At 48.9% G+C, this 70304-nt stretch overlaps 3 protein-coding genes and 1 pseudogene across 8 annotated transcripts in view; 1 reads left to right on the top strand and 3 right to left on the bottom strand.

Moving 5' to 3' along the window:
- LOC129502516 (nuclear autoantigenic sperm protein-like) overlaps window positions 1-1310 on the bottom strand; it is a 2482-nt gene extending 1172 nt beyond the window's left edge. Inside the window, 2 exon segments of the mRNA XM_055314182.1 lie at window positions 1-84; window positions 87-1310. The exon segment at window positions 1-84 is cut by the window's left edge and continues 1172 nt beyond it. Of these exon segments, the coding sequence (XP_055170157.1) occupies window positions 1-84; window positions 87-1209 (1207 nt within the window). The 5' untranslated portion in view covers window positions 1210-1310.
- Window positions 1311-15921: 14611 nt separating this feature from the next.
- On the bottom strand, window positions 15922-18781 carry LOC129502615 (thyroid hormone receptor-associated protein 3-like; annotated as a pseudogene).
- Window positions 18782-39055: 20274 nt separating this feature from the next.
- On the bottom strand, window positions 39056-60709 carry CUNH8orf33 (chromosome unknown C8orf33 homolog). The gene is made up of 8 exons (XM_055314053.1): window positions 60691-60709; window positions 58838-58998; window positions 58529-58754; window positions 40934-41550; window positions 40543-40848; window positions 40362-40446; window positions 40123-40269; window positions 39056-39669 (listed from the first exon to the last, which is right to left on the bottom strand). The coding sequence occupies exons 1-8, from the start codon at window positions 60707-60709 to the stop codon at window positions 39530-39532; spliced, it is 1701 nt and encodes a 566-aa protein (XP_055170028.1). The 3' UTR covers window positions 39056-39529.
- On the top strand, window positions 58640-69396 carry LOC129502610 (zinc finger protein 252). Of its 6 annotated transcripts, none has more exons than XM_055314342.1 (6): window positions 58640-58857; window positions 59529-59691; window positions 61141-61233; window positions 61611-61737; window positions 62393-62506; window positions 65186-69396. In XM_055314342.1, the coding sequence occupies exons 3-6, from the start codon at window positions 61195-61197 to the stop codon at window positions 67528-67530; spliced, it is 2625 nt and encodes an 874-aa protein (XP_055170317.1). In that variant the 5' UTR covers window positions 58640-58857; window positions 59529-59691; window positions 61141-61194; the 3' UTR covers window positions 67531-69396. The 6 variants fall into 6 exon arrangements, with proteins under 6 accessions (XP_055170317.1, XP_055170316.1, XP_055170318.1 ...); XM_055314341.1 differs by having other exon boundaries at window positions 61071-61233; XM_055314345.1 differs by having other exon boundaries at window positions 58720-58857; window positions 59529-59651; window positions 61071-61233.
- Window positions 69397-70304: the final 908 nt, after the last annotated feature.

The raw sequence follows: 70304 nt of genomic DNA, 5'->3' as shown, positions 1-70304 counted from the left end.
TGACCTCCTCCTCTAGTCCTGAGCCATCTTTTGTTTCTGTCAGTTCTTCTACATTAGTCTGTTGTTCAACAGGAGTCTGATCTTAGGGAGAACTGTGGCCTCCTGCCCAGGCTTCTCAGAGACTTCTGACCCAGCTTCTGCAGCTGAGGCCTCTGCAAGCTCTATTGTCACCTTTGGTGACTCTTCAGCAGGAGGCATTTCTTGCCCTACCAGCTGCTCAAGAACAGCCCTTCCTGGCTCATTTTCAGAGGCAGCTGCTACCTGCTCCTTTGGCTCATTCCCACCCCCATCCACTGGCTTGACTGCTGAATCTATAGGCTCTGCTTCTGCCTCCACTGCAGTATCCTGCTTTTCAAGAGTTGTAACAGGATGCTCTCCTGAAGCTTCTTTTGGCTTCTCCTCTATGCTCACAATTACTTCTCCCTGCTTCTCCTGACCTTTTTCTCTGCATTCATCTTGCACGTCAGTTCCACAAACTTATTTTCCTTCCTCAGCATCTGGGGCTTCCTGTTCTGGCTTCCCAGAAGTGACCTTGGCTTCATTCAGTCCTTCTGGTGCTGCTATTTCTTTTGCCTCAGTGGTTTCAGTTAACTGATCTGGAGTGGACTCAACTTTTTCCTGTAGTTCCTCTGCAGGCTCACTTATATCCATGTCTTCTCTTCCACCCTTCTCCATTTCATTCTCCTGCTCTTTGTCAATTTCAGGCTTTACCAGAGACTGGTCTGCTGGTTTTTTTGCTTCTTCTTTTTCTCCCATGGCGTCATAAACCTGTTCTCTCAACTCTTCCCTTGCTTCCTCATCTATGTTATCATTATTTTCTACCAGAGATTCATCTTCTGTTTTTTCTCCTTCCTCCTCTTCCACATGCACACCTTCTAGGGCATTTCCCAACACACCATTCTCCATTCTTGCCAACTCCAGAAGGGATTTCCCATAGAAAAAGAAGGCTTCTCCACACTCATTAGCTGTCTCTCCATACTTCTTACCTAAAAGACTAGCTGCTTCCTGGAATGCATTGACAGCTGCTGGAATATCCCCCATCACCAGATGTTTCTGTCCTAAACCCAACAGCTTCTTAGCTTCATTATCCACATCCAGGCTCTCCACTTTATCTGCAGAGGTAGAAGGAGCAGGAGCATCTTCTTCAATCTTGTCGGTGGAAACCAGCTCCGCAGCGATGGCGGCAGTAGCTGTGGACTCTGTGGCCATCGTTCCCCTGAGGTGGTGGGCCAGCGGGCAGAATACAGTCTGTGAGGAAAACAGAGGGAATTTGGGAAGCCAAATTTGGGAAGCTCAGTGGTTGAGCGTGTGGCTTTGGCTCAGGGCGTGATCGCCATCCGGGGAATAGAGTCCCACATCGGGCTCCCTGGGAAGAGCCTACTTCTCCCTCTGTCTATGTCTCTATCTCTCTGTCTCGTGAATAAATAAAGTCTTTACAAATAAAAAATAAAGGTCAGCCCAGGTGGCTCAGCTGTTTAGCACCGCCTTCAGCCCAGGGTGTGATCCTGGAGACCCCGATCAAGTCCCACGTCAGGCTCCCTGCATGGAGCCTGCTTCTCCCTCTGCCCATGTCTCTGCCTCTGTGTGTGTGTGTGTGTATGTGTCTCACGAATAAATAAATAACATCTTAAAAAAATATAAAAGGTTTCACTTTTAAAAAATTAAAAAAAAACCCTAACCCCAACCCTAACCCCAACCCTAACCCCTAACCCTAACCCCTAACCTCAACCGCAACCCCAACCCTAACCCCTAACCCCTAACCCCTAACCCTAACCCCTAACCCCTAGCCCCAGCCCTAGCCCTAACCCTAACCCCTAACCCCTAACCCCGAACCCGAGCCCTAACCCGAACCCCGCTCCCCTGTAAGCCCTGTGCTGTGCAGAGACCCAAGCCATGACCTTTCCAGCCTGTCCTAGATGCATGGACCCCAACAGGGGTGACTGACACCCCCCATCCCGCCCTGTGCCCGCTGGGTCCCCCTGGCCCATGAGCAGGCTTGCTCTTCATGCACTGGAACGTGGAGTCCCTCGTGCTCCCCCAGGCCCCCCTCAGGCTATTCACACATCGCTGCCCTCAGGGTGGGGAGTTTGGTCGCACTCTTGCTGGCATCAGGTTTTAATTTTGATGAAGTCCAGTCCGTCGCTTTCTCCCCTTGGTAGTATGCTTGTGGAATCTAAGAGAAACCTTCGATCCCCCCCCGCCCCAGCCCGCAGGGACACTCGCTGGCCGGCCCACCCACCACCATCTCTGCGCCGGCCCCGGGCTGGGAGACGTCACCCCCGAGCTTCAGATGGGCAGTTCCCCGGAGCCCCTGGGTCCCCCGCCCATGTGCTCCTGATACCGGGGTGGGAGCGCTCTGTGACCCCAGCATGACGGCATGTCCTGGGACAGTGGCTGGGAAGGTGGACTGTAGGTGGGCAAGGGACAGACAGGCAGCGAGGGCCCGTGTGTGATGCTCCAGCCCAGCCTGTGCCCTTCGGAGCTACGGGGTTGTCTCCAGCTCCGGTCAGACAGAGGGGCACCTACCTGTCCACGGGGAGCACCCGGACACATGTGTCCTCGGAAGGTTCTCATGCACCTTCATTCTTGGATGTGTTTGGATTGCAGCACAATGCAGGAGGACCCGGAGACCCTGCTGGCCTTGCAAAGGGCCAATATCGTGGCCCAGTACCATCAGGTGAGGCCCAAAAGGGACCATAGACACTACACACCCACGACAGGGGAGACCATACCTGCAAGAGCAGATGAGGCTCAAGAGGGGATCAGAGCCAAGGATGAGCCAGGTCAGCCCAGACAATGACCATAGTCACCAGGAACAAGTGAGACCCTGGGGATGATCCCGGTGTCAGTAGCAACTAAAGGTCCATCCTGGATCCTAGTCATTGGTAGCTGAGGAGCCCAGTCACCAGGTCCAGGTGAGCCCAGGTGGGGAATCAGAGTCACCAAGTTCAGGTGAGGCCAAGGTGGGGACCACAGTCGCAGATCCACATGAGGCTCAGGTGGAGACCAGAGTCACCTAGGTGAAGCCCAGTTGGGGACTAGAGTCACCAGGTCTGGGTGAGGCCCAATTGGGGACCAGAGTCACCAGATCCGGGTGAGGGCCAGGTAGGGATCAGAGTCACCAGGTCAAGTGAGGCCCAGGTGGGGAACACAGTCACCAGGTCAGGTGAGGCCCAGGTAGGAACCACAGTCACCAGGTCCAGGTGAAGCCCAGTGGGGGACCACAGTCACCGGGTCCAGGTGAGGTCCAGGTGGGGACCACAATCACTGGGTACAGATGAGGCCCAGGTGGGGACCAGAGTCACCAGGTCCAAGTGAGGCCCAGGTGGGGACCACAGTCACCAGGTCAGGGGAGCCCAGGTAGGGCCCATGGTCACCAGGTCCAGGTGAGGCCCAGGCGGGGCACCACAGTCACCAGGTCCAGGTGAGGCCCAGGCGGGGCACCACAGTCACCAGGTCCAGGTGAGGCCCAGGTGAGGACCAGTCACCAGGTCAGGTGAGACCCAGGTAGGGATCAGAGATACCAGGTCCGGGTGAGGCCCAGGTGGGGATCAGAGTCACCAGGTCCGGGTGAAGCCCAGTGGGGGACCACAGTCACCGGGTCCAGGTGAGGCCCAGGTGGGGACCACAGTCACCAGGTCAGGGGAGCCCAGGTAGGGCCCATGGTCACCAGGTCCAGGTGAGGCCCAGGCGGGGCACCACAGTCACCAGGTCCAGGTGAGAGCCAGGTGGAGACCAGAGTCACCAAGTCCAGGTGAGGCCAAGGTGGGAACCACAGTCACCAGGTCCAGGTGAGGCCCAGGTGAGGACCAGTCACCAAGTCAGGTGAGACCCAGGTGGGGACCAGCGTCACCGGTTCCAGGTGAGGCCCATGTGGGGATCACCGCCACCGGGTCCGGCTGAGGGCCAGGTAGGGATCAGAGCATCAGGTCAGGGGAGCCCAGGTAGGGATCAGTCACCAGTCCGGGTGAGGCCCATGTGAGAACCACAGTCACCAGGTCAGGTGAGACCCGGGTAGGGATCAGAGACACCAGGTCCAGGTGAGGCCCAGGTGGGGATCAGAGTCACCAGGTCCGGGTGAAGCCCAGTGGGGGACCACAGTCACCGGGTCCAGGTGAGGCCCAGGTGGGGACCATAGTCACCAGGTCAGTGAGGCCCAGGTGGGGATCGTCACTGATAGATAGAAGCAGGTGAGGCTGTCAGGCTGCACCCACCGGGCAGACAGGCCCTTCCTCTGGTGCCCGGCCAATCTCAGAGGGTCGGCGCTCCCTCAGGATTCAGGGGAGAGAGGACCCCTTCTGCTCCTTCCTGTCCCCATTTCCCTGCTCTGATCGGTCCCCACTACGGAGCCCCCTCTGTTGCAGGCGCACCAAGCAGGGTCTCCGCAGGACCTGTCACTGTGGAAGGTCACCAACCACCAGGGCTTTCTGCAGTGAGTCCCCTGGACACCCCTCATCCATCTCAGGGGGGGGTGGCATTTGCAGGAACACCTCTCTGGAGGCTGACCCCCCCCCCCCAGGTCAGGACCTTGTCCCCTGGAGCCCTCTGAGGGCCATGTCTGCGCTGGGCTGCAGCTGAGACACCCTGGAGGCCGACCCGGGGCTTGGGCAGGAAGGGAGCTGAGCCCGGGGGAGGCCCCTGGACACTCAGAGGAGGGGCCCCCACGCCTGCTTCGGGCAGGCCCAGGTGTCTGCCTCCTGCACCCGGGGTGGGGGGTTTCCAGTCCCTTCAGCAGGGGCTCCCGCAGGTGAGGGGCTCTGGGGCCGGGGCGTGCTGGTCTGGGGCGAGTCTGCAGGGGTGGTCTCATCCACACCTCCCAGCCATGGCCCCCACAGTCCCGAAGGCTTCTGCGGGGCTGCAGGTAGATGCCAGGGACCAGGCCAGGGCAGGGAGGTGGGGAGTCCGTAGAGGGAGGGCCCGACCAGGCAGGAGGATGGAAGAGGAGGAGGGGGCTGCCCTGGGCGGGAACAAGGGAGGGAACAGCCCAGTGGCTTAGGTCACAGGGGACGAGGCTGATGGGTCAACAGCCCCATGAGAACCTGACAGAGGCTGGAGACCCCAGGTGAGGCTCCCTCAGCCCTGGTCACGGCCTAGTGGCTGCTGGGATTGCTTAGGGATGGTCGTGCTCTGGGGCTCCGACAGGACAGGAGGTGAAATGGGCCAGAGGCAGAGGGGACAGCAGAGATGGGAGTCAGGGGACAGCAGGGGACGAGGGACGGCCAGGAGGCAGGGCGAGGCCGGCTGGACACTGGGCAGTCAGGCCCTGGGGAGGCAGGGGTACCTCAGCGGGACTGTCACGGGGTACCCGGGCCACGCGGACAGCTCTCAGGCTGGTCCATCGAGGAGGGGGGCAGGTCACCCCCTGGGGGTGCCGAGGGGTCCCCGCCCAGCCCACCCCTGGCAAACACCCTTCTCAGACCCCCCAGAACGCCGCCCCCTCCCGCCCTCAGGCCGCTGGCAGCCCCTGCCCTCCCTGGAGGAGCCCTGTCCTCCCCAGGCCCCTGGGTGCAGACGGGGGTTGGGGGGTGGCTGTGGGGCCGGGGCCTCAGGGCTCTGCGTCTCTTGCCTTCCAGGGACAAGGAGCTGCCCAGCCCCAGCCCCCGTGAGGTCAAGGTGAGAGCCCGTCCTGGCTCCGGGCAGGACGTGGGGGGGTGCTGGGGCCAGCTGTCTGCACCCCGTCCCCCAGGACATCCCCGGGTGTCTCCCCAGTCCCCCGTCCCAGCGCTACACGGGCTGCCGGGAACGCACCCCAGACCCGGAGCCGCAATCCACGGGGGGCCCTGTGCCTTCCTGGCTCCTCCGGGTCCTGCGGGGGACTGGACGCGGCCCGAGCGCCCACCTTCCGCGGCTGGAGCCTCACCTGCGGCCCCCGCTTGTCCTCTTCCAGAAACTCCTCCAGGAGACCCGGCGTGCAGACAAATGGATAAAAATGCTCAAGCGATGGGACCACTACCTCCTCAGCGAGAAGGTGGGGCGCTGGGTGCCCCTGAGGACTCTCCGTCCTGATGGAGCTGGGGGGCCGCCCTCAGTGTCCTCCTGCTCCATCCTCGGGGGAGCCCCCTGCCTGGGGAGAGTCTTCTGGGAGCCCGAGCCTCCCCAGGCCCCGGGACGGCGGTGGGGGAGCGTCAGGTCGGGGCCACGGTCCCTGCTCCTCGTGGGGGACGGGGCCCAGCTCCAGGGAGACCCAGCCTCTCCGCAGACACTGTGGAGCCGAAGCCGGAATCTTCTAGATGCCTCGCGCTCCCTGGGCTCCGAGGGGCCGCCCTGGGCACCTCTCACCAGCACTGCCTTCCTCCCCGCAGCTGCGGCGCTGGGTCTACAAGGGGGTCCCGCCCCAGGTGCGGGGACAGGTATGGCTGTGATTACTGAACGTCGACCAGGTTAAGGCCAGAAATGCCGGGAAATACCAGGTGGGGCCCTTCCACTCCCCGTGGACCCTCAGTCCCCTCCCCACCAGGGCTGACCCCCTGTCCCCTCCCCACCAGGGCTGACCCCCCATGTCTCCTCCCCACCCGGGCTGATCCTCCATGTCCCCCACCCCGTCCAGGGCTGACCCCCTGTCCCCTCCCCTCCAGGCTGACCCCCCATGTCCCCTCCCCGCCCAAGGCTAACCCTCAGTCCCCTCCCTGCCCAGGGCTGACCCTCCATGTCCCCTCCCTTCCAGGCTGAACTCCCGTGTCCCCTCCCCACCAGGGCTGACCCTCCATGTCCCCTCCCTGTCCAGGGCTGACCCCCTTTCCCTTCCCCTCCAGGCTGAACCCCCCTGTCCCCTCCGCACCAGGGCTGACCCCCCATGTCTCCTCCCCACCCGGGTTGATCCTCCATGTCTCCTCCCTGTCCAGGGCTGACCCTCAGTCCCCTCCCCACCCCGGCTGACCCCCCCTATGTCCCCTCCCCACCGAGTTGATCCTCCATGTCCCCTCCCTGTCCAGGGCTGACCCTCAGTCTCCTCCCCACCCACGACAGCTGGGCACAGGCCCTAATGCAGGCCCCGCGGGCACGGTGGGCACTCCCGCCGTCCCCGGCCTCCCAGGGGAAGGAAGGAGGTTCCTGCAGGACACACTCCCATGGTGGCCCCAGGGCTCCCTGTCCTGGACGGCAGCTGCTGACAGGTCGGGGTCTGTGTCCCTGACGCCGGCTCCTCCTCCCGGGGTCTCCCCACAGGAAATGAAGGAGGCGGCCCTGGTCTCCTCCCGGGACATCATGCAGATGGACCTGGACGTCAACCGGACATTCTGCAGTCACACCATGTTCTGGGACCACTACGGGGTCGGGTGAGGCTGCTGGGCCAGCAGGGTTCGGGGGCCCGGGAGAGGCCCGGGGGCTTCTGTGCAGGGGACACGGGGTCTCCAAGGCCGGGGTGAGCGACAGCAGCAAACAACACACTGCCACATGGTAGAGTGCTGGGGATGACCCCCGTGCCCCCACCCCCCAGGGTCTCGGGGATAGGGAGGCCCCAGGATGGGGCCTCCAGGGGTCACGTCTGAGCTGAACCCCAAGGGTGTGAGGGGCAGCCCTGTGAGAAGCAGGGGGCCGGGGTGGGGGCATGGGGGGCAGTCAAGGGATCTGGGGGCCAGGCAGTTGGTGAGCACACATAGCATGACGACCCCCAGATGCCGCCCCGGTCCAGGCAGGCCCTGACCTGAGCACACGGGGCCCCAGGGGCAGGGGTCACAGCAAACCCCACACTGGGGTTGCCTTTATCTGTAGACATCTCCATGTGCACCTTAACGAAGGGGGTGCCCTGTGTCTGCAGCCCCCCACTCCATCCCCCTCAACCACCGCCCCCACACCATCCCCCTACATCACCCCCACACCATCCCCCACACCCCCAGACCTCCCACCCCTACACTATCGGTCCCACCCCCCGCCCCCCACAAGGACGGGGTGCAGCTGCCCCCTGTGGGACATGCTCAGCCTCTCCGGCCACCTTGGGGTTCTCTGGATGGCCTGCTCCCAGTCAGAAGCCCAGGTGTCCCATAGAGTACCCAGGGGCCGCGGAGAGGGGGGAAGGCAGGGAGCCCCCGACAGGGGGGTGCAGGGTGGGTGGAGCAGAGGGTGCAGCTTCTTCTGTGTGCAGCGGGCGGGGTGTGTGGGAGCCCGGGACCCCAGGGGTGACCTGCAGGAGCGCCAGGGGAGGGGCTAGGGAGCCGCAAGGCAAGGGTGGCTGGGCTTCCCGGGGGGCCACTCGGACCGTCTCCCCACGAGAGCTCGGTGCTCCTCCCTTCAGGGAACCTGCCGCCCCCCGGGGCCCCCGCGGCCCTCAGTGCGGCCAGGTCAGGCTGACCTGTGACCCCCGGCCCAGGGGGAGCCGGCCTCCAGCAGCCCGGGCCCAGGGGCCGCAGAGCCGGGGTGCAGAATCAGGCCGCCATGCGGGGGGCTTCGGGCGGCTCCTGGCAGCGCTGAGGGGGCCGCACCCCCTACTCACCCCTGTGCTCAAATAGTGACCCCAGGGGTTTGCAGCCTGTATCCGGGTCACACCTGCACGACGTTCCCTGCTCTCCTCACAGCGGCTCAGACCTGGAGCCCCGAGATGCTCTGGGATGGGCGGGCCCGGGGTGCCCCCCACAGAGTCCAGTCCAGGGACACCTGGGAAGGCCTGGGGTTGCGCTCAGGGCCACGGACCCCCTGGCTGCTTGGGCGCAGGGCAGGGGCCACGTGGGGCTGGTGGTGTTCCCGGGATATGGGGCCAGGGCAGAGGAGGAGAGGCGTCAGGGGCTGCGGGGACGGGGCAGGGGGAGCGCTGGCTCCCAGGGGGCGTGCAGGGGGCGCCGCTCCAGGGCTGGAGGGGGCGCTGGCGGTGCTGGGGGAGCCCGGAGCTGCACACCCCATGGCGGGAGCCGCACGGAGGCGTCAGACACCCCAGGGTGCACATAACCCCCGGCACGCTGCACGTGTGAGGTCGCCGCCTGTCCCCGTGCGCAGACCTGACCCCAGAGATCGGCCCCCGTGGAGGGGCCCTGCAGGCCGCGGGGCCTGTGGGGTGGTTGCTGGCACCTCGGTGGCCTCACTGGGCGGGGGCTGACTGAGGAGAGCCCCCCCGCTGTCCCCCCTCCTAGGCAGCGAGCCCTGTTCCACGTGCTGGCGGCCTACTCCAGCATGGTGTACGACACCGTGAGTGTCCCTGCCCCCGGCTCCTGCACCACGGGCGGCCTTGTCCTGAGTGCTGGTGACCAGGGGGACTCACAGTTAGGGCCCCAGCTCCAGGGCCCCGAGATGCCGGGAAGGGTCTCTCTCCTCCAGGATGGGCAGGGGGCCGGGTGCAGACCTCCCAGGGGAGGCAGGGCCTGCGTGCCCGAGGGCCGGGGCTGCCCGGGGCCCCCACGTGCACCGCGGCCATCCTAGAGCTCGGGTCTGGACCCTGACAGATGGCACTACTGACGAGAACCCGGGCGGGGAAGGCTCCCACTCCCCTGAAGGGCACGAGGCCGGGATGCCCAGGAGGCCGCCCCCTTCCACGGCGCATTCCAGAAGGGTTCCCGAGGACCCCAGCTCACATGCTCCCCAGCCCCACGGGGTGTCCTGGCCCAGCTCCCCTCGTGGGACCCCCCACAGTCAGGCCCCCAAACTGCCCTCCAGGGTCCCCTACAGCCTGGCACAGCTCACGGAGGCCCCTCCTGCTGGTCTGAGGACTGGGGCCTTGGCACGGCGGCCGCAGGGCTCGGTAGCGGGGCCCAGGGTGCTGGCGCCTGAGCTGGTCCGGGTGGCCCTCACCTGCCCCCCTCCAGGAGCCCGGGCTGTGAGGGAGCCAGGGGAGCCTGACACCTCTGGGGAGGGCTCAGAGGAGCCTCGGGGCGCACGCCCTCTGTGGGGCTCTGGCTCTTGCAGGAGGTGGGCTACTGCCAGGGCATGAGCGAGATCGCGGCCATCCTCCTCATGTTCCTGCCCGAGGAGGACGCCTTCTGGGCACTGACCCAGCTGATGACCGACGACAGGCACGCCATGCATGGTAGGGGCCCGCCGGGCCGCCGGGCGGGAGGGGAGCTCAGGAGGGCCTCCCTGCAGGCTGCTGCATGGGGGGGCAGGCGAGGACCCCCCAGCCTTCCCCCCCACGGGCAAGGGCCCCACCTCCCCGGTGGCCTCGGGGTCCCGGAGCCACGGCCACCCGCCCCACTGTCTGCAGGCCGGGCTCGCACTCCCGCTGCTCCCCCAGCCTACTGCCCGGCTGCCTGCTTGTCCCCCAGGCTCCCTGCCAGCCCACGGCCACACGGGGCCCAGGGGGCAGCGTCTCCCCATCCCGGGGGCCCCCAGCCTCACGCCCAAGCCCCAAAGAGGGCCGTGCACACCCATCACCCTCCCCATGGCCTGCACCCGCTGCCCCTCAGGGCTGGGAACCCACCTGTCCCTGTGGTGGCCCCTGCAGGAGAGAGGGTGCTGGGTCAGCCAGGCCTGGTCCTCAGCCCCCAGCCCACGCCCCACGGGGTCTCTGTGAGGACGAGGGTCCCCGGGCCCCGTGCCCCCGGCCTGGGAGGCAGCCCTGCCCTCTGGGAAGAGCGGGTCCAGTCAGGGCTCCGAGGGCGGTGGGCACACGGGGGTCAGGGCGTGGGGGGAGGCCCCTGCCCCGACACCCCCCACCGCCTGGTGCAGGAGGAGGCCCTGACCATGTGGGCCTGGGGCCTTCTCAGGCTTCTTCGACCCAGGCTTCCCGAAGCTCCTCAGGTTCCAGGCTCATCACGAGCGCGTTCTCCAAAGAGCTCTCCTGGACCTGAGGAAGCACATGGCGAGTGGGAGCTCCTGAGGCTCCGTCCCCAGGGCCCGGGGCAGGGGGAGGGGGGCATGGCCCTCCGAGCTGCCCAGAGTTGGGGTCACGTTCCTCCCCCTAGGGCCCGGGGGCGCCCTCGGGGCTGGGCTGGGCCGTGGGGAGTGTGTCCACCCGGCTCCAGGGGCCACGGTGTGGGGCCTGAGCACCTCCTGCCCTCCCGCCAGGACGAGGAGCAGATGTCCACTGGCATCTATACCCCAAAGTGGTTCCTGCTGTGCTTCCTCGGTCGGGTGAGGCCCCCCTGGAACCCCCGCTCCCGGACCTGCCCCCTGCCCCCGGGGAGGGCCCAGCTCAGCCCCACCCTCCAGACGAGCCAGGCCCGACCCCAGGGCCCTGAGGCTGAGGCTCACAGCCCAGCCCATCCTGGAGAAGCCCAGAGGGTCCCTAGAGGAGGTTCCGGGGGGCAGGCTGTCTCTGCCTCAGCTCCCCCGGGGGAGGCCAGGTCAGCCCGGGGTGTGGACGGGCCCTCGGCCCATTGGGCAGCGGCCAGCCTGGGGTCCTCTCGAGGCATGGTGTCGTCAAGTGGGGGCAGAGTCTGTGCCCCCAGGGGTGCAGGGGGTGCTGGCCGGGGTTGGAACCCGGAGCGGCTGGGAGCCCTGATCTCCCTGGGAGGAGGGCACACACGGGAGGGCAGATGGGAAGCCTAGCCTAGCCCCAGCCGAACCCCCCAGGGGCCCTGCTCAGGCCGCTCCTCCCACCCCGCTGTCCCCTAGACCCTGAAGCTGTGGGATGCTTATATACTCAATGGGGAGAGGGTGCTCACGGCCATGGCCTACACCATCCTCAAGGTGCACAGGAGTAAGTGAGCCCCTGGGAGCCCAGGTGTGCCGGGGTGGGGGGGTGGCAGGGGCGGTGACCCTGTGCTCTGAGCAGCACCCAGACCTGGGGCGGGGGGACGGCGGGGCAGGCGGGTGCAGCAGGGCTCCCTGAGAGGAGCAGTGGGCAGGGGCCACCCCAGCCAGCGCACTGCCCACGGTGCTCCTGGGCACAGCGGGACCCTAGCCGCTGGCCTGGGGGCACTGGGGGCCACAGGGCAAGGCCCTCTGGGTCTGACTCTCACCCACAGCCCAGAACACCTCCTGAAGCTGCCCCTGGAAGGGCTCCGGGAGTTCCTCCAGGACTCTCTGGCCCAGCCCTGGGCCCTGGAGGATGAGGCAGTGCTCATTCGGGCCTCCATGACCCAGCTCCGGAGGATGCGGTGTGACCTGCCCCCCCCAGGTGGGCTCAGGGCCCCAGCCCCTCCCGACTCGGCCTGCTGGGGCCACCCACAGGGGACAGAGCCCCCAGGGCCCCCGTCCTCATCTCTGGGGCTCTCCTCTTCTGCTCCAGCCTCGGGGACCCCAGGCCAGGGCTGGGCGTGCAGGGACCCACTGGAGGGCCCAGGCACGAGTGTGGGGGGCTGAGCACAGGGTCAGGCCGGGGGGCCACGCAGGAGCCGTGAGGACACCCGGGGCCCCCAGCGGGGGACACACAGCCTGCTGGAGACGCTGACCCCATCGGCCTCTTTCCAGCGGGACCTGAGGAGTTCCCCACGAGGCCCCTGGGCCTGGAGCGAGTGTCCCCGGCACCCGGGCCTCTCCTCCCTTCTTCGGTCTCTGAGCCACCGCCCAGGGTGGAGGAGCCGGCCTCCCCGGGGCCCAGCCACCAGCCTGAGCCGCCCGGACCCCCTCCCGGCCAGGCCATCATCCAACCTCCCCCCCAGCGATGGAACTCCCTCCCCACCCTCCCCACCCTCCCAGTGAAACAAGACGGTGCAGGCAGGCAGCCCCCAGACATGGTGGGCTTGAAGACAAAAAACGTGGTCTCCTTCCCTTCGGCACCTGCCTGGGCCACCCCAGAGGCCCTGCGATGGACCAGGCCCTGGAGCACCCCCGGGACTCCCATCACAGGGTCCCCCCAGCCCCCGAGGGATGACGCTGTCAGGCCCAGCATACCCTTCCTGCCCCTCAGCCACTGCAGCTCGTGCCCCTCGCTGGGCAGTGACAGGCACAGCCAGAGCAGAGCCAGGGCGGGGCTGAGCCCGCTGCCCTGAGGCCCCGCACAGGCCCGGGACCCTCTGCCCTCCACGTCCACGGGGCAGCTCGATGCTCGCAGGCCTCAGGGGCAGATCGTGGCGGTGAGTGCGGGGGCCCGGAGGCTCTGGCCCGCCGTCACCGTGCCCTGCCTCGTCTTGCTGTCCCTCCCGGAGGGTGGCACCCCCCGCACAGGACACCAGCCCCTGATCCAGAGGGACCTGGGCTGGCCTAGCCCCGGGCTCTGTGGGGGCAGGGGCGACTCGAGCCCCCCCCAGGCCCAGCACTAATGGGATCCAGTGCCCCGGGGCCCTGGCCAGGCCTGTGTTCTGGCCCCGGGCTGAGCGAGCCCTCTCACAGCCAGATGTGGCCTCCTGGGCCCTGGGCGTGCCCCACAGATCCAGGTCGCTGACCTAGGGCAGCCCTGGGGATCCTGGGACACCCCAGGGCAGGGTAGCAGGGGCAGGCCCGTGGGCCCCACCCGCACCCACACCAGGAAGCAGGCTCCTCCACGTGCTGGGGCTCCAGCAGTCAGTCACCTGGCCCCAGGGGGCCCGAGGCTGGGGTCCTGCTGCCCTGCAGGGATCCAGCGCAGGAGCCCATGGGCCACAGGTCCACGTCAGCCCTGCTGTCCCCAGAACCGCCTCTCAACACCCCAACCTCAGGACACGCGCCCCCACCCAGAGTCCGCACAGGCTCCCAGGTGGGAGACTCCAGCACCTGCACCCCTGTGGGATTCCCGCTTTCCTCTAAGGACAGGAAGGTCTCCCAGGGGAAGGCATGCACCCTCGGCTCTGAGCCCCTGTTTGCTGTTGCTAGTTCAATAAAGTGTTGTGTGAAAATGCACAGCCGGCTCGTTTCTGCATCTCCCGGAGCTCTGTGCACGGGGTGCGGAGACACCCCAGAGAGGAGGAGGGGCACCGCCCAGGCCCCGACCAGCCCCTGCAGGGGCACCACCAAGCACACACAGCTGATGTTCCCACGTGCCTTCCAGGGGCAGCCAGACGCAAGGGTCAAGACCCCACAGACTCTACTGCGACTCAGCCTGTGCCCGCGGCCTGGACGGGCCTGGGACAGAGTGATAGCCGGGGAGCCTCAGGTCACCAGGGTCTGTGCTAAGCGCCCTGGGAGGTCTGTGCTATATATTTCCCTCTTAAGACACTTTTGTTGCATCCCAAAGGTTTTGGACCACTGTGTTTTCATTTTGGTCTATTCCCATGTATGTTTTTTTTTCAAAGATTTTATTCATTTATTCATGAGAGACACAGAGAGAGAGAGAGGCAGAGACACAGGCAGAAGGAGAAGCAGAGGAGAAGCAGAGCAGCTCCATGCAAGGAGCCCGATGTGGGACTCGATCCCGAGACTCCAGGATCACGCCCTGGACCAAAGGCAGGCACCCAACTGCTAAGCCACCCAGGGATCCCCATCCATGTATGGTTTTTATTTCTTCTTTGATTTCCTGATTGACCATTCATTGTTTAGCAGCATGTTGTTTAACTTCTATGTACTTGTGGTCTTTCCAAATCTTGTGGCTGACCTTAAGTTTCACTGCATTGTGGTCAGAAAATATACATGGTGTGATCTCAGTTTTTTTTGTAGTTGTGAAGGTCTGATCTGTGACCCAGTATGTGATCTGTTCTAGAGAAAGTCCTATGTGCACTGGAAAAGGCTTTAGGATGCTGCTTTAGGATGAAATGTTCTGAATATATCTGTTGTCTATCTGGTCCAGCATGTCATTCAAAGCCATTGTTTCCTTATTGAGTTTCTGCTTAGATTATCCATCCATTGCTGTAAGTGGGGTGTTAAAGTCCCCTACTATTATTGTATTATTATCTTTTTTTATTTTTTAATTTGTAGGAGTTGAAAATTTTTTAAGGGTGTTTTCTGTTTTCCCCCCTAAACATGAATCATTCAAGTAAAACCAACTTAACTGTAGAAATGTAGCAAAGTAAGGGGAAAGAAGCACAACAACCCAAGGGGCAAAGGTTGGGGGAGGGGCAGTCCACATATAACATAGGCATTAATGCTACATGATTCACCTGCTTGGGACGGTCTCCCCAGAAGGCAAGCACAAGGACCCATTTTAAAAGGATATTTTCCCCCCAAACATCCAAGAATGTTTCAACTTAAAGCTTAAGGTTAAAAAAAAGGAAAGAGAAAACAAACAGCCACAAACCACCCAACCATAACCACCTTCCTTAATTGATCATACGAGTTTTCATTTTATAAAAAGACTAATAAAAATATTGAAAAAATATTTTCTCATCTTATATTTGTAAAGATAATAGAATTCAGAAGTTTAAAAAAAAAAAAGGAATTCAGAAGTTTCTTAGAAAACAGACCAGAAACTGCTTTCCAGTTTCCACCCCTGTTGCTGAGAGGATCAGCAGGACTATAAAGTTTGGGATACTGGAGCTGCTGGTGGAGAATGGGATGCCCAGCCCAGAAGAACTCAGAAAATATTGGGGTGGGGTGTGGTTAGCAGCACGCCATGAGATACATGGCTGTGCAGAAAAGGGGAACACAAGGTGGTCAGAAAGGCCTTGAACTCCTTGACCGGTTTTTACAAAGATCCAAGCAGTTTGGTCCCAAACTGAGGTGAACACTTCAATGTTTATTCATATGCTTTGTTTTCTCTTTAAAGAATCAAAGTTGCCCAAATTAAATCTTTCTGCTATTATTACTACACATGCCTTAAAAAAAAAAAAAAAAAGGAAGAAGAAGGGCTTTTAAAATCCGGATAAGGGAGAAGAGATCAAAAATCATCAAATTAGTCCTCTTAGCTCCAAATCAAAGTAAGAACAAAACTGTTGGTTTCTAATAGGGAACAAACAAAAATCCAAGTATCGCTCTCCCCTCCCTACCCCAGCCCCCACCCCACACACCAACAACAAATGAGAAACACAGCTAAAGCCCAATGTGTTCTGCTCAAGAGCTGGGCCTGACCCCAGTCTCCTCAGCCGGCCGCCTCTGTCCAGTGGGACGCAGCGCCAGGGATGCTTTCGGCTGGAGTGGGATTCTGCGCAGCTGGCTGCTGGGGGTAGGGGTGGGACATTTGCAGTCTTGAGGCTCCTCCGTCTTGCTGCTAACCAGCCATCTTCCTGGTGCCCTCTGTGCCCTGGGCAGGGGCTCCCACCAGCGTGGTCCCTACTCAGTTGTGGGCTGTAAGTTGTCCTTCTCTTTTCGGTTCTCTGTCCCACTTTCGTCGTCTTCAATCTCCCCTTCCTCCCCACTAAACTTGTCATGGACCCATTTGGGGCTGGGGCTGGATTTCCAGAACATGAACCGGCCTTGACCGCAGCGGAAGGCTCCTCGGCCCCAACCGCCACTTACCCACTTCTCACTGCCTTCACCTTCACGGTCATCATGCAGGTAATACTTCTTGCTCTTGTGCGTGTACTCAGGGTCCCACTCCTCCTCCAGGTTTCTCTTTTGAAAATCGTTGTTGCTGTTGTAGTTGTTGTTGTTACCAGAGTAGGTGCCTCTGCCCCAGCCTCTCCCTCTGGGCTCGAAATTGAAAGGTCCCGTGAGCCCTGCCGCCTCTTTCATTTGGACCCACGAAGTCCTTGGTCCCTAGTCTTGACTTGTCAAACCCCGTGCTGCTCTCTTCCCTCTCCTCTGTTTCTTCAGTGTACCCTTCTGCTTTGTAGGAGTGGGATGACTGGGAGGAAGAGGTGGGGGACCTGGAGTGGCCTCGTGCCCTCTGATGCTTCTTCTGCTTCTTTGATCCTTTATGAGTTTTCTCTGTTTTCTCAGCTAATCTTTCCTTTGAGTGGCTTGAGTCTCAGGAATCCACTGATTCTCTTGATTTACCTCGTTTAAGATCTCTCTCCTTATATTTTTTACTACGTTCAATATCAAGGCAGAGGTCAAGAGGATCATCTTGGTATTTTCCCTCAGCCAGGTATTTTCCTTGTAGCCAGGTTTCCATGGACTTTTCATTTCATCATGAGCCAAACCATGTTTGCTGCACGTACTGGGAGAAATGTCTATCCTTCTGTGCACTTCTGGGCTTTTCTTGTTTTTAGCTGCCTCCTGCTCAGTTCCTCTCTTCGGGTATTGAGTAAAACACTCATGCAATGTCATTCCTGAGGACCCAAAGTGATGCTCTTTTACATGGTGAACAATGGTCACTATATGCTGGCCAAACAGTTCAGAGGGGCTCCGCTGAGACTGAGCTGACTGTATGTGCTGGAAAATGGAACACAATTCCTGTTCCTTTTTGTTGCTATGGACTAGATCCCAACAAAGCTTGTGTTCCTGAGCCAATAAGCCACTTGGTCTTGCAAGGTCCTCATCAAAAGAGTCCATCCGGACATTGACCTGGGCCTCTCGAGTAATGGAAAAGGAAGACTTCCCCATGCAAAAGTCTCCCTTGGCTCCTAACTTCTCTCGGCTCTCAGAGGTCTTTCTCGGGGGAGGTGACAAGCTTTTCTCCTGGACTGCTTTGTAAGTGGTCACTCAGAAATTCTTTTCAGGCATGAACCCTCTGTACCCACTTTCAGTTCTCTTGGGCCCTCCCTGATCCTCCTTTTTTGATCTTTCAGAGAAAGATTCCTCCTCCAGCTGCTCTGTTTTCCTCTGCTTTTCCTTCCCTAGAGGTGCATGCATACACCAGGCCTTCCCATTTGCCTGACTTCTCTTCCTGGTTTTTGTTTGCACCTGCTATGACTTTCGACATAAATTTGGGTTCATTATCAAACTCCAATTCCTTCCTTCCCTTAGCTTTGTCCTTATCTTGATCATCCATGTCATCCTTATGGAAGTCGGCCATCTTCTCGAAGTCATCTTGAAGCTTATACTTTCTGAGAGACTGGCTACCCTGAAAAGACTTCTCTGTATCAGTTTTGGGAGCAAATGGATCAGATTTCATTTTTGCACCACCCAAGCCTGTGTCAGAGAAGCTCCCTTTCTCTTTCATTTTTCTCTTTATCAGTATTGATTTGTTTCTGCACCTTATGTTTTCCATTCTCTGTGTTCTGTTCTTCTAGGTACCTCTTTGTAGCCTCCTTCTTCTGAGACAAGCCATACGTGGAGCCAGTGGCCAGTGGACTCTTACCCACAAGGCTCTTTTTGGATGGACTCAAGGACCCAGAGCTATGATCGAATGGACTTTGGTGTGTTCCAGCCTGGTACCCAGCACCACTCTGCAGAGTTGAGCCCATCTGGGATGTGTTGGAAAGTGGAGGGCTAGGTTTTGGCACAGGGCTAGGTTGGGGTGAGCGCCGCCTCACCACCACAGACTGGAGTGGGCTTTTGAGAGCAGGGCTTTGCTCCAGGGGACTCAACTCAGAAACTGCAGAGGCCCATGATGCAGAACCAGCACTATAAGTGGTGGCATCTGGCCATGGTTTCGATCTGTCAGATGATTTGTATCTTGAGAGGTGCCTCCAGAGAACATCTGCTCCTTGGCTTCATCACCTTGGTTATCCCTGGCAGCCTGAGATGGCTAGCTACCCTTGGAAGAGGACTTTTTCTCCTTTGCAGACTTGCGCTTAGAAGATTCCACTCGGCTGTAGTTGGAGGAAGAATGAGAGGATGAGGAGCACCTTGACCTGTCAGAGGAAGACTTATCGGAGTTTCTAGAATGGCTCCTGGACCTTGGTGAAGGGGACCTTCTCTTTGGGGACGGGGGATCCGGGAACGGCCCCACGAGGACTATATGCTTGCCGGTAGTTCTGCCATTTGAGCGGTAGTTTCCATAGACTCCTCGGTTATACCATGGATAAAAGCCTTTGTTGCGCCCACGGAAATAATAGGGCCCTCTGTAGCCTCTGTTGTGACCTCGGGAATCCCGATTCTGATATACTCTTGGGTGATTTCTCTCTCTGTTATGAGCTGGGGAATATGATCTGGAACGAGACCTAGAACTCAGCCTGTGCTTCCTTGAACAAGAGACAGATCGACTTCGGGACCGAGACTTCAAAAATGAACGAGAACGAGATCTTGATGCAAATCTTGAGCGAGAAGTTAGAGATCCAAACTTGGATTTGTTTGTATTTGACATCTCTGAAGAGAGCGTCACTTTTCAATTATACCTTATTTGAACAATGATTCAACTTGCACCGGATCCCAGATACCACCACAAAAGAACACTGGCATGGTCACTGGCTTCTCCAATTTACAAAGTCAGGATACAAATCTGGGTCCACCGCAGCGATCACAGCTGCAGCCTCGCAACGGCACAACCAGCCCCTATTATTGTATTATTATCAATGAGTTCCTTTATGTTTGTTATTATTTTATATATCTGCGTGTCCCCATTTTGGGTGCATAAATATTTACAATTGTTAAATCTTCTTCTTGGATAGACCTCTTTTTTAAAATTATTTATTTATTTATGATAGTCACAGAGAGAGAGAGAGAGAGAGACAGAGAGAGAGGCAGAGACACAGGCAGAGGGAGAAGCAGGCTCCATGCACCGGGAGCCCGACGTGGGATTCGATCCCAGATCTCCAGGATCGCGCCCTGGGCCAAAGGCAGGCGCCAAACCGCTGTGCCACCCAGGGATCCCCTAGACCTCTTAATTGTGATATACTTCCCTTTTTCATCTTTAGTTTAAAATCTAGTTGTCTGATATAACTGTTGCTGTTCTTTCTTTCGATGTCCATTTGCATGATAAATGTTTTCTCACTCCCTCACTTTCAATCTGCATGTGTCTTTAGGTCTAAAATGAGTCTCCTGGGAGGGAGGGGCAAGATGGCGGAAGAGCAGGGTCCCCAAATCACCTGTCCCCACCAAATTACCTAGATAACCTTCAAATCATCCTGAATATCTACGAATTCGGCCTGAGATGTAAAGAGAGACCAGCTGGAATGCTACAGTGAGCAGAGTTCGCGCTTCTATCAAGGTAGGAAGACGGGGAAAAAGAAATAAAGAAACAAAAGGCCTCCGAGGGGGAGGGGTCCCGCGAGGAGCTGGGCTAGGGCCGGGGCGAGTGTCCCCAGGACAGGAGAGCCCCGTCCCGGAGAAGCAGGAGCTGCACCAACCTTCCCGGGTGGAAAGGGGCTCGCAGGGAGTTGGAACAGGACCCAGGAGAGCGGGGATGCCCTCAGGCTCCCTGGGACACTAACAGACACCTGCGAGCGCAGGAGAGTGCGCCGAGCTCCCTAAGGGCTGCAGCGCCCGCACAGCGGACCGGAGCAGCTCGGAGGGCTCGGGAGCCGCTCCAGGGAGGGAGCTGCAGGGCGGGAGCGCGAATCCAACAGCGCAGGCCCCGGAGCACAGGGCGCCGGGACACAGCCCAGGATCCCGCCTCCCCCTGGGACAGGCAGAGGCCGGGAGGGCCCAGGACAGCGAGGACGCTCCTGCCCCGAGCTGAGCAGATCAGCGGCCCCGCCCCGGAGCCTCCAGGCCCTGCAGACGGAGAACCGAGAGCCCCGAGCCCCCCGTAGTTCCTGCGGAGGCTGAATCCAGGCTTCCAGAGTTGCCATAGCAACTGCGGCTGATCCTCCTGGGGCCCCACGGGGTAAACAACCCCCGCTGAGCCCTGCAGCAGGCAGGGGTAGAGCAGCTCCCCCAAGTGCTAACACCTGAGAATCAGCACAGCAGGCCCCTCCCCCAGAAGACCAGCTAGACGGACCAGTGATACTCCCCCGTGTTCCAATACAACTTGTTTTTGGCCACTCTGCACTGAGCAAAATGACTAGAAGGAAAACCTCACCTCAAAAGAAAGAATCAGAAACAGCCCTCTCTCCCACAGAGTTACAAAATCTGGATTACACTTCAATGTCAGAAAGCCAATTCAGAAACACTATTCTACAGCTACTGGTGGCTCTAGAAAAAAGCATTAAGGACTCAGGAGACTTCATGACTGCAGAATTTAGATCCAATCAGGCAGAAATTAAAAATCAATTGAATGAGATGCAATCCAAACTAGAAGTCCTAACGACGAGGGTTAACGAGGTGGAAGAACGAGTGAGTGACATAGAAGACAAGTTAATGGCAAAGAGGGAAACTGAGGAAAAAAGAGACAATCAATTAAGGGACCATGAAGACAGATTAAGGCAAATAAATGACAGTCTAAGGAAGAAAAACCTACGTTTAATTGGGGTTCCCGAAGGCGCCGAAAGGGACAGAGGGCCAGAATATGTATTTGAACAAATCCTAGCTGAAAACTTTCCCAATCTGGGAAGGGAAACTGGCATTCAGATCCAGGAAATAGAGAGATCCCCCCCTAAAATCAATAAAAACCGTTCAACACCTCGACATTTAATAGTGAAGCTTGCAAATTCCAAAGATAAAGAGAAGATCCTTAAAGCAGCAAGAGACAAGAAGTCCCTGACTTTCATGGGGAGGAATATTAGGGTAACAGCAGACCTCTCCACAGAGACCTGGCAGGCCAGAAAGGGCTGGCAGGATATATTCAGGGTCCTAAATGAGAAGAACATGCAACCAAGAATACTTTATCCAGCAAGGCTCTCATTCAAAATGGAAGGAGAGATAAAGAGCTTCCAAGACAGGCAGGAACTGAAAGAATATGTGACCTCCAAACCAGCTCTGCAAGAAATTTTAAGGGGGACTCTTAAAACTCCCCTTTAAGAAGAAGTTCAGTGGAACAATCCACAAAAACAAGGACTAAATAGATATCATGATGACACTAAACTCATATCTGTCGATAGTAACTCTGAACGTGAATGGGCTTAATGACCCCATCAAAAGGCGCAGGGTTTCAGACTGGATAAAAAAGCAGGACCCATCTATTTGCTGTCTACAAGAGACTCATTTTAGACAGAAGGACACCTACAACCTGAAAATAAAAGGTTAGAGAACCATTTACCATTCAAATGGTTCTCAAAATATACTCTAAAAACTATAGAACACTTCTGAAAGAAATTGAGGAAGACACAAAGAGATGGAAAAATATTCCATGCTCATGGATTGGCAGAATTAATATTGTGAAAATGTCAATGTTACCCAGGGCAATTTACACGTATAATGCAATCCCTATCAAAATACCATGGACTTTCTTCAGAGACTTAGAACAAATTATTTTAAGATTTGTGTGGAATCAGAAAAAACCCCAAACAGCCAGGGGAATTTTAAAAAAGAAAACCGTATCTGGGGGCATCACAATGCCAGATTTCAGGTTGTACTACAAAGCTGTGTTCATCAAGACAGTGTGGTACTGGCACAAAAACAGACACATAGATCAATGGAACAGAATAGAGAACCCAGAAGTGGACCCTGAACTTTATGGTCAACTAATATACGATAAAGGAGGAAAGACGATCCACTGGAAGAAAGACAGTCTCTTCAATAAATGGTGCTGGGAAAATTGGACATCCACATGCAGAAGAATGAAACTGGACCACTCTCTTGCACCATACACAAAGATAAACTCAAAATAGATGAAAGATCTAAATGTGAGACAAGATTCCATCAAAATCCCAGAGGAGAACTCAGGCAACACCCTTTTTGAACTTGGCCACAGTAACCGGAGAAGGACAAACAGTGTATGTTCTCATTCATTTGGGGAATATGAATAATAGTGAAAGGGAATATAAGGGAAGGGAGAAGAAATGTGTGAGAAATATCAGAAAGGGAGACAGAACATAAAGACTTCTAACTCTGGGAAATGAACTAGGGGTGGTGGAGGGGGAGGAGGGCGGGGGGTGGGGGTGAATGGGTGACGGGCACTGAGGGGGACACTTGACGGGATGAGCACTGGGTGTTATTCTGTATGTTGGTAAATTGAACACCAATAAAAATTAATTTATAAAATAAAATAAAATAAAATAAAATGAGTCTCCTGAAAAAAAATAAAATAAAAATAAAAAAATAAAATGAGTCTCCTGGAGGCAGCATATAGGTGTGTTTTATTTTTTCATTCTGACACCCTGTCTTTTAATTGGAATGTTTAGTTCATTTGCATTCTGAGTACTTATTGATAGATAATTTATTGCCTTTTTATTACATGTTTTATCATTGTTTCTTTCTTGTCTTTGTCACTTTTGGTCTTTTCTTTCTGCTCAAAGAGTCCCCTTTAATATTCTTTTGCAGGGCTGGTTTAGTAGTCACAAACTCCTTTAGTTTTTGTTGACTGGAAAACTCTTTATCTCTCCTATTCTGAATGACAGTCTACTGGATAGAGTATCCTTGGCTGCAGATTTTTCCCACTTAGCACTTTGAATATATCATGCCACTTTCTTCTGGCATGCAAAGTTTCTGTGAAGAGATCTGCAGCTAGCCTAATGGGCCTTGCCTTATAAGTTAGGGACTTCTTTTGTCTTGATGCTTTTAGAATTTGTTTTCCTTATCACTATATTTTGCAAATTTAAGTGAAACATGTCTTGGTGTTGGCCTGTTTTTGTTTATTTTGATATGAGTTCTCTGTGCCTCCTGGATCTGGATATCTGTTTCCTTCCCCAGATTAGGGAAGTTTTCAGCTATTACTTCCTCAAATAAGTTTTCTGCCCCCTTTTCTCTCTTCTTCTTCTACCAGAACTCCTAAAATATGAATGTTGTTACATTTTATGGAGTCACTGAGTTTCCTAAGTCTATTCTCATGTTGCTGTAATTCTTTCTCTCTTTTGTTCAGCTTTATTATTTTCCATTATTTTGTCTTCTATATCATTATTCATTCCTCTGCTTCTTCCAACCTTGTGGTCATTGCATCCAGTCTGTTTCTAATTTCAGTTATTGCATTTTTCATTTCTGATTGATCCTTTTTTAACTCTTCTATTCTCTGCAGTAAGGGCCTCCCTGAAACCTTCCAGTCTTTTCTCAAGCCTAGTAAGCATCCTTAGATTGTTGCTTTAAATTCTCCATCAGGCATGTTATTTCTGTTTCATTTAGATCTCTGGCCATGATTTTATTTGTTCTCTCATTTGGGATAAATTCCTCCATCTCAATATTTTGCCTAAGTCTCTGTCTTCTCTGTGTTGGAAAACCCTGTTATGTTTCCGTCTCCTGAGAGTACTGGCTTTATGAAGAAGAGGTCATATAGTGTCCATGGTGCTTCAGGGAGTGTCTCTGCTGTGTGATGCATATACTCTGCTGCCCTATCCTTTAGGCCAGTCGTCTGCAGAGGTTCCCCTTACCTGCAGTGCAAAACGTTTGTTCCCTGGCCAGAATGTGGAGAATTTTAACTGGGCGTGCTCTGGTCTGCTTGTTAAATGAGACCTGATACTACTTCCACTAGAAATGAAGCCCTGCAGAACTCTCTAGTGGGGAAACATGGTGTGGGGTTTCCATAGATCTTCCAGGGAAGGTGCCCACTGTGCTGAGACTGAGGCAAGCTTGACTGGGAAGGGCAGTATGCCCAGAGTGCAGGTGGGTGGGACTTAATGTAAGCAGGTTAGGCAGCCAGAGTTGGTGCTGAGCTGCTTTCCTCAGGTGACTCTGTTTATGCTGAGAGACATGGCAAGGGGAAGGGAACTGGCACTGGCTGGCTCCTTTGTCCCTGGAAAAGTGTCTCCCTGAACTCTGCCTCTCAGGACTAGCTTTAAGAAGAGTAAATAATCTCCCCTTGTGTACCCCAAGAATTCTTTAGATCACTGTTTCCATACCATCTACCCCTGGGTTATTTGCCTATCTTTTCTCCAGGAGTAGGGCAACACCCTCAGGGCTCTATCCCAGCCAAGTCCCAGGTGATGAGTTTTAATAGACAATACTAAAAGCCAATCCACAAAATGGAAAAAAATGATGATGTGAACTTCCTAAACTTAAAACGTCTACTCTGTAAAAGTAGAAGGTCTATGAGAGACCTTGCTCAGAAAACTAAAAGGCAACCCATAAACTGGGAAAATATTTGCAAAATATATATCTGATAAAGAATTTGTATGCAAAATATACGAAAAAACTCTCAGAACTCAACAATAAGGAAACAACCTAACTGATAATCAGTAAATATCTGGACAGATGCCTGGACAAAGAAGATAAACAGATACCAAGTACACATACAAAAATATGTCTGACATCATCATTAGGAAATTACAAATTAAAACAACAGTGAGATAGCACTGCACATCTAAATTCTAAAGTCCAAAAAACAGGGATACCGATTACTGGAAGATGAAGAACGACAGGAACACTCCTTCACACTGAGGGAAATGCATGAACAGCCACTATGGAAAGCAGTTAGGCAGTTTTTTCCAAAGCTAAATAAGTCCCATCTTAGGATCCAACCATTGCAATTCTAGTATTTAGACAACTGCTTTGAAGATTATTTCCAAACAAAAACTAGCATGCAGCTATGCACAGAAGCTCTATTCATAATGGTTAAAAACACAAAGAAATCAAAATTTCCTTCAATAGATGAATTCATAACCAAACTGGGGTGCATCCATGTGAAGGAAGCAGAATACACTACCTCCAAATATGCCTATATTGGGGCTGATTAATTTTAAGAAACAGCAGACAGAAAAGAATCTCTGAAAAACCAGGTAGAGGTTGCTGTTTGATGAGGGACACTTAAAAATGAAAGCTCCATTTGTAAGTGTGTCTCCCTCTCTCCCTCTCCATACCAGAAACAGAGGAATGACAATCTCAAGAAACTTTTATCAAAAGAAGGCACAGGGGCAGCCTAGATGGCTCAGCGGTTTAGTGCCACCTTTGGCTCAGGGTATGATCCTGGAGACCCGGGATTGAGTCCCACATCAGGCTCCCTGCGTGGAGCCTGCTTCTCCTTCTGCCTCTGCCTCTCTCTCTCTGTCTCTCATGAAAAAATAAATAAAATGTTTTTTTTAAAAAAGAGAAGACACAGCTTAAATCTGTATAACAAACATACCCTCATTTCCTGTGCTCACCTGATAACATCTCTTACTGGCTTCCCACCACCCAAAATCATTTCGTCTTTTTTTTTTTAAGATTTATTTATTTATTTGGGGGGGGGGTGCATGTGTGGAGGGAAGGGGAGAGTCAGAAGAAGAGAGAGTGTGAATCAGGCTCTCCACTTGGCATCTCATGCAGAGCTCAATCCCATGACCCTGAGACCCATGAAGCTGAGCCAAAACCAAGATTCAGAGGCCCAATCAACTGCACCACCCAGGAGCCCCCATTTTGTCTTTAGATGAAGATGGCATTTAGGGTGATGACTCAGCCACTTTGAAGAGTTACTCCATTTTTCTGGGTATCTCCCATGTATATTAAACTCCTGTTTGTTTTTCTTCTATTAATCTATTTACCAATAAAAAGAAATAAACCATCATCCAACAAAGACATAGATGAATCTTACATGTATTTTGCTAAGTCAAAGAATCCAGTCTGAAAAGTCTGAAAAAGCTAAACAGTTTGTAGGACATTCTGGAAAAGGCAAAACTACAGAGATAATAAGGATCATGGTGTGGGGGATTGAGGTATGCCATGATACTTTAATGATAGATACTGGTCAGTATTTGTTTATCAAAATCCTAACATTTTTGCATCATAAAGGATAGTCATAATCTACTCAAGTTATTTAGGATGTGGGAATGTCACAGGATGGTGTATGGGCCAAGGGCAGGCCACCCTGAAAGTGCCACTTTGGTGTATTGATTATTTAATTTAATTTAATTTTATTTTATTTTATTTTTATTTTTATTTTTAACACTGTATTGATTATTTTAAATAAAACTTACTTAAGAAAAAAAAAAGAGGTGGGGCACCCGTGTAGCTCAGTCAGTTAAGTGACTGACTCTTGATTTCAGCTCAGGTGATGATCTCAGGGTTGTGAGATCAAGCCCCATATCAGGCTCTGCCCTGGGCATAGAACCTGCTTAAGATTTTCTCCCTCCCTCAGCTCTTCCCTCCCTCTCTCCTTGGCTGTAAAAGAATTAAATTAAATCAAATTAAATTAAATTAAAGAGAGTCTATGTAAGAGAGACTCTGTCCCTCTGGAAGCAGGAAATAAATCTCCATATGAAGATCTCCCTGTGTCAGGAGGTAGAGACTTCCTTATCACCAGAGATGGGAAATTTAAAGCTTAGAAGGCTGTATAAACAATCGTTATTACTTTTTATTAATTTACTACCTCAGCCCAGAATCTGTTTAGAATTCCTTACTTTCCATAGTTCCACTATTGTATACATTTCTGCTATAAACATTGGGGTCCAGGTGCCCCTTTGGATCACTACATTTATATTTTTGGGGTAAATAAGTCATAATGCAATTGCTGCATCATAGGGTAACTCTATTTTTAACTGTTTGAGGAACCTCCATACTGTTTTACCAGAGTGGTGGTGCCAGCTTACATTCCCACCAGCACCGTAAGACGGTTCCCCTTTCTCTGCATCATTGCCATTTGTTGTTTCCCGACTTGTTAATTTTAGCCATTCTGACTGGTGTGAGGTGGTATCTCATTACGTTTTGATTTTTATTTCCCAGATGCTGAGTGACGCGGAGCATTTTTCATGTATCTGTTGGCCATTTGTATGAAGCTAAACTATGGAAAAGGCCCATATGTCCATCAATAGATGAATAGATAAGATGTGGTATATATACAGTGGAATATTACTTAACCATGAAAAAAAGAAAAAGAAATCTTGCCATTAGCAATAATGTGAGTGTACTATGCTAAGTGAAATAAGTCAATCAGAGAAAGCAATTATCATATGATTTCACTCATATGTGGGATTTAAGAAACAGAATAGAGAAACATAGAAGAAGGGAGAGAAAAATAAAACAAGACAAAATCAGAGGGAGATAAACCATAAAAGAGATTCTTAACTACAGGAGACAAACTGAGGGCTGCTGGAGGAGTGGAGTTGGGAGAATGGTGTAGCTGGGTGATGGGCATTAAGGAGGGCAAGTGAGGCGCAGCCCAATGTGGCTCAGCAGTTGAGCGCCGCCTTCGGCCCAGGGCATGATCCTGGAGACCCGGGATCGAGTCCCACATGGGGTTCCCTGCATGGAGCCTGCTTCTCCCTCTGCCTGTGTCTCTTTCTCTCTCTGTGTGTCTCTCATGAATAAATAAATAAAATCTTTAAAAAAAAAACTTGGGCAAGTGATGTAATGACCACTGGGTGTTACATACAATTGATGAATCACTGATCTCTACCCCTGAAACTAATAATACACTATATGTTAATTAACTGAATTTAAATAAAATTTAAAAATTTTTAAATGAACTCCTTACCAGTTGAAGCTCCCAAGGTTAAGTTTTCTTGTCCTGTGAATTTGTCACAGGTTTATTTTCTCTTTGTCCAAAAAGTTTAGAAACTGGGTGCTTTGGTATTTCTTTAGGTGTCAATTTCATTATTGGACCTCTAAGTGTACACAATTAAACTTTGTTTTTGTTTTCCTCCTGTTAATCTGTCTCATGTCAATGTAATTCCTAGTCCTACTGGAAGAACCTTAGAATGAAGAAAATTTCTTTCTCCCCTTCAGTGGAATACGGACTGTGACAAATAACCTAACTGTATTAGAAACACATGGATGGGGGAAAAAAGCCCTCACTGTAGATTGTTTAACAAAAGGCAATGACCTAAGTAACTTTGGAAATGCATGGAATCTATGCACTAAAGAAAAAAAGTACTGTATGTATACAGTGGGCCCTGTTTCTTGCAATTCTTTCCCAAGGGTGGTAGCTAATAGTTCTGAAAATGCCACATCTGTAATCTGTAAAAAATGAATTAAATAATTGCCACGTGGTGGGAGCCAGGCTGCTCACTGTTGTAGTAGGAAGTTACAGATCTGCAAAGGGAGAAAAATCACAATATCCATGTGATGATGGACCAGGTAGGAGATATCATTATAAACTCATCTTTCACTTAATATAGATATGGACAGTTCCACATAGAAATCTTTATAAGTAGATATGTTTACACAGGTTGGAATATGTGCACATATTTCCTTGCATTGTCTGCTGAGCACATTTAGTCCTCATGTAAGACTTTAATACCATTCTCTAATAAAGAACCAGGGAGCAGCCTGGGTGGCTCAGTGGTTTAGCGCTGCCTTCAGCCTAGGGTCCTGGAGACCTGGGGATCGAGTCCCATATCGGGCTCCCTGCATGGCGCCTGCTTCTCCCTCTGCATGTGTCTCTGCCTCTCTCTCTATCTCTCTGTGTCTCTCATGAATAAATAAATAAAATCTTAAAAAAAAAAAAGGAACCAGGGCTCTTTGAAAAATTGCCAACACTCGGACTAAGACAGTAAATGTAGGAGCCAGGATTATCTTGAAGTATCAGAAAGTAAGGAAGAACCAAGAAAAAGAATCCACAAAGATGGAATTATGTCAAAGGAAAACAGGAATCAATGGAAAGCATTCTCAGTAGCCAAAGCAGGAATGAACCAGCAGCCAAACACAGCAGTGCGGGAGTACAATCAACAGCCTAAAATGACTACCCAAGTGTCCATGCTAGTAAACATAATGATTATTTATAAAGGAAACCACAATGGGACGCCTGGGTGGCTCAGCGGTTGAGTGTCTGCCTTTGGCTCAGGGTGTGATCCTGGAGTCCCAGGATCCAGCCCCACATCGGGGTCCCTGCAGGGAGCCTGCTTCTCCCTCTGCCTGTGTCTCTGCCTGTGTCTCTGCCTGTGTCTCTGCCTCCCTCTGCCTGTGTCTCTGCTCATGAATAAATAAGTAAAATATTAAAAAAAAGAAAAAAAGAAAACCACAAGCATAAAAATGGAGTCACCTGTGTTAAGAGCCCCAGGTCAGCATATGGTTTCACTCATACGTGGAATATAAGAAATACTGAAAGAGATTATAAGGGAAAGGAGGGGAACTGAGTGGGAAAAATTAGAGAGACAACCCATGAGAGACTCCTAACTCTGGGAAACAAAGTGTTGCAGAAGGGGAGGTGGGTAGGAGGATGGGGTAGCTGAGTGACGGGCACTGAGGGGAGGATACTTGATGGGATGAGCACTGGGTGTTATATGTTGGCAAATTGAATTTAAATTAAAATTAAAAAATAAAATAAAAAATAAAAATAAAGAGACTCAGGTCAGTGAATCAAAATTTAATACCTAAACTAAATGCAGTTTCACACACATACCCCATGTAACCTTTAACCAGTCAACCTGAAAAATGTATTGAATGGCCCCTTTGTTCCCCTTAGGATGATGACCTTGCCTAAAACAATGCATCCTTTGCTAATAATTTCCTTTTTTCAATACCCTCTCTACTTTTAAAAATATTTCCTTCCCTACAACTCAAAGAAGCTCCTTTCTATTTGCTAGATGGGATGATGCCCATTTCATGAATTGTTTCATGAAGTCATTGTGATCTTTTAAATTACTTGGTTGCATTTTCATCAACATATTACAAGGGTTTTTTTTTTTGTTCTTTTTTTATTTACAATTTTTTAAAGATTTTATTTGTTCATGAGAGACAAACAGAGAGAGAGAGAGAGGCAGAAATACAGGCAGAGGGAGAAGCAGGCTCCATGCAGGGAGCCCAATGTGGGACTCGATCCTGGGTCTCCAGAATCAGGCAGGCCCTGGGCTGAAGGCAGTGCTAAACCTCTGAGCCACCAGGGCTGCGCTATTACAAGGTTTTTTTACAAATGGGTTGAATAGACCTCTCTCCTACTAAATAGTCCAAATAATAGATATGTGCACTTAGCCATCATCCATCAAGGGGGTGGAGCTAACTCCCCTCTCCTAAAAGTGTGCGCTCCACATAGTTTTCCTGCTCAAGAAGACACACCATACACACATGGGAAAGAGTAACCTCATGGTAGGGAAGCCTGACCAACACTGCTTCAGCCAGGTGACCGTTAACAGAGACAGTGACAAGTGGCCTCCAGAGCATATTCCCTTGATACAAAATGATGACAGAGCACTTTACCTCTGTGATCTGCTTCCTCAGAACCATAATCCTAGTTTAATTATGAGGAAAACACCAAGTAAATTCCAATGCAGGACTTTTTACAAAATACCTGAGCAGTTCTCCTCAATACTGCCGAGGTCATTGAAACAAGGTGAGTCATATACTATCACAGCCAAGAAGAGCCTAAAGAGACATTATGACCATAGGTCACGTGGTACCCTGCATAGGATCCTGGAGCAGGAAAACATAGAACAGAGAGACCTGAATAAAATATTGACTTTAGTAAATAATAACCTATCAATATTTGTTCATCAATTGAGACAATTCTTTGAAAAATTAGAAAGAGAGTAGAAATTAAAGGTCAAATAAGAGAAACTTATTGCATCAGACTGGAACCCTAGAGGAAATGACTGATTTCTTAGTAAACGTACACATTAATAAGATGGATCCTAAAATGAGGGAAAACAAACAAACAAAAAAGGTCAGTTGGCCATTCAGGGACCTCTCCCTCCTGCTGGTTCTCCTCCCATTGTTCTGGGGTTTTCCTCCCAGGAATAGAGAAGGAACAGGGACAGAGCTGTTCTAGAGCTCTAGAGCTCCCCTGAGGTGACCTCACTCACTGTCTTGTCACCCCCAGCCAAGTGAGGACACACTGTGCACAGGGAATCTCAGGGACTATTGATCCTGATGTGTTGGCTGGCACTTTTTGGATGGCAAGGGACTGGACACACTTATTGAAGTAAAAGAAATTAATATTTTTAAATGGTAGAAATAAATTATTACTTGCAAGAGGTAAGTTAAGAATGGGTTTGGAGGGGCAGCCCTGGTGGCTCAGCAGTTTAGTGCTGCCTTCAGCCCAGGGCGTGATCCTGGAGACCAGGGATCAAGTCCTATGTCAGGCTCCCCGCATGGAGCCTGCTTCTCCCTCTGCCTGTGTCTCTGCCTCTCTCTGTGTGTGTGTCTCCCATGAATAAATAAATAAAATCTTTTTTTTTTTTAAAGAGTGGGTTTGGACCTGACAGTACCAGGGGCTCACACTCTCACAATGTGACCTGGACCCTCTCCAATCCTCCATCCTAAGTGCTCTGGGGGTGACCCCATTCACAGACATGGTCTCTCTCACTGCATCTGGAGCCTCCAGCAACTCCAGGCTGGCATCCCCTCATTGTCTAGTCTACTGGGAAGTGTTTCTCCTTCCCTTGAGTTCCAAGAAGTCACAGATTTAAATATCTTTGGGCTTGGGGCACATTCTCAACCTCGAAACCATCTGAGCACCCAGAGGATGGAGCATGGGATTGCCTAGATTTGGATCATACACCTATCTTCAAGATGGGTGGAACACAGGGTCTATACTCTGGAACTCTTTGGTTGGGAGACAGATGATTTTATTGCTCAGTGAATCAGTGAGAGGTTTGAGGATTATTCCACAGCCCAGAATCCACATTTGGCATGCTTTCTTGAGGCCACAGTTCCTGGGTTGTATACATGGCTCTCCAAGACCATGCAGCCTCAGGAAGAAACTGCCCGCTGGGAGACACGGTTGGTCCTATATTCTTGATTCCTTATGAATATGCATGTCAAAAGTTACACTATAACTGGGAGGCCAAAGGATTGCAGGGCCAGTCTGTGGTATGGTTATTCACAATAGGAATATATTCACAATGTTTGGAGGGTAAGAGGTGGTAAGGAAGGAGGTATTTGTCTCAACCACACAGGTGTTGGGAATAGAAACATCCCAAAGAGCTGTCTACACAGCTCATGGACCTGTTAAATTCCCTAGTAACTGGCCACAAGGGTTGTCAAGACCCAGGCTGGCCTGAGCTGGAGGACCACAGATGCCTGCCTGGATGGTTGGAGGCCAAGGACTGTCCTTTCTGAGACCTGACTGTCTGGTGCTGATCACTCAACTAGGACAGAGGATCCAGCTGTTGCTAGGAGACCAGCACCAGCCCACAAGAATAGACTGCCCATGGTAGGTTTTCTGGTAACCCGTAGGCCACTGCACCCAGTCCTTTATAAAGTCACACACATCTACTGCATGCCCCCATGGGTCAGGTCTTTGCTGGAAACTTGGGCTGCCTAGGCAGAGAGGAACTGGCAGATGGGAGGGTAGAAGGACTGCGCATGATCTTGAGGCCTTCCAAAACCCTCATCTGGGGTTAAGTTGAATTTCAAATAGTGACCAGGAAGATACTGCACTCTTCTTCTATTGCAGCCCAACATTGAGAGCGAAAACCCAATGTTCCAACTTAATCGCTAATACAAATGTGATCAATGGTGAGTCCTGTCCATCCTAGGCCCAGTTAGAGGTGTGATAGAGGATAGGGAATAGGGCCACTTACGCTAAAACCAAACTCTGACCTAGACACTGACCCTGACCCTGAACCAGAGGGTGAACAAGACCCTGACCCAAACCCTGACCTGAAACAGACCCTGACCCAGGCTCTGACAATGACACTGACTCTGAGCCAGACCCTGATCCTGATCTCAAGCCTGCCGCTAGTATTTCCATTCCTCATCACAAATACATGGATGTGGGGTGGCTCAGCAGTTGAGCACCTGCCTTCGGCCCAGGGCGCAACCCTGGAGTCCCACTTCCAACTTCTCTTTGGAAGAAGAGAGCCTGCTTCTCTCTCTGCCTACGTCTCTGCCAATCTGTGTGTGTGTGTGTCTCATGAATGACTAAATAAAATCTTTTTAAAAAAAACCCAAATAGGGATCCCTGGGTGGAGCAGCGGTTTGGCGCCTGCCTTTGGCCCAGGGCACGATCCTGGAGACCCGGGATCGAATCCCACGTCGGGCTCCCGGTGCATGGAGCCTGCTTCTCCCTCTGCCTGTGTCTCTGCCTCTCTCTCTCTCTCTCTCTCTCTCTCTCTCTCTCTCTGTGACTATCATAAATAAATAAATTAATTTTAAAAAAAACTTTAAAAAATAAAAAATAAAAAAATAAAAAAACCCAAATATATGGATGTGAACATAGTTTAAATACATAGTTTATTTTTCCAACTGTGGCATATCATGAATGATCCTTATAGAATTTTGTGTGCACAATATAATTATTCCTGTCTTTTTACAATTGAGGATTAGGGATTGAAGTGTTCTTGCATGTAGTTTGCATCAAAAACACTTCAGCTTTGTTTCTCATTGTAATTGTTTTATTTTTCAATTTGACTTTACCTTCCATTACACAATGATACCTTTCTTCAGCAGCACCTGCACTTGGGGAACACCCAGATTAAAAGTAGTGCTGGAAAAAAAAAAGTAGTGCTGGAGAGGAGGCTTTCTTGAAGAATAACAGAAAATATCTAGAATATGTCATTCTGAACTATGGGAACACTCAAAGAAGCTGTCTCAAAGAAGCTATTTTCAAATACATATATTACAGATCATGTCATAATTAGATGAGGACTTTTTATCAATTACTTAAACATAAGCGTTGAAACTTGAAACATTCTTCAATGGTAGCATGAGCCTCGGGAATTTAGCAAGGTAATACAGGGTTCATTAATTAAATATGAAATTTCAAGTGTTAATTGTGACATTTGCCTTTTGCTCAGCAAAGGCAAATGAGATTTTATTTTACTCTTTTAAACTGAGATTTTATTTTACTCTTTTAAACTGAGATTTTATTTTACTCTTTTAAAGATTTTTAAATTTTATTTATTGGAGTGTGTGTGTGTACAACTGGGAGGAGGGGCAGAGGGAGAAGCAGACTCCCTGCTGAGCATGAAGCCTGGCACAAGGCTCAATCCCAAGACTCTGACATCAATGACTTGAGCTTAAGTCAGGCACTTAACTGACTGAGCCACTGAGGTGCCCCAAGATTTTATTTTTCTTGACTAATTTTCCCAAACATGGGTTCTGATTTCATTTAACTACTCTCAATATATAAACTGAGGGTGCTTCTTGCAGGTACTTTAAAAAGCTACAGATTTCTAGTCTGGAGGAAAACCTTAACTCTTGTCCAACTATCAGATATTATAACTACTGTGATATCAGATGTGATACTGTGATATCACTGTGATACTGTGATGTCAGAGCTATGACAAAATACCTCACCTGTTATTGTTCAGACTCCCTATGGGTCTGTATGCAGGAAAAACTAGGTCCCAGGAAAATCTCCCTGAATCTCTGCCTTTAATGATAGCCCTTCTAGTCCATGCGGGGAAATGCCCAAACAGACAGCCAGGGACCTGCAGCAACATCCCTCCCCATCTCCCAGGGGAGAGCCATGTAATTATAGGTAAGGTTTCATTATTCAGTCATCATTTATTCATACATTTAATTAATTCATCTAATAATTCCTAAAACTTAATAATTCCACTATGTAATCAGTAAATTATCCATTTGCCTTGGAATGCCCTCACCACCCACCTTGCCTGGTTAATTCCTACTCAGTCACTTTCCATCTTGAAAACATCGCACTTGAACAAAATTTTCCTTGTTGATTTAACAAATCAAATGAGGCTACCAAAAATGTTCTGCAAGGTTTTGATGTCTCAGAAATGGCAAGATTCAACAGGCTGAAGAGACCTAGGAGCTGTCCAGCTACTGAAAAATATGCTACATGACACCTAAGAGCAGCCATGGATCCTTTAAATTAGTCAAATGTCTCTTTTGTATAAGAAGTGATAGGAAGCCCAGAGTAACATCAAGAGGGTTAGAGGGCAGCCCTGGTGGCACAGCGGTTTAGTGCCGCCTGCAGCCCGGGGTTTGATCCTGGGGACCCTGGATCGAGTCCCATGTCGGGCTCCCTGCATGGAGCCTGCTTCTCCCTCTGCCTGTGCCTCTGCCTCTCTCTCTGTGTGTGTCTCTATGGATAAATAAATAAAATCTTTAAAAAAAAAAAAAAGAGGGTTAGATAAACAAGCTTGAGGCTTAGTAAGCCTCCCAGACATCATCCAGATCACACAACAGAACTGGCCTCCAAACTGTACAGGAAATTAGTGCCACCCCAAAACCCTATCAATAGCATCGTTCAGAGACGACAATGGGACAAGGACACTACCACACTGCTGTCAGTAATAAATGAGGGGAAACTGCCATCTTATGGCAACTAAAGTTGACAAAACAGTTTTATTTTTTATTAGGACTTTATATTGTTTAAACTTACAGTAGACATTCACTTGGGGGATAATAAGTTAACACATATTGTCCCAGTGAAAGTAAAGGTAAATATATTTTAAACTTAGGAAGATTTGCAACTGGTGATTTTGCTTTTATTCTTTTTTGATGTAATAGGAAATTTTTCAAATATAGTGAAGAGAATGGTGTGATGAATGCCATGTACACATCATTTAGACTCAATAATTAGCCATATTTGCTTCACAACACTGCACATGTAAATATTTCAGTATGCACTTCTAAAAATACCAACCAGTACAATTTTCCACAGAACTACAATACCATTTCTGAACCCAATAAAATCAACAATTCTCACACATCATCAGTATTCGGTCAGGAGGGGTTTTCCAAAGAACAATTAACATGAGAGGGCATACTGAAGACATAACCAGGAGAAATGAAATTTGCAAGTCTAAGAATCTATTATATTATCCCTATGAAAGACAACAAAATAAATACCTCCCTGTACACTGAAGAGAAATAGAGGAAATATTTCTGTCCATAAAATTATCAGGGAATGGGCAATGTAAACTTAAAACTATGCATGAAAGACCTTCCCCATAGCTATGTGTAGAAATATGTCCAAATGTTCTGTAACTGTTTTGTTGGTGGGAATGTGTTAAGAATTACTGAACCTGAGACATTACACCTCTGTTTTCTCATAGATGCAGACAGACCACTGTGTGAAGTGTCCAATCACTATGCAAACAGCAAGAGAGGTTGCCACCCCCCAAAGGGTGTGATCAGATGGGTTTTGGAGGAAAGCTCTGGCCAGCACAACTCTCTCCTTCTTTCTTCTCACAGCTGTGATATTTGAGGGCTTTGTGCAGCTCTGAGTCGAGGTCAACAACAATCCCTCAGCTACATCCTCCTCATCTCCCTCACCCTGTGCTCCCTCTGCTCCTTACTCTTCATTGGCCACCTGCATCCACTGGCAATCCACATTTAGTGTGTGTACTATAGGTCTTTCCAGTTTTGCCTAAAACTATCACTGTGGTCATGGCTTTCAGGTTCACGTCACCTGGGAGGAAAATGAAGTGTGGATCAGTGTCACGGGGCATCTAATTCTGGCATTTCCATCTGCTCCCTGATTCAAGCGACTCTAATCTGGCTAGGAAGGTCTCCTGGCTCCACTAACACATACACTCTGAGCCGAGATATTCAATCCATTCCAAAATTCTACCAATATTTCCCTACCAGGCGTGCAGTGGATCTCCTTTTACATTCCATTTCTCAAATCACTTCTCTGTCACCAAGCTTTAATTCATTTTCTCTATTTTCCTGTTACAAAAGTCTTTCCCACACTCCAGTCTTGAACAAGTCTTTCTACTTTTCCCTCAGCATTCCTAAAGGTTAGTTTACAGCTTTATATCTTCTACTCCTCTGGAATTCACTATCAAGAATTGCAAGAAACTAACATTCCTTTCTAAGGAAAACAACAGGGAGAGGGCTGAGTGTCACCTGTTTCTGAAGCTCCCCCTGAGGGCATCCACATGACCAGAGGCGGAGGGACAACTGAGCCCAGGACTCCAAGGGCAGAACTGGAGCGATTTTTCAGGCCCAGGAACCTGGCTTTTGGGGAGTCCCACAGGAGTGGTACAGCAAGCAGGCAAATTAGGCTGGGGACTTCTGGATAGCCACAGGATACCTGGGGCATGTGCAGTGGCATGTGGGCATTAAAGGGGCTTCCAAAACCTCAGGGGATGCCAGCATACCCAGTACAGGCACTCAGGTGAGTGATACACTTCCATTTTTCAAGAGACAACACGATTCAAATAAGGGGAAGGTTTCGATTTTTATTAGGACTTTATATTGTTTAAACTTACAGTAGACATTCACTTGGGGGATGATAAGTTAATGAATATTATCCCAGTGAAAGTAAAGGTAAACATATTTTAAACTTAGGAGGATTTGCCATTGGATTTTGCTTTTATTCTTTTTTGATGCAATAGGAAATTTTTCAAATATAGTGAAGAGAATGGTGCTACCAGAAAGAATATAGTCCACCAAGAACTGAGCAGGTGCTGATTTTTCTTTTTTTTTTTTTTTTTTTTTTTTTAGAATAAATGATCATTGTCCAGTGGTATTTGGGTCAGATATGTGGGTGTAGCTCAAAGAACCAAACTAGGAAGAACGAAACATGAGCTGCGGAGCCATGGAGCTGGTGTTGAGACCACCACACAACAGGGCCTATTGCATAGGCCAGACCACTGAGGCCTGAGAGCAGTGCAGGGAAGTCAAGGTCTCCAGTTAACTTCATCTAGCACCACCCACACCCACCCCATTTATAGATGGGTGAACTGAAGCCAGGGTAAGGGGTCTGACTTAGCTGTGCTTTCCCAACATGCAAGCCATGTATGAAATAGCACCAAGAACACAGCTAGGTATAGGCTGAAGGAGCATCCTGAATAGAAAAATAACCTGAGAGGAAAGCAGGGTTGATGGTACAGAGACTCTTGTCTTCAGATGATTCCTGTTTCCCGGTCTCCATGTACCATGTTCTCCAGAGTCCAAGATCTCCTCCAAGTGGACTTTTAGTGATATTAGGATTGAAGCCCTTGAGGAAGGATTTTATTATCTCAGGAACAGACGAGTCAGCAAGGTAGGAACAAGAAAAGGGGGCCACATCAGAGAAGTGGTCAGGAGCCTAAAAGTGTGCAGGCCCCAAATGGGAACTTTCACATATCTAAAGTACAATAAAGTCACTAGGTCAGAGAAACAGGACTCAATATACGTGCAGAATCACTGGCTGCATTGAACACACAAGAGGCAAGAGTGATGTATGGATACAAACCCCTGGAGGCTCACACAGCAGTCAGGGGAAGAGCCAGGGCCAGGACTAGTATGCCGAGCAGTGAAGAGAAAGCTCCAAATATCATAGATTTAGTTTGCAGACAGACCTCCTATCAGAACACATGTGTGGGAGGAAAGCAAGAAAGGATAACACAGGTCTTTGGCCTAATCAACTAGGTGAGCAGTACAGCTATTAACTCAAAAGCAGAAGACAAAGGAAGATTTAGGGACCAATCAAATGTTTTGGACACGTCAAGTTTGAAATGCTCATGAAACGTCAAAGTAGAAATGCTGAGCAGGCAGGCTGGGATGCAAGCTTGGGAGACACGAGCAAAGACAGCACCACAATTGCAGAGGGGGAAAAGGCCACCTGATTCCAAGCAAAGGAAGTCCTGGGAGTATCTCCTGCAGCAGCCAAGGTCCAGAGAGGTCATCTACTGAGGGTCAACTCAGGTCTTCCGCCAGGATTATTAGGACAAGAAGCTCTCTGCTCCGAAGAAGAAAGCCTGGCCTTCTGGGAGCTACACTGGCTCCCTAGGGAGGACACATGCTCAGGAATGAAGGTAAAACAAAGGATCAAGCACCCTAGTGAGCCTAGAACCCAGCCAGCCCAGACACCTGCCTCTTCTGTATTTATTTAACAGACGTTAGCACATGAATTCACTGATCCATTTTTACAAAAAATAGTTTTATTAGAGCAACATGATATTATGATATAAAGCACTACACCATTTGACACAAAGTTCTTTTATAAGTGAGCACCAGTGTACAGTTCTATAGCTTCCTCCGTGGTCCTTACTACAAACAGCTGCCTAACCTCAGCCTAAAGATGAAGTGCAACATTCTTTCTACAATATGCTGAACACTCACTTCAGTTTATTGTAGAAATTTCCTAAACAGACATCCTTCTTGTCGCGGGATGGACATTTCATCTGAAAACTTACAAACGGTCTTGTGCTTATCTGACAGTACCCGATAGGCTGGTTCCACATCCGTCCCACAGCCATGGCACCAGATCCACTGGGCAGCCATGGACGGACTAACCTCACGTCTGTCCAGCAGAGCATTCCCGGAGAGGCTCCACACAAGACAAACCCCCACACCACCCAGGCAGGGGAAGTGTTCCAGCATGGAAGTCAGGCTAAAAGAAATTGAACCTGAACTCTTCATCAGGGGTATCCTGGGTGGCCTTGGCTACACCTGCCTGGCGAGGCCTGCAGACCCTTCCGCTCTTCTTTCTGGTGGCCTCACCTACAGGCTGCACCTGCGCCGTGCGGGCCGCTGTGGGGGAGGGGACAAAGTGTCGGAACAGAGTAGTAACCGCTAACATTACCCTGGCCATTCACCTCGAATCTCTTGGGGCAAATCAACGGATTCATTCCTCAAAATCTGAGGGTAGGTGTTGGCATCAAACCCCACCCAGAATCACTAAGACCGGCACCCTGAGTGGCTCAGTTAAGCTTCCGACTCCATGTGGGCTCAGTCACGGTCTCAGCGTCAGGAGACCCAACCTCCCTCCCCTGGCGCATAGTCAGTAGGAGGGTGCTCCAGCTTCTCTCACCGCCCCTCCCCCATCTCTCCCTCCCCCTCCCCCTCTCTCGCAGGGCCCCAGCCTTTTCTCTCCCTGAGCCCTCAGGCCTCTGAGCCGACCCAGCCCTGTCACTCTGGGTTCCTCCGGTCCTGTCACCCCCTAGGCCCTTCCTCCGCGCCGCCTGGGACCACCGGCTTCCTCACCTGCCCTGAGAGCCCGCAGGGCGTCGCGCCGCTCGGCCTCCATGCGAGCCCTGTAGTCCCCGAACAAGGAGCGCATCAGCTGCCTCTTCCGCGGCAGGGGGGTGCTGTCGCTGCGCAGGCTCCGGATCGCCCCAGCGGCCTGCTCTCCTGCCCGCAGCAAGAGAGGCCTAGTAACCGCCTCCATCCCGCTGACGGCCCCCGCGGCCCCCGCAGCACCCACGCCCCGAAGGGCCCCTCACTCTGTTTCGGACTCGGTCTCCGCGTCCTGAGGCCCAGCTCCAGCTGCTCCACGCACCAAGCCAGCTCCCGGGCCAGCTGCTCCGCCTGCGACACAGCGAGGAGAGCGGCCGTGAGGCGGCGGCCGCGCACGCCCTAGCCCGCCCCGCGCGCCCGCCCTTCCCGACCGAGGCCCGCGCGTGCCTGAGCCTCCGCGCTCCGGGGCGCTTCCTCTGGGGCCGGCTCCTCTGGGGCCTTCCCGCCGCCATGCGCCACGGGGGCCCCGTTCCGGCTTTTCTTCTTCTGGTTCTTGGCGGCTCCGTCGCCCCCACGTTGCTCGGGGCGGCCCCCGGGGGCGGCGTCACGGCCGGCGGGGGGCCCAGAGCCGAGGCCGGCTGCGGGAGGCCTCACGGCGGAAGGACTCGCGGCGCCGGGCGGCGACCCAATGGCCCGGGGGCTACGGGGCGTGCGGGCGGCGCCTAGGCTTGCGGCCGCTGCTGCGTCTCGGGCCTGGAGAAAGGGGGCAGCGCCAGGGTCAAGGCGGGCCGCGCGCGGCGGGACCCCGGCGCCCCCGCGCTCACTGGGCACCGCTCACCGCCATGCGCCGCTCTCGCCGCGGAACGCCCGAGCTTCCCGCCGAACCACCTCCTCCGCCAACGCGGCTGCGGCACCGAGTTCCGCGGGGCACGGACCGGCGGGGAGGGGCGGGGGCGGGGCTACGGGGGGCGGGGGCGGGGCTGGGAGATGGGCGGGCGGGGGCGGGGACTGCAGGCTCAGGCCTCGCAACGGCCGCTGGGACCCAGCGCAGGTTGCGAAGGGGCCCCCGGGGCCGTGTTCTCGCGCCACCTACTGCGTTGCAGGCACCGCTCAGGAAGCAAAGACAGGGGAACGCTCGACAGCTCGCCTGGTGGGCGGGGAAAAGCCGTCCCAGAGAAGCGTCGTGAATAGCGGCCGAACTGGAGGGCGAGCGCTCGGCGGAGACCCCCGGGCAGCAGCCCGCGCCAGGCTGGCGGGACCGGTTGGGTAGCGGGAAGGAGGCGGGGCAGGGGCCGCGGGGCAGGTCAGGGCGTTGGGCGAGCTCCGGCCGTGCAGGCGCCGGGGCAGGCCCGAGGTCCGCTTGATTGTCAGCGCGAGGGGAAGCCTTTGACACACGCTGATCCGCAGAGTGCTGGGGTCTCACTCGGATGTGCGTTTGAAAGATCCCTCGGCTGTCTTGGGACGAAGGCCAGACGGGCGGGCGGCAGGTGAGGCTGGAACGTGGAGGGATGCCCGAGACGCGGGGGAAGAGCCTGCGCCCTTGCGGGTGGCCTGGACGTGAGCACTGCCGCGGGAGGACGCAGCAGGAGCCCGTCCGGTCTGGCTTGCCCCTCCCCGCCTTCTGCCCAGGGCGGCCCCCCACCCTCCGGCACTACAGACCGGGTGCCTCCTCCCAGCCTGGGGCCCCAGGCGTCAGTAGACGTCCTCGGGAGGAAAGGGGCTGCAACAGGACAGGAGCCGGAGTGCTGTCCGAGGATTCCGGTCGGGGAAATCGGGGTACCAAGTGTCGTTTCCTGAGGCAACAGATGGGACGTGTTGCCTGCCTGGGCTGGGAGGTCTCGAGGGTGTCAGTTTGGTCATCACAAATAGTTGGTCTATTATTTATTGCAGGGTAACAAGTTGTCACACAACTGAGCTGATCGAAAACAGTAAACATCTGGTACTGTTCCCAAGGAAACAGGAATCTAGCAACAGTGTAGCCATGTGGTTCTGAGTCAGGGTCTCTTGTGACCCCTCTTGAAGGGATGAATATCAAAAACCTTTAGACAAGGCCGCCTGGGTGACTCAGTGCTTGAGCGTCTGCCTTTGGCTCAGGTCCTGATCCCGGGGTCCCAGGGTCCACACCCTGGGCTGAAGGTGGCGCTAAACCGCTGAGCCACCCGGGCCGCCCATTGAGGGCCATTTTAAATGGAAAAATCACCAAAAAGCACAAGAATGTAAAAAGTGTAGCATTGAATATACTATGAAAAGGACACTGGCTTACAATATGAGAGCAGTGTCGCCTGCTCAACCTCAGCTGGGAACATGTAAGTGTACTGACCCAGAATTGTCATTATTCTGTGCATGTCCATGAGTGACTGTGAAAGCATGAGTATAGGTTTCGAGGGTTACAAGTAAATTTTAGCAACCAGGTGAATTTGCAAATATGGAGTCCTCAATAATGAAAATTGTATGGATCCCTGTGTGGCTCAGCAGTTTAGCACCTGCCTTTGGCCCAGGGCATGATCCTGGAGACCCGGGATCAAGTCCCACATCGGGCTCCCTGCATGGAGCCTGCTTCTCCCTCTGCCTGTGTCTCTGCCTCTCTCTCTCTGTCTCTCACAAATAAGTAAATAAATAAATAAATAAATAAATAAAATAATAAACAAATAAATTAATTAAATATTTTAAAAAATGAAGATTGTATATATAAACATATTTCAAGGTAAAAGTCATAAAAATGCACATAACTATCATCCAGTTGAAGAAACAGAACATTATCAATGTCTTTCAGGACTTCTGCATGTGTATACAACATAAGTATGGATTTCTAAACAATACTGCTTAGTTTTGCATGTTTCGAACTTTACATACATTAAATCATTCTATATGGGTTCTTAAGCTTGTTTTTCTCAATGAGTTTATGAGGATTATCCCTGTTGCAGCATGCCATTGTAGTTCACTGTCTTCAGTGAAGACGTGATGATAATATTCCACTGTATAAGGAAACCCAAGAATAAACACCTGAGTTTCTTACACTTTTTCTATTATAAACAATGCACTAGGAATATTCTTGTCTGTCTCCTCTGTTCAGGTATTTCTCCATATCTTGAGCAGAAAAGCTGCACTGTAGGGTTTTTTCACTTTCATTATAGTATACTTTGATGAAAAGAAATTCTTTTTTAACATCTGTTTTTGTTTTTTATTTATTTGACAGAGTGAGAGAGAGCGCAAGACTGAAGGGGGGAGCAGAGGAAGAAGGAGACTCCCTGCTGAGCAGGGAGCCCAACACTGGGCTGTACCCCAGGACTCAGGGATCATGACCTGAGCCGAAGGCAGACAGGCAGGCGCTTACAGACTGAGCCATTCAGGCGCCCTGATGAAAAGAAATTCTTATTTTTATTTTTTAAATATTTTATTTATTTATTTATTCATGAGAGACACAGAGAAAGAGGCAGAGACACAGGCAGAGGGAGAAGCAGGCTCCCTCTGGGGAGCCCGATGCAGGACTCGATTCCAGGACCCTGGGGTCACGACCTGAGCCAAAGGCAGATGCAGATGCTCAACCACTGAGCCAGCCAGGTGCCCTAGAAATTCTTATTTTTAACAGTATTAAATGTATCAATATTTTACTTTCCCCCTTTACGTCTTACAAGCCTTTTGTTAACCTGGGATCATAGAGATAACCTCCTCTGTTATGAATTTTAATTTTTTTTAATTTATTTATGATAGTCACAGAGAGAGAGAGAGAGGCAGAGACACAGGCAGAGGGAGAAGCAGGCTCCATGCACCGGGAGCCCGACGTGGGATTCGATCCCGGGTCTCCAGGATCGCACCCTGGGCCAAAGTCAGGCGCTAAACCGCTGCGCCACCCAGGGATCCCTGTTATGAATTTTATGTCTTTCCCTTTCATATTCAGACTTTTAGTCTGGAAGTGATTTTTGTGTCTTTCGTAATATAAATTCAGTTTTGTTTTTTAAAATATGCATAATCAGGGATCCCTGGGTGGCGCAGTGGTTTGGCGCCTGCCTTTGGCCCAGGGCGTGATCCTGGAGACCCGGGATCAAATCCCACGTCGGGCTCCCGGTGCATGGAGCCTGCTTCTCCCTCTGCCTGTGTCTCTGCCTCTCTCTCTCTCTCTCTCTCTCTTCTCTCTCTCTCTCTCTCTCTCTCTCTGTGACTACCATAAATAAATAAAGAAAAAAATATTTAAAAAAATAAAATAAAATATGCATAATCAACTTTTCTAACCTCATTTGTGGAATTGAGATCTGCAGTGCACCTCTGTTTAAAGTTCATTTCCACATTTGCATGGATGTAGGCATTTTAACAATATTTGTTCTTCTAATCCATGAGCATGAAATATTTTTCCATTCCTTTGTGTCTTCCTCAGTTTCTTTCATGAGTATTCTATAGTTTTCAGAGTACAGATCCTTTACCTCTTTGGTTAGGTTTATTCCTAGGTATTTTATCGGTTTGGGTACAATTATAAATGGGATCAATTCTTGGATTTCTCTTTCTTCTGCCTCATTGTTAGTGTATAGACATGTGACTGACTGGGATGCCTGGGTGGCTCAGTGGTTGAGCGTCTGCCTTTGGCTCAGGGTGTAGTCCTCGAGTCCCAGGATTGAGTCCCACATCCGGCTTCCTGCATGGAGCCTGCTTCTCCTTCTGCCTGTGTCTCTGCCTGCCTCTCTCTCTCTCTCCTCTCTCTCTCTCTCTCTCTCAGGAATAAATAAAATCTTTAAAAAAAAAAGAAACGTGACTGACTTCTGTGCATTGATTTTATATTCTGCGACTTTGCTGAATTCTTATATCAGTTCTTGTAATTTTTTGGTGTAGTCTTTTGGGTTTTCTACATAGAAAGTCATGTCACCTGCAGAGTGAGAGTTTGACTTCTTCTTTGCCAAGTTGGATGCCCTTTCTTTTTTGTTGTCTGATTGCTGAGGCTAGGACTTCCAGCACTATGTTAAACAACAGTAGTGAGAGTGGGCATCCCTTTATATTATCAGACTTATTGTAAAGATTGGCAGTTAAGCAGAGTGGCATTAGAGATATACAAAAAGCTTTTTTTAATTTTTTATTTATTTATGATAGTCACACACAGAAAGAGAGAGAGAGAGAGAGAGGCAGAGACACAGGCAGAGGGAGAAGCAGGCTCCATGCACCAGGAGCCCGACGTGGGATTCTCCAGGATCGCTCCCTGGGCCAAAAGCAGGCGCGCCAAACCCCTGCGCCACCCAGGGATCCAAGATATACAAAAAGCCTAATGGAACACACTGCAGAGCTCTGAAATACATCCATGCAAATTCATTTCTCACCAAACTTCGAATTGATGAGGGTTTCTTTCTCTTTGTGTTTCTCTCTCTCTCTCTCTCTCTCTCTCTCTCTTTTTTAAGATTTTATTATTCACAAGAGACACACACAGAGAGAGAGGCAGAGACACAGGCAGAAGGAGAAGCAGGGTCCCTGCAGGGAGCCCAACGTGGAACTCGATCCCGGATCTCCAGGATCACGCCCTGGGCCGAAGGCAGGCTCTAAACCGCTGAGCCACCCAGAGATCCCCTTCAGTGTTTCTCTTCAAGCTTGGAGATGACATACTGTATTTCTATTCTTTTTTTTTTTTATTTATTTACGATAGTCACACACAGAGAGAGAGAGAGGCAGACACACAGGCAGAGGGAGAAGCAGGCTCCATGCACCGGGAGCCCGACGTGGGACTCGATCCCGGGTCTCCAGGATCACGCCCTGAGCCAAAGGCAGGCGCCAAACCACTGCGCCACCCAGGGATCCCTGTATTTCTATTCTTTTACGGTTAATCTTGAAATTTTAACATGCCTTCTTAATGAATAAATGTCTTAGGTTTGTCAATATTTTTACTTTCCTCATGAATGACCTCTGATTAATCCAGTTCTATTCACCCTTTCCTGACTCATCTGCTATTCCTCTGCTGACTTTATTTCTAGTTGTTTTTTAAACCTCCCAAATTAGACATGATTTTTATTTATAGTCAGTGTTTTTGCTAGCAAGCTGAAATAATCAGGTCAGAACACGGGATTCCTGCTCATGGGAAAGTATATGATGTGTCTTGGGCACACAGATCATATCTGCACCAGTGCCAGTCACTAGGTTTACAAAGACATGTTAGAGACAGGGGCTTCTAGAGAAGCCATAATTTTAATTTTTTTTAAATTTTTATTTATTTTATGATAGTCACACAGAGAGAGAGAGAGAGGCAGAGACACAGGCAGAGGGAGAAGCAGGCTCCATGCACCGGGAGCCCGACGTGGGATTCGATCCGGGGTCTCCAGAATCGCACCCTGGGCCAAAGGCAGGCGCCAAACCGCTGCGCCACCCAGGGATCCCTGAGGAGCCATAATTTTAAAAGTCCAGAGGACAAGTTCATACCATAGGTTAAGGCTAATATTTGGGTATAGAGAAATAACAAATTTGTGTATCCTTTCCTCAGTGGGAGAGCAGAAAAGGAGTATAGTGCAGTGGTCAAAAGCACTACTGCAACAGCAGGAATGTCTGCATTCAAATCTCAGCTCTAACAATGTGTAAACTTTAAAGAAGGTACTTAATCTCTCTGATCCTCAAGTTCTTCACCTGTAAAGTAGGGGGGAATAGATGCACCTGCCTTCATTGGTTTGTTGCCAGAATTAATTGAAACAACGTAAAGAGCTTGGCACAGTGCTTGGATAAAGGATCGTCTTGTGGTTGGCACACGTGGGTATTTTGGCTCTCCACCACCTGCCCCCTTCTTAATAGCACCCAGTTTCTTTCTGGGGACCTGCCTCTGCCCGCTGTATGTAATCTTAGAGGGATGATAAATCAAGATGTCTTCTTAGGAAGCTGAGTCATAAGCTTCCTCTCCCTGCCACAGTCCAGTCAGGGAGAACATATGACCTATGTACATGAATCAGAGAAAAGCAGAGGGAACACTGGTAGAAATTTCACTTAGCGGAGCGGACAGTTCTGGCTATGTGGAGCCTGCTGCCCCCTGTTCCTCCAAAGCATCCTTGCTTCCTACACCACCTCCCTTGATTCTGCAAGTTTCCCAACTTCAGTATTTCCTCACAACCAAGAATCCAGATAAAACAATGGGGATGCTGACAAATCAAGTGTCACTGAGTGTGGGCTTCATGCTGGATCTTTGCAGGAGTCCTGAAATTGGAGTGTTTAAGCTTATTATCAAAGGAGCTCAAAGAGGAAGAAAGTATAAAATCAGGGACCCCCAAAAAAAGACAGCCTATTTCAAATTCTCCCTAACAATGGAAAAGAAGAAACTGATTTTTTTTTAATTCATTACTACGCACTGGGTATTCAATTAGGAACTCAATATACTTTTCTCATTTGTTTAAGCAACTCTGTAAGAAAGGAATTATTCTCTTCTTAATAGAAACCAAGGCTCAGAGTATTTGAATATCTTGAACAAGATTCTAAGTACAGAACTGACTCCAGGTCTGACTTTAAATCCATGGTCTTCCCAGTGTACTAAACTGTCTGAGAGATAAGGCATCCTCTTGTCTTAAGACTTGATGGATCCTGAGCCCAAATATCACTCAGCTTCAGAACCCACAGTTATGCTTAGAGAAGATCATGCTAAGATGCAGTTAAGATTTGCAGGGCGGGGATCCCTGGGTGGCGCAGCGGTTTGGCGCCTGCCTTTGGCCCAGGGCGCAATCCTGGAGACCCAGGATCGAATCCCACGTTGGGCTCCCGGTGCATGGAGCCTGCTTCTCCCTCTGCCTATGTCTCTGTGCCTCTCTCTCTCTCTGTGACTATCATAAATAAAAAAAAATAAAAAAAATAAAAAGATTTGCAGGGCGGTTTTTTTTTAATATTTTTTAATTAATTTATTTATTTATGATAGGCACACAGTGAGAGAGAGAGAGGCAGAGACACAGGCAGAGGGAGAAGCAGGCTCCATGCACCGGGAGCCCGACGTGGGATTCGATCCCGGGTCTCCAGGATCGCGTCCTGGGCCAAAGGCAGGCGCCAAACCGCTGCGCCACCCAGGGATCCCTGCAGGGCGGTTTTTACCCTGCAAGAGTAGGTTCCTGCAGGTCTCCTACATCATGCACCTGTAGAAGCCCCACTGAACAGGATTTAGAAGGCACCACTCCATCAAGGAGACAGACCCAACCCTTGAAGGTCATCCCAGCCTGGAGCACAGAGCAAGAGGAAACAGGTCTGCTTGCTTGGAGGGTAAATCAGAACTGGTGGATGAGGCAGCACCAGGAGAGAGTACCTGCACTTCCCTCATTCCACCTCCCTTTGCTACCCCACAGCCCCCTGGTCCCTCTCATCTCTCCTGTCCTCACATGGTCCTGGGCAATAATATTCACCAACACCAACCTCCATCCAAACTAATCTGAACACTCCCTTAAAATTCACTAACTTGCCAGTTGATATGTTCATCTAAGGGCCACCAGTGAATAGCCTGGTCCACATGCCAGAAGCCAAAGCAATCTGGTGTGTCCCTCCTATCCGGTTAGCATATTCATCACATAACTGGCATAGTTGCCCAAAGGTAAGAAGATCCAGTAATCCATTTACTTTTGCACTTTGGTCACACAACACGATAGTAACTGTGCACATTGCTAAATGTTTCAGGTTATCCTTGGTAGCTCCTGATCATGACACTAAAAATGCAATTAGTACAGAGGGGCAATATAGTGACCCTAGAACTTGCAAGTAAGGCTGCCCTTAAGACTAAAAGCAGTTGGGGACCCCTGGGTGGAGCAGCGGTTTGGCACCTGCCTTTGGCCCAGGGCGCCATTCTGGAGACCCGGGATCAAATCCCACGTTGGGCTCCCGGTGCATGGAGCCTGCTTCTCCCTCTGCCTGTGTCTCTGCCTCTCTCTCTGTGTGTGTGTGACTATCATAAATAAATAAAAATTTATTTAAAAAAAATATATATATATATAAAGACTAAAAGCAGTTGGAATCAACATTGTGGAGTTTCGTCGCCTGTAGATGTAATTTGGAGATCACAATGCGCATCTGAGGAGGCTGGAACAGTCTATCCAATCACAGTGACTTGGTTAAAACCTGTGATGATCTTTATTAGTGTTAGTTCAACTTTTTTGGCTCTCACCAAAACCACAAACTTGAAAGCTGACCCAGCAGTTGTTGCGCCAGACTTCCAGCAGAAGGTACCTTGGGCCACGTTTGTTGGGGGCATAGGACAGACAGGGACACCTCCGGCCCCCCCACACACACACAACCTACCATGTTTGTTGGGGGCAGAGGACGGGCAGGATCTGTGGCTGCTACCTTTGAAGAATGGTGGAGAATAAAGATCTATGGCGGCTTTATTTCCTGGAGGCAATGAAAGAACCAGAGACACAGGAACATAGGAGACTCAGAGGAAACCTGGAAGTGGACAGCGGGCCCAGAACAGAGTCAGCAGTCAAGTTCCCATCGCTGGCAGAGTAGGTTGCCAGCTGCCTGGGGTTGTTGCAGGAATCGGGGTCACAACCATGTCCCTAGACCCACCGATGCAAGTAGGGCCGGCCCAGGTCTGTGTTGGGGCTCCCTCACTGCGGCCAGGATGGGATGGGCTTCCAGGGTGAGATGCAGACCGCAAGGTCACCTCCATCCAACAGGTACTGTGTGTGCACTGGAGAGGCTGTGGAGAAAAAGTGTGGGGCCAGGGAACCTACCTAAGCCTGACCTTGGGGTCTGCCCAGCAGGCCTCCCACTACCCATCATATGGGCTAAGGACTGAAATGAGAAAGGGAAGTGGGAAACAACTGCATGTTTTCAGATTTCCATGAATGTTTCCTCCACAAGTAAAAGTCAACAAGCCAAAAAGAAAGGTCAATTGTTTCTAAGGATTGAATCTGACATTACCCGAATGACCATTTTGGTCAGTCATGTAAGCCCTATGGCAATCATTTTACCTAACCACTCACTCCATTAGACAACTCCCTCCATCTCCTCTCTAGAATCCTCCTGGTAATTGTAGGAACAGGTGGACTGAATGGGGCAGATATAGATTTCAGCGCCCCAGCAAGGGATGCATCTCAGGCAGGGAGGCAGTCAGGGCTGCAGCCCAGGAGGTAGCCTGTGATGCTTCCTGCATCTGTTGAGAAATAATAATCAGAGTAATCCCGGCTGAGTGAAGAGAATCTTGAAAGGAGCAGAAGAGAAGTGGCTCATTGAATACAAGAGATCCTCAGTAAGAATACCAGCAGATTTCTCATCAGAAACTTTGGAGACCAGAAGGCAGTGGGCCAATATATTCAAGGTGCTAAAAGAAAAAAAAATGTCATCGAAGAACCCTATATCTGGCAAACAGTCCAAAAGTGAAGTAAAATTAAGACATTCTCAGATACACAAAAGCTTGAGGGGGTTTGTTACCATTAGACCTAATCTGCAAGAAAGGCTGAAGGGAGTCCTGTGGGGCGAAGTGAGGGGACACTAGACAATAACCTGAAGTCATATGAAGAAATAAGTATTTCAATAAAGGTAAACACATGGGCAATTATAAAAGCTAGTATTGTAACAATGGTTTGTAACTCTACTTTTTTGTTTTCCACATAAAAAAACCCTAATTTTTTTAACAAAATATTATTAGTCTGAAAGCTACGGTTATTGTAACTTTGCTTTTCAACTCCAAATTTTGTTCTCTTTGTAATTTAAGAATTCAATGTATTTAAAATAGTTACTCATGTTTTGAGGCACACAGTGTATAAAGATGTAACTGTGATACTGACAACCAAAAGGGGTGGGGATAGGACTGTAAAGAGCAGAGCTTTTCTTTTATTGAGGTTTAACTGGTATAAATTCAAATTAGAGTATTATAACTCAAAGATATTATAATTTTTTAAGATTCTTTATTTATTTATTCATGATAGACACACACACACAGAGAGAGAGAGAGAGAGAGAGAGAGAGGCAGAGGCACAGAGGGAGAAGCAGGCTCGATGCCGGGAGCCCGACACGGAACTCGATCCCGGGACTCCAAGACCGTGCCCTGGGCCAAAGGCAGGCGCTAAACTGCTGAGCCACCCAAGGATCCCCTAACTTAAAGATATTAAATGTAATTCCCATGGTAACAACAAAGAGTTATAAAATATATGTAGTAAGAATTTAAAAAGGGATTTTACTACAAAAGATAAACACATAAAAGAAGACAGTAATAGAGAAAATGATGGACAAAAAAGCTATAAGGCATATAAAATAAATAGCAAAATGACAAAAGTCCCTCTTTATCAATAGTTACTGAAATCTGAATGGATTACATTGTCCAATGAAAAGACAAAGATTGCCAGAATGGATAAAAACACATGATAGAACTATATGCTGCCTACAAGAGTTCACTTTAGACCCAAAGATACAAAAAGAGTGAAGTGAAAGGATGGAAAAAGATACTCCATGCAAATAGGAATCAAAAGATACCAGGTGATTGTACTAATATCAGACAAAATGGACGGTAAGTCAAATGTTTACAAGAGTCGGGATGCCGGGGTGGCTCAGTGGTTTAGCACCTGCCTTGGGCCCGGGGCATGATCCCAAGGTCCTGGGATCAAGTCCCGCACTGGGCTCCCCGCATGTCCCTCTGCCTGTGTCTCTGCCTCTCTCTCTGTGTCTCTCATGAATAAATAGATAAAATCTTTAAAAAAAAAAAGTTTACAAGAATCAAAGGACATTAATATATTAACATATTAATAAAAAGTTAAATACAGAAAGAAGTTATAACAGTTATAAACATTTATGCAACTAACAACAGACTCATCAAATATATGAGGCAAAAGCTGATAGAATTAAAGAGAGAAATAGACAGTTCTACAATAATAGTTGGGAGACTTCAATACCTTTCTTTTTTTTTTTTTTGAGATTTTATTTATTTACTCATGAGAGACAGAGAGGCCGACACACAGGCAGAGGGAGAAGCAGGCTCCCTGCAGGGAGCTCAATGCAGGACTCCATCCCCGAGATCATGCCCTGAGCCAACGGCAGACGCTCAGCCACTGAGCCCCCCAGGTGTCCCTAATACCCTACTTTCAATAATGGATAGAACATGCAGAAGATAAATGAGGAAGTAGAGGATTCAACAACAACAACAAAAAAAAGCCAGCTAGCTCTAATAAACATGTATAGAATGCTTTGCCCAACCAAACTCTACATGTTCTTCACAAGTGTACATGTGACATTTTTCCAGGATAAACTCTGTTAGATCACAAAGTCTCAATAGATTTTAAAAGAGATATTCAAAGTATCTTCTCTGACCTCAATAGGATGAAGTTAGAAATCAGTAACAGAAGTAAAACTGGAAAATTAACGAATTTGTGGAAATTACACAACTGTTAAAACAACCAGTGGATAAAAGAAGAAATCACAAGAGACACTGGCAAATACGTAGAAATGAATGAAAGTAAAAGAATACCAACACTTACGGGGCACAGTGAAGACAGTGTTAAGGGAGAGATTTATGGGTATAAATGCTTACATTTGGAACCAAGAAAGTCTCTAAGAACAAAACAAAGAAGAATAAACTAAACTCAAAACTCTCTGGAGGAAAGAAATAATAAAATTAGAGCAGATAAATGAAATAGGGAGTAGAAAAACAATAGAGAAAAATAATGAAATTAAATGTATTTCTTGGGCAGCCCCAGTGGCTCAGCGGTTTAGCGCCGCCTGCAGCTCAGGGTGTGATCCTGGGGACCTGGGATGGAGTCCCACGTCGGGCTCCCTGCATGAAGCCTGCTTCTCCCTCTGCCTGTGTCTCTGCCTGTCTCTCTCTCCTCTCTGTGTATTCTCATGAATAAATAAATAAAATCTTTAAAAAAAATAAAATAAATAAATGTATTTCTTTGAAAGATTAACAGGGTAGACAAACCTTTAGGTAGATGAATAGGTATGTTCCTTTAGGTAAGGAAATAGGAGAGAAAATTCAAATTACTAAAATCAAGAAATGAAAATCGGGACATTACTATCAATTCTACAGAAACAAAAAATATTATAGGAGAGTACTATGAAAAATTGTATATACCAGGGGCGCCTGGTGGCTCAGCGGTTGAGCATCTGCCTTCGGCTCAGGGCGTGATCCCGGGTCTGAGATCGAGTCCTACACTGGGCTCCCTGCATGGAGCCTGCTTCTCCCTCTGCCTGTGTTTCTGCCTCTATCCCTCTGTGTCTTTCATGAATATCTTCTTTCATGAATAAATAAATAGAATCTTAAAAAAAAGAACTGCCCCCATAATTGGTAGAACATGTCATGTCTATAAGAGAAAGTTAAATTCTCAACAAGTGATACATTTTTATAAAATGTTTTACTGAAAAAAATTATTCTCCTGGGCACCTAGGTGGTGCAGTTGGCTAAGCATCTGCCTCTTGGTTTTAGCTCAGGTCACGATCTCAGGGTTGTGAGATCAAACCCTTCATAAGGCTCCACCCTCAGCATGGAATCTGCTTAAGAAGACTCTCCATTCCTTTTCCTCTGACCCTCCTCCTAAAAATAAATAAATAAAATATTTAAAACATAATTTCCCCTTTTAAAGATATAATATCAGATCTCCTTTCAAACAGTCTTTTTGAAGTGATCTAATTTATGTCTACAAGACTGCTTCCCCCCACCTCCAGCCCCACAAGTCATGCAAGCTTTCCTATTCCCTGTCTTACTGTCAGGAAGCCCACTCCCCTCTTGCTTGAGTGATTCCTTTCTCCATACAAATGTCACAAGACACTACTGACCATAAGGCATTCTTGGAGAAGGTGTTTTGTCTTAGACTGTAGCTGTGTGTAGAAGGAACATCATTTTAACAAACTAAGAAACTGAGGTGTGATGGCCTCCCAGTGTCCAACTGGTGGGAGCCCATTTACTTTCTACTTGCATATTTTTGGTTAGAAACAGTATAATTCTAAATTCTGAGTCCATGATCTTACTTTCATACAGAAGTAAACAAAAATATATGGCACTGGGGGAGAAAAGTAAGTGCTATAAGAACTAAAGAACTATCTTGAGAGAGGAAAAATTTGGGAAGAACTAAAACCCTGGAGTAGTGACCCAGGCCCTGGTGATGGAAGGAAGCTCTTGAACTGTGCCCTTTTCTTCCCCACCTTACTACCTTGAGAAGATTGCTACCTGTGCCTTCACCACCGTGAAGATGTATATTGGCCCCCTGGGGTTGCCATTGCAGAGTATCACAACCCATGTGGCTTAAAGCAACGGGAATCTATTTTTCACAACTCTGGGGGGTAAAAGTACAGGTCCAAGATGTTAGTAGGGCTATGCTCCCTCTCAAACCTGTAAGGAAATCCCTTCTTGCATCTTCCTAATTTCTGGTTGTTTCCTGGCAGTCTTGGGCATTCCTTGACTTGCATAACTTGGCTTGTTCTGCCTTGGTCTTCCCATGATCTTCTTCTCCCTGTGTCTGTCTTCAGATGGCCATCTTCTTACAAGGACGCCAAATTGGATTAAGACCCATCCTACTTCAGTATGACCTCATCTTAACTAATTATATCTGCAATGGCCCTATTTCCAAATTAGGTGATATTGTGATGTACTGGGACTAGGACTTCTGGAGTTGAGGGGGAGATACAATTCAGCCCATAACAGGCTTATACACACAAACACAATCCTAGCAGCATGCAGTCCAGTGGAGTTATATCAGGAGTCACCAGAACCTAGTTAACCCCTGAATATTCTATATCACCTTCTTGATGGCCACAGCCCTAAAATCAGGTGATTCCAACTACAGGAGATAAGTTCTTTCAAAAGACGAGTGCCAGGGCATCTGGTGGCTTAGTCAGCTGAGCACCCGACTCTTGATTTTGGTTCAGATCACGATCTCAGGGTCCTGGGGATTGAGCCCTGTATCAGGCTCCACACTCAGGGGAGTCTGCTTGAGGAGTCTCTCCCTCTCTCTCTCCCTCTCTCTCAATTAAATAAATCTTAAAAAAAATAACTAATGAAAAGAGAAGATATAGGAAGGTTCCCCCACGAGGCATGATCATCTGGTGAGGGTCAGTAAGGAGGCAGATTGTGAGCTGTATCTCTACCATGATACATGCTTCTTCCCCTTTTAAGTCACCAGGTGTGACATAATCTAGAGACTGAGCACTGATCACCCGGAAATGAATTTACAGGCAGAAGTTTCAGACATCTTTGAATCACAATCATGATAAAAGATAGGAGCAAGCTGTACAAACTCTACTAGATGAATTAAAATTAATAGAACAAAGAACAAAAAAAAAGAACAAAAAAAGAACAAAAAAATTAAAAAATAAAAAATAAAAAAATAAAATTAATAGAACAGCAGAACTAGAATTTAAAATAAAGTGAATATCTGTAAAGAGATAAAATGATATTATTGACACAAAGAAGCACTAATAATAAACCAAGTGGAACTATTGAATATGAAAACTAACATTTGAAATAAAGAACACTGTAGCTGGGATAAGTAGTAGAAATAATGTAATTGAAAACACATCAGTGAGACAGAAGATCAAAGTTGAAGAACTCTCTAGAAAACACCAGAAAGAGGGATCCCTGGGTGGCTCAGTGGTTTAGCACCTGCCTTCGGCCTGGGGTATGATCCTGGAGTCCCAGGATTGAGTCCCACGTCGGGCTCCCTGCATGGAGCCTGCTTCTCCCTCTGTCTCTCTCTCTCTCTCTCTCTCTCTCTCTCTCTCTCTCTCTCATGAATAAATAAATAAAATCTTTTATAAAAGAAAATAAAACGCCAGAAAGAATGAAGCCAGGTAAAAATTTTTTTTAAAGTTGTGGGGTTCCTGGGTGGCTCAGTCAGTTAAGTCTCCCAACTCTTGATCTCAGCTCAGGTCTGACCTCAAGGTCATGAGTTCAAGCCCTGTGTTCAGCTCCATACTGGACATGGAGCCTACCTTAAAAAGAAAAAAAAACTTGAGTGATAGGAAAGATGAAAATAGAAGTATCAAAATTGATATTTAAAAGAAAAAATAAATGGAAGATAAATATTTTTAATGTGACTTGGAATAAAGGATCAGCAACCTCAGACAAAATGGCTCTGAGTGTCAAACATGAAAGAAAGAAAAAACACATGCACTAGATACACTGTAGTGAAATTTAAGAATATAAAAAGAAAAATATCTCAAAATCTTTTAGAGAGATTATTACTTACAAAAGAAAAATATTATAATTAATATCAGACCTGTTAATAACACTGGAAATAAGAAAACAATAGAATAATATATTCATAGTGCTAAGAGAAAATAATTTTGCACCTAGATTTTTATATACTTCATTTTAAGTGATGGTACAAGATAAATAGGTGAAGCACAGAAGATTTTTTAGGACAGTGAAACTATTCTGTACAATATTCTAATGGTAGATACATATCATTAAACAGTTTTCAAAGCCCACAGAATTACAACAGCAAGAGTGAACCCTAATGTAACCTGTGGACTTTTGAGTGAGAATGATGTGTCAATATATGTTCAAAGATTGTACAAATGTTTGACTGTAGGGGCACCTGGCTAGCTCCATCAGTGAAGCATGGACTCTTGATCCCAGGGTTGACTTCAAGGCCCATGTTAGGGACATAATTAACAATAAATAAATGAAATGTTCAACCCTAGTGTGGGAATTTGGGAGCAGGGGTACATAGGAAATCTCCCTACTCTTTGCTTAATTTTGCTGTGAACTTAAAATTCCATAGCAGTTTGTGGGGTTTTTAAAAGATTTTATTTATTTATGAGAGACACAGAGAGAAAGAAGCAGAGACACAGGCTGACAGAGAAGCAGGCTCCATGCAGGGAGCCCCACCAGACTCGATCTAGGGACTCCAGGATCAGGCCCTGGGCTGAAAGCAGGGCTTAACCACTAAGCCACCCAGGTATCCCCTGCACAGCAGTTTTTAAATAACTTTAGGGGTGCCTGGGTGACAAAGTCGGTTAAGCATCGGCCTTCAGCTCAGGTCATGATCCTGGGGGCCTGGGATAGAGCCCCACATAAGGTTCCCTGCTCAGGGGGGAGTTGGCTTCTCCCTCTGCCCCTCCCCCTGCTCATGCTCTCTCAAGCATGTGTCCTCCCTCTCTCAAATAAATACATATAATCTAAAAAAAAATACATATAATCTTAAAAATAAAGTCACTTAAAAAAAACTATCCTTTCTCCATTAACTGTTCTCTTGTATCAAAGATCAATTGACTCTCTTTGTGGGAGTCTATTTCAGGGCTCTGTATTCGGCCCCATTAATCTATTTGTCTCCTGTTTCATCGACACCACACTGCCTGGATTACTGTAGCTTTATACAGAGTTTTAAAGTTTGGTAGAATCAGTGCTTAGATTTTGTTGTTCTTCAGTATTCTGTTAGCTATTGAGTCTTTTTGCCTTTCTTTTTTTTAAAAAAGATTGATTGATTGATTGATTGATGACACAGAGAGAGAGAGGCAGAGACACAGGCAGAGAGAAAAGCAGGCTCCCTGCAGGGACCTGATGTGGAGTTGATCCCAGGAACCCGGGGTCACGCCTGGGCCGAAGGCAGGCGCTGCACGGCTGAGCCACCCGGGCGTCCCTCTTTTGCCTTTCCTTACAAACTTTGGAATCTGTTTGTTGATATCTACACATTTTGATAACTTGGATTTTAACCTCTATTTAGTTTAAAACATTTAAGAGTTTTTTCTTGAGATGTTCTTTTAACCATTTGTCCTTTACATGTGTATTGTTTAATCTGCAAATATTTTGGGATTATCTATCTTTCTGTTATTGATGTCTAGCTTAATTTCACTGTGATTTGAGACCATGTTTTGTATTATTTCTATCCTTTTAAATTTGCTAAGATGTGTTCTATGGCTCAGAATGTGGTTTATTTTGATGACTGTTCCATGAGAGCTTGAGAAGAGTATAGGTTAATATACAGCATGTTTGCAACCGTTTTTCATTCATTGCATTTGTTCCTTTAAAAAAAAATTTTTTTTCCCAGGGTGCCTGACTCAGTCTGGAGAGCACGGGACTCTGGATCTCAGGGTGATGAGTTCAAGCCCCACATTGGTCGTGGAGCCTACTTTAAGAAAGAGAAGAAGAAAAGAAAAGAAAAAGTCTTTCCCTGTTTCTGCCTTCTCTAGTTTAACTGGACATCTTATTTAATTCCAATTTCTATTTAGCATATCATTTATGCTTCCTTGAAAAATATGTTAGCGGTTGCAATATATATTTACAGCTAGCCTGAGCCCCTTTCAAGTAACTCACTGCTTCATAGGAAGCGCGGGTGCTTACAACCAGCATCCCTGGTCGTCTCCCCGGCCCCCGACACCGCTGTCGTTCGTGTTATTCATCCATGTGCTGTAACAACCCGACATACTATTGCTGTTGTTACTTTGAAAAACAATAATCTTTTGGATTGGTTATAAATAAGAAAAATAAAAGATTTTGTTTCACCCTCTCTTATTCCTTCTCCGCTCCTTCTCCTTTCTTCAGGAGTTTCCGATTGCAGCGGGCCCACCCCGCGGAGCCGCCTACTTCCGGCCCGAGTCCGACCCGGGACCCGGAGCACAGAGTCCTCTGAGCGGCTAGAGCGGCCGCCGGAGCCGGGCAGCCGATTGTAGCGGGTCCACCCCGCGGAGCCGCCTACTTCCGGCCCCAGAGTCGGACCCGGGAGCCAGGACCCAGGACCCGGGACCCGGAGCACAGAGTCCTCTGCGCGGCTAGAGCGGCCGCCGGAGCCGGGCATCCGAATGGTGGCCAGCTGGAGGCCGCGGCGGAAGTTCGGGGCGGCCACTTCCGGCCTGGCCGCTTCGGGCTCCCGGGTCCGGCGTCCGCGAGGCGCACCTGCCCCGAGTCCGAGCCGAGTGAGTGGGAGCCCGGGCGGTGGGCGCAGAGGCGTCGGAGCGGCCCTGGGGGGCGCCGGGTGCGGAGCGCGCGGGGCGAGAGGCAGGCGGGGGGCGGCGGAAGGCCCCGAGTAAAGCCGCCGTGGGGGGAGGGGGCGGCCGCTGGTTGGGGAAGGCGTCAGGAGGGGCGAGGTCTGGGCGAGGTCGGGGGATGGAGGCGGCGGGGGGCGCGGACCGAGCGGAGGAGGCCGCCGGGGAGGGCCGGGCGGCAGGTCACCGCGCAGCGTTCAGCGAGGGATGAGCGGTGATCGTGTCGGATGTTCGCCAACGCCGTGCAGATACCGTGCAATGCACTGTCTTCGTTTAATCGTCAAGTTGGTCACTTAGATGAGTGGCGGTGATGTCTTAATCACTTATCTGAGACATTTGCACCAATAGGTGGTGTGTTCAGGTGTCCGCCCCGTTAGCTTCCAGCAGCAGCGTTCCGCGCTTCCGCGTCGTCTGGGAGCGAAGGCGGAGCAGGTCCGCTCGTGGCACGCGGTGCGATGCCTGGGGCGCGACGCTGTGGACGGGGGAGCTGGCTTTGTATCAGGCTGTTGGGGAAGACTTTCCTGGGAGGGACGGCCCTCAAGTCACCTGTCAGCCTAAGGTAAAACCCAATAGGTGGTTCTTTTTTTTTTTTTTTTTTTAAGATTTTATTTATTCAGGAAAGACCCAGAGAGGCAGAGCCACAGGCAGAGGGAGAAGCAGGCTCCCTGCAGGGAGCCCGACGTGGGCCTCGATTCCGGGACCCAGGATCACACTCTGAGCCCAAGGCAGGTGTTAAATCGCTGAGCCACCCGGGGATTCCACCCAGTAGGTGCATCTTTTTTTTTTTAAATTTATGATAGTCACACACACACACAGAGAGAGGCAGAGACACAGGCAGAGAGAGAAGCAGGCTCCATGCACTGGGAGCCCGACGTGGGATTCGATCCCGGGTCTCCAGGATCGCGCCCTGAGCCAAAGGCAGGCGCCAAACCGCTGCGCCACCCAGGGATCCCCCAGTAGGTGCTTCTAAATGTCACCTGTATACAGACAGTTCCCAGTGTAGTACCAAACCAGCTTCAGCGTTTCTCTTGAATTTTGGATCAATATATCCAAAAGCTCTGATTCTCCACTTGTGAATCTGACAGGCATCTAAAATACGACATGTACAAAAAACAACTTTTAATTTTTACCCTTCAGATGTACTCCTGCAGTCATATCCCTCTGAGTGAATGGAAATTTCAATATCTTAGTAGCTTAGGCCAGAAATCTTGGTATCTCATTTCAGGTCTCATTCATCAGCAAATTGTATTAACTACACCTTTGAAATGCATCTAGAATCTGATCACTTATCACCTGCTCGCACCATTCTAGTGCAAGATACTGTCATCTCTGGATTATTGCTAGAGCCTTCCAAAAGGTCTTCCTATTTACATCCTTACCCCCCCACACACACCTCCACCCCCAGTCTGTTCTCAAAACAGCAGCTGTAGAGGCCACATGGCAGGTCATATCATTGCCTAGATCTTCCAGATGCTTCCAATCTCATTCAGAGAAAAAGCCCAAGTCCTACAGCCTATGGGGCACCCCACACTCCTCTCCCTTGCTCTCCCCTACTGCACTTCAGCCCTTCTGGCCTCCTTGCCCTTACATGAACACATGCAGTGGGCTTCCACCTCACAGCCTTTACACCCATGCATTCCCCTTCCTGGGATGTATCTCCTTTAATTCCACGTGGTACCTGCCCTCACTCCATCTGAACGTTTCCTTTGATGTTGATTTATAAAAGGTGCCTTCCCTGGCCATCGTGTGTAAAGTATCTCCTACCACCAATTATTGCCCTCATGCTGTGTATTTTTTCTATCCCTTATCATCTATCATCACCTGACTCAGGTATCTTGTCTGTCAACCTCCCTTTGCTTGTACCCTGCCTTAGAGGAGGAGCCTGGTTGTTCTGAGCTGTTTGCCCACTCTCCAGGACTTCTGAGGTGGGCCTGGGATGAAGCCTATTGTCCACCCCAGCCAGGTTCCCCACAGGAGCCATTATGTGGTGGACTTAGGATGCTGTTTGTACTGGAGGCTGCTGGGGAGACCTCATGGTGGACAAGGGGATATAGTCTCAGAGATCACTGGGTGCTTAGTCCATCTGCCCTTCCCAGGGCTTTCTGGCATCCCCAAACTTGGTCTCTGCTTCTCTGCTACTATAGACCTCTTGAGACCCAGGCATGGAAGTCTCAGTGTTGCTGTGAAAAGCAGGCTGGTCACATTCCTTTACAGTCTTTTCTCCACCTGTCATTTCACCTACCTCCTTGGGATGAGCTAAGAGACCCAATGATGGCCGTCAAGCAGCTCCTTCCTGTTGGGTCCCAGGTGAGTGGTCCTCATGGAGATATCACTCGGTAGCCTTAGCCCTTTCTTGGCTGGAATGTCTTCAAGGTTCTTTCTGAAAAGCTGGTCCCAGAGGGTAGATGGCTCCCTTTCTTCACCAATGTCCTCAGTCCCTGAGTTCAAGTCCCTGAAATGTGCTTCACGTTCTCTTCCCAATCCCTGGGCAGTAGAGGGCAGCAGTTGGGCAGACAAAGACAAGTCAAAATGGTACTGGTCTCAAAGAGCCCACTCTTGTGAGGACAGTAGTCTGGTACATGTATTCAAAGGGGTTTTGCCCATGATGTGCCTAGTGGGTCCTCCCCACCCCAGGACCACCCTGGGCCTGACCCTGGAGATGCAACAAAATATTGTCATTCCAGGTTTTGGTTTCCTTTGAAGACGTGGCTGTGCTCCTCTCCCGGGAGGAGTGGAGCCATCTGGGCCCTGCTCAAAGGGGCCTCTACAGTGATGTGATGCTGGAGACCTACAGGAACCTGATCTCACTGGGTAAGGCTCTGGGTTCCTTGCTAGTGAATAGGACTGGGGTTAGGCTCAAAGCTCAGGGGCATCTTCCCCTCGGGGCCCAAATATAAAGCATTTCTGACCCTGGACTCAAGTGGGCCTTGTCTGCACAGAGGAGAGGACAGTCAGTGCTATGGACTCCCCCAATTTCCTTGTAGGAAATATGGAAGAGGAATAGCATTCATTGAACCCTAAATATATTCATATCCCCAGTTAATCATAATGTATCTTCAAGGTTGATGTTGGGTTAAATGGTTTATAACTGAATCCAAAGCTGACAAAGATCCTCACTTTCTTAAGTTCACACAGGCAGTCAGGGGCAGATCTGGGATTTGAATCCATTTGGTTTCAGAGCCCTCCCAGAATATGCTGCTTCCCTTTAGTCCTTGTGGACATCAACACCAAGACACTCTTATGATCTTCTAGTATAATGTGTGCAGGCCCCAACTCTGTCCCTTATCCTTATCCCCCAAAGAGCTGGGTTTAACTTTTCTTCAGCTGGGGCAGAGGCCTGCATCTGTCTCCTCGGTTTACAGATAGGGGCAGGGGAGGTCATGACCAGCACACAAGTGCCACCCATGGGGCCATCCTGCCCTGGACTTGGATGAATTGTCAGCCTTTCTTCCTTTCTCTGGAGCAGGACTTCAAGGTTCAAAACCTGATGTCATCTCCAGGCTAGAGAAGGGGGAAGAACCATGGGCCCCATACTCAGCGAAAATTGAGGAGAGCTGGATCCGGAGTCATAAGAGTGAAAGTGAGTCTCCAGGAATGCCTCCATGCTCCCCTGCCCCAACTGGCAGGTGCTGCCACTTTGCCAGGCCCTGCTATGCAAGCTCTGGACCTCATCTTTTGTCAGTGCTGGGGCTTTGCTTTCCCTCTTCTCCATGTCTACCTCTTTTCTCTTTTTTCTGTGTTAATACCCCTATTTTTTACCCATAAGTGAGTTTATGTTTCCTTTACCCTACAAAATGCTCTTTCAATCCCAGAAAGGAGCTCAGGTATATCATCCACTCCTTCTCAGGCCTTGCTGGCCAGCTGTTCCTTAGCTGCTTAGAAAGACCATCCAGAGACATGCCATCGACCCAGACTCACTCCTGCTATTGCTCACTCAGAGTTCCCAGGCTGATTCAGGGCCTTGGGGAAAAACATGAGCTAGGGTTTCTTGCTGTGTAGCAAAGGATATGGGCATGTAAATAATGTAAATAGTACACAGTAAGTGGAGAAGAGTCCACTTTGCTGACACAGTGAACTTACACAGTCCTCCCATATCCTCGCAGAGTCGGTACCCAAGGAACTCTGAGGCATGGAGAGATTTGGTTGCTGGCCTGAGATCACAGCTGGCCAGGAACAGACCTGGGTTGGATCTCTGGCATACTGGCTCCATACCCCATCTGAATTTCCCACCTCTTAGAAACAGCTTTATTAAGGTATCTTAAGCACATAATATGCTATACATATTTAAGATGTGCAATTTGGTAACATTTCTGCATTATATGTGTATGAAACTGTTCACTACAGTCAAGATTGCAGACATATCCATTACCCCCCAAAATTCTCTGTTGTCTCTTTGTAATCCCATCCTCTCACCCCTTCCCGTCTCTGTCATGAAGCAGTTACTGATCTGCTTGCTATCAATATGAATTACATTTTCTAGAATTTCATATCATTGGAATCATAGAGCATGTACCCTTTTTTTGTCTGAGATCTCTTGACCCAATATAATTCTTTTGATATTTATCTGTTATATATCAATAACTCCTTTATTTATTTTGATTAATATCCTATTTATATGGATATGCCACAGTTTGTTTATCAATTCTTTTAACATACATTTGTGTTGTTTCCAGTTTGGGGTTAATACAAATAAAGCTGCTATGAACATTTGTGTACAGTTCTTTGTATGACCATACATTCCTTTTCTCTTGGATAAATACCTAGTAATAGAATGGCCGGATTACATTAAATATACATGGCAGGTGTATATTTAACTTTTAGGAAACCGCCAGAATGTTTTCCAAACTGGTTGCACCATTTGACATTCTCACCAGCAATGGATGGGAGTTCCATTTTCTCCACATCCTTATCAACACTTGGTGTGTTGAGTCTTTTTCATTTTAGCCACTATGATAGTTGTATAGTGGTGTCTCGTGATTTTACTTTTAATTTTAATTTTTCTAATAGTTAAAGATTTTGACTATCTTTCCATGTGCTTCTTTTCCTTCTGTGTATTTACAATGGCGAAGCATCTGTTCATGTCTTCACATGTTTTTTTTTAATCTTTTTTTTTTAATTTTTATTTATTTATGATAGTCACACACAGAGAGAGAGAGGCGCAGAGACATAGGCAGAGGGAGAAGCAGGCTCTATGCAGAGAGCCTGACGTGGGACTCGATCCCGGGACTCCAGGATCATGCCCTGGGCTGCAGGCGGCACTAAACCACTGCGCCACCCAGGGATCCCTCTTCACATGTTTTTTAACTGGGTTTTTGTTTTCTTATTCTTAAGTTTTAAAGAGTTGCTTTCTAAATGTAGGAATGTTCCAGTTACAGGCCCTTTATCAGATATATGCTCTGCATAGATTTTCTCTCCCTGTGTGCCTTGTCTTTTTGTTCTTTTACCAGTGTCCTTTGAAGACTAGAAGTTTTATTAAATTTTGATGAAGTTTATCAGTTTGTTCTTTTATGGATTGTGCTTTTGGTGTCATATCTAAGAAAACTTTGTTTAACCCAGAAGATTTTCTTCTTATAGAAGAAAATTTTATAACTAAAAATTTTAGGTATTTGGGTCTGTGATTCATATTGAGTTAATTTTGTGTCTGGTGTGAGTTACGGAACCAAGTAAAATTTTTTACAAGTGGATATCCACTTCCAGTCCCATTTGTTAAAAAAAAAAAAAAAAAAAAAAAAAAAAAAAATCCTTTCTCTAATTGTATTGCCTTTGTCCCCTTGTCAAGAATAGTAAAAAAGTAGTAAAGTAAATACCTTTAAAGTTCTGTGAGTAGTTCACTGAAGTCTGTTAAAATGACTTAGTCCAATTTTAGACCCCATCTAATCAACATTTTCAGCTCACTCTCCTTGTCTGGATAAACAGTCTGAAAATAACAGCCTGTTACAGCTTAATAATAACCAGTCTACAAAAGAGAGGTTCCAGGGATGCCTGGGTGGCTCAGTGGTTGAGCATCTGCCTTTGGCTCGGGTCGTGATCCCAGGATCCTGGGATTGAGTCCTGCATCAGGCTCCCCAGAGGGGCCCTGCTTCTCCCTCTGCCTATGTCTCTGCCTCTCTCTGTGTCTCTCATGAATAAAATCTTTAAAAAGAAAAAAAGTCCAGTATCCTCCTAAGAGATAGTTGTTTCATATAAATGTTCCTATTTATGCTCTAATTCTTTCTCCCATAGTAAAATATTAGTAACTCATTTTTCTTCATTCTTTCAGGTTTTCAGTCTCTGATGGAAAAGAAAGGATTGACTCCAAAACAGGAAATTTCCAAAGCAATGGGGTTCCGGAGAGCAAAGTCAGAATATGTAAGGAATGTTTCCAAGGAATCTGAGTTTGAAGAGATGAATAAAACCGAGGGAAAGTTAAAGAATTACAGGAAAAAATCTGCAGAGGAAGAACTTAAGAAATCCTTCTCCCAGAAGAACAGTTCCAGGCCAGTGACGTTGACACATGTGAAATCCCCTGTTGCAGGAAAAGGCCAAAAATCCAGTTCTCTGGAGGTAGACTACACTATAGATGCAAGCCCTGTCAGATTTCATAGAGCATCTACAGGGGGTAGTCTCCCCCAGAATGTGCCATGTGTAAATGACTTTCAACAAAGTCAGGACCTCATTAATCTCCAGTGTTTGCATCTAGGAGAAAGAGCTTGTCAGACAGATGTGCTCATGAAAGCACCCAGGCAGAGTTCAGTTCTCAGTGAGAATCAGAGGGTTAACAATCCAGAAAAATCCTTTGAATGTACTGAGTGTAGAAGACTTTTCAGCCCAAGTAAAGCTCTGTCTCAGCATCAGAGAAGTCACACTGGAGAGATACCCTGTGAGAGTGGTGGATGTGGAAGAACTTCCCACCACTGCTCTGTCCTCAGCCAACATCAGGAAGTTCACCGTGGAGGGGAGTCCCATACCTGTGCTGAGTGTGGCAAAGCTTTCAAGGCCCATTCCTACTTCATTCAGCAGCATAACACTCACATAGGAGAAAGGCCTTATGAGTGCAGTGAGTGTGCACATTTATCTTACAGTCAACATCTTCAAATTCATAGTGGGCAGAAACCTCATGAGTGTAGTCAGTGTGGAAAAGCCTTTAGTCATAGTTCTAACCTGTTTCATCATCAGAGAATTCATAGTGGAGAGAAACCATACGAGTGTAAGGAATGTGGGAAGGCGTTCGGTAGGCACTCGCACCTCCTTCAGCATAAGAGAATTCATTCTGGAGAGAAACCTTATGACTGTACTGAGTGCGGCAAAGCCTTCGGTGCACGGTTATCTCTCATTCAGCATCAGAGAACTCATACAGGAGAAAAACCCTACGAATGCAATGAATGTGGGAAATCCTTTAGCCTGAACCGAACCCTTATTGTTCATCAGAGGATTCACACTGGAGAGAAACCCTATAGGTGTAATGAATGTGGGAAATCCTTCAGTCAGCGCACACAAGTCATTCAGCACAAGAGAATTCACACTGGAGAGAAGCCCTATGTCTGCAATGAGTGTGGAAAGTCATTCAGTGCTCGCTTGTCCCTCATCCAGCATCAGAGAATTCACACTGGAGAAAAACCTTATGGATGCAGTGAGTGTGGGAAAACGTTCAGTCAAAAGGGACATCTGATTCAGCATCAACGAATTCACACTGGAGAGAAACCCTATGAGTGTAATGAGTGTGGAAAAGCCTTCAGTCAGAGTTTTAATCTTATTCATCATCAAAGGACACACAATGGTGAGAAGCCCTATGAATGTAATGAATGTGATAAAGCCTTCAGTGTGCTCTCTTCCCTTGTTCAACATCAGAGGGTCCATAATGGTGAGAAGCCCTATGAGTGTCACAAATGTGGGAAGGCCTTTAGCCAGGGCTCGCACCTCATTCAGCATCAGAGGAGCCACACTGGAGAGAAACCCTATGAGTGTAATGAGTGTGGGAAAACCTTTGGGCAGATATCCACCCTAATTAAGCACGAGAGAACACACAATGGAGAGAAACCCTATGAGTGTGGTGACTGTGGGAAAGCCTTCAGCCAGAGTGCACACCTCGTCCGCCATCGAAGGATTCACACTGGAGAGAATCCCTATGAGTGCAGAGACTGTGGGAAAGCCTTCAATGTCCGTTCCTCTCTTGTTCAGCATCACAGAATTCATACAGGGGAGAAGCCTTATGAATGCAAGAAGTGTGGCAAGGCCTTCAGTCAGCACTCACAATTTATTCAGCATCAGAGGATTCACACTGGAGAGAAGCCCTATATTTGCAATGAATGTGAGAAAGCCTTCAGTGCACGTTTATCCCTTATCCAACACAAGAGAATTCACACAGGAGAGAAACCTTACAAATGCACTGAATGTGGAAAATCCTTCCGACAAAGCTCTCACCTTATTCGACATCAGAGAGTTCACAGTGGAGAGCGACCTTATATGTGTAATGAATGTGGGAAAACTTTTAGCCAGAGAATAACTCTTACTAGTCATGAGAAAACTCACACCGGAGAGCAAGCCTATAAGTGTGTTAAACGTGAGGACCTCTTAACTGCACAGTCAGCTTCCATTCAGCACCATAAAGTTCACAATGGAGAATAACATCTTTATTCAATAAAGTCTTCACTATTTTACATCAGGAGCAGTATACTGATGGGAAAGCCATCACTTTTACAGCTTTCATTTTGGAGATTGATCTCTTAAGTGATTTATCAGTCTCCCAGTGCACTGTTAACTAAAAGCAGGATGCCAAAATATGTGGCAAAAATTCCAAGGTCACATGCCATCCCTTAGATTCAGAGGGTGGATCTATGCTTGAGTGTTTTAAAGGATCACAATTTAATTACACTTACTCAAGATTGTGTTTTCATAGCACCAGACTTTAAGGTGCACTGAGGTACTTTGTGGGACCACCTGCTTTTCCTTCCTCATTGTCTATTTAAGGTTCAAGAAAAGTAGTTGGAATCCTTGCTCTTTGATTCATGATAGAGCCAGATTGGGATTTCATTGTTGGTTTGTTTGGGCCTCTTCAAAATGTTTTTGTTTTATTGTGAGGAGATGTGCCTTCAGAAGTGTTATCCCTTTCAGCATCAGATAATCTAAACAGCAGAGAAATCTTGGCAAAATTTGCTAAGGAATGAATTTAGGTTTTTATGTAGATTCAAACTTTGAGATCCTGCTAAGAACTCCAATGACACATGTAAGATGAGTTTTTCTACAAGGTAATTTGGAAAATCAAAACCCTATGAATTGGGAGGAAAATAAGCATAAGGTAGACACACAGTGGCATGGAATATGACTTACAGATTTTGTTCTTAAAACCAAGGTTGGTGTATTCCATATCAGTTTTTCAGCAAGCAAAGGTGAGTGGTCATCAGTTGTTCCCTTTTACTGAGCAGCCTGGCACTGAACAGACCCTGAAAAGTGGCATGTCCCTCTGCTACACCAGAGGACAGGACTCCAGGAGAGGCAGGGTCATTAAGCAGCTTTGAGCAGGTTGATAATTATTCAGGTTGTTTGTCAACCCATGCACTCTTTTCTACATACTTTAAAGGTGCCTTTTGTCCTCTGGAGTGACATTGGTCAGCAGCGTCTCTGTGTCTTTTGGTTCTTGATGTTCAAACTGATTTTTTTTCCTAGCCCCAGTTTTCAGAATTGCTACCCTTGCCTGTAGTGTTTCTGCCTGATTCACTTGTGAGTGGCTCACTTCAGTATCCTTAGAACCTCCTTCTCCAGGAACTTCTTTAGCACTTTCTCCTACTTTTTTTGTGGAGGAAAGATTAGCATCAAAGTGAGCTGAAATGGGTTGTAGATATGAGAAATTCAGCAACAGCAGTCTATGAGAGACTTCTGGAAGCTGAAATCTGGCAATGAGAGCTTAGAGTCTGATGAACAAGCTGGATGCCATATGTACAAACATCTCGGGATTGGCCAGTTAATATTTGTGATAAGCTACAATGGAATGATGCTTTGTATATAAGAATTGGGGTAAGAAAGAAGAAAGGTTAAGAGTAATGAATTACTTAGTAATTAGCCATTTTATTCCTTTATAGAGTCCTTTTCACTAATAAAGTTATTCCAGTTTTCCTGTTTATTAAAGGAGCTTTCTTAGAATTTGATCTTTTCTCCTTCATTGACTTGACCTATATTTCAGGTCTTATTTTCCAGGCTGTTGTCCATATTGCAGTGGTAGTGGTCTTTGCTTATCTTAGAATGTTGAAAAGCTGATTGGAAAATCTGCCTCTCCATTGTAATCCTCCTAAACACATTTCACCACAAATAGGTTTGACTTAAAATAAAATAAAAACTGGAATGAATTTACTGTGATAATAAGGGCTATATGCTGAACAAAAATTCTGATTAAGTCTATAAAGCCTTTACTTTTATTTTTACTGTAGCATATACCAGGCATTGTGATTAATGCTTTGCGTGGGTTTTCTCATTAAACCCCCACATCATTTCAGTGAAGTAAGTACTTTTATTTACCGCATTTCATGGTGAGCCTGAGGCTTAGAGAAGCTGCTCGGTAGCAGTGCTGGCTCTGTGTGGCTCCACCACCCAGGCTCTCGATGCCTTCTGAGTCCTGCTGTACCCCAGCACCGCAAGAATGAAGGAGTGCTAGCAGGGAACTTGCAGCCCCAAGGCTGACCCATCTGACTTGATTCTAAATAGGAAATAGTACATTTTACTTAAACATGTTTTGGTAAATGAGGCTTTCAGGTACTTTATCAATGAAGGAAAATGAGAAAATCCAAAGTTAGGAGCCTCTGGCTTATAACTTCCCCAATCATTGCCCAACATAAAACATAAAACAGCTAAAACATCCTTCTGACTAATTCCTATGAGTCTTTGTTTTAGTTTTCAGTTAAGTACCTCACCTAAATTGTATTAATTTTTATTTACATAGTTGTTAATGTTCTGGATTCTAGTCATGTTTCTCTGTTACCCAATTTCTTCTTTAGCTTGTTGATGACTAATACTGGCTGGGAACCAGACCGTCCCCTGATGGTGCAGAGTCTCTGCTACACTGTTGGTTAGCACAGAGCAGTCATCCACTTGACACCCCCAGCTTCTAAACCACATAAGTCAGTTATACTTGAGAAGGACATTTCAGCTTCTTCAGTAGATGGAAGGAAGCTTTCCAGAAGAGAGATTCATTCTGCAGTGACCAGAAGTGCTGACTGATACCCTGCTCACTCGCCCCAGCCTACTTTTCCCTCAGCCCAGAAGGGTCACCCAGGCTTGAGAAATGCATTGGCAAGGGTGCTCCAACTTCTGTGAAAGATGCTACTTCTATAGGCTAGGGATGGCAGTAGGAGAGCTGTCATGAAAATAGGTTCCATAACTCTGGGGATAGTTGAATACCAGACAGTAGC

The sequence above is a fragment of the Nyctereutes procyonoides genome, unplaced genomic scaffold (assembly GCF_905146905.1).
Source record: "Nyctereutes procyonoides isolate TBG_1078 unplaced genomic scaffold, NYPRO_anot_genome, whole genome shotgun sequence".
NCBI classification, from domain to species: domain Eukaryota; kingdom Metazoa; phylum Chordata; class Mammalia; order Carnivora; family Canidae; genus Nyctereutes; species Nyctereutes procyonoides.
This window is presented reverse-complemented; position numbering and strand designations above follow the sequence as displayed.

Bases quoted from the DNA above. Each gene is read 5' to 3' on its own strand.
- CUNH8orf33 (XM_055314053.1), bottom strand. The intron at 58,755-58,837 runs GTGCGCCTCGCG...CGCGGCCTCCAG, and splicing joins TCGGCTCGGACTCGGGGCAG to CTGGCCACCATTCGGATGCC. The intron at 39,670-40,122 runs GTGAGGAAGCCG...CCTCCCCCACAG, and splicing joins CCTGCGGGCTCTCAGGGCAG to CGGCCCGCACGGCGCAGGTG.
- LOC129502610 (XM_055314340.1), top strand. From the start codon at position 60,925: ATGCTGTTTGTACTGGAGGCTGCTGGGGAGACCTCATGGTGGACAAGG. The intron at 61,738-62,392 runs GTAAGGCTCTGG...TCTCTGGAGCAG, and splicing joins CAGGAACCTGATCTCACTGG to GACTTCAAGGTTCAAAACCT. The intron at 62,507-65,185 runs GTGAGTCTCCAG...TCATTCTTTCAG, and splicing joins CCGGAGTCATAAGAGTGAAA to GTTTTCAGTCTCTGATGGAA.